Source organism: Magnolia sinica, chromosome 14 (genome assembly GCF_029962835.1).
Source record: "Magnolia sinica isolate HGM2019 chromosome 14, MsV1, whole genome shotgun sequence".
Lineage (NCBI taxonomy): Eukaryota > Viridiplantae > Streptophyta > Magnoliopsida > Magnoliales > Magnoliaceae > Magnolia > Magnolia sinica.
This window is the reverse complement of record NC_080586.1, coordinates 73,195,630-73,267,718: the sequence shown is the minus strand read 5'-3', so window position 1 is coordinate 73,267,718 and position 72,089 is coordinate 73,195,630. Positions and strand designations below refer to the sequence as shown.

Here is a 72,089-nt window from a genome sequence, read left to right as displayed (position 1 = left end):
GCCTGCCAACATGTAGTGGTATACGGCTCCCTAACTCCACCCCTCAGTTATTCCCATTTACAAGAGGTAGAACCCATCTTGTTGGCCATGACAACATGCCACATATGTACAACATGTGCCATGAAAATTGTTGGTTACCATAGCGACAAATCTCATGCAATTTCTTGGGAGATTTTTAAATTTTGAGGTTTTTTTTTTGGCATACTATTAAGGAAAACTTGGCTGAAAATTTTTTAAAAAAACTATTTAAGGATATAAACTGTAAATTAATAAATAAATTTAAAATTCAAATATATATTTAAAATAACAAATGGGAATTATAGTGCAAAAGTTGTCATGATTGTACCAATAATAAGAGCCAAGTGCTTTTTAAGTGGTGAGATTACGATAATCTCTGTTGCATAATCTTCTTTTGAAGAAAGTGTTAAGGAGAAGAATTAGTGGGCTCACATGATATTTTTATGATATTCAACCTGTCCAATAATCCAATGATATAATTTTCTATCATATATAAAAGAATAAATAAATAAATAAAATTGATCAATCTAAACATAAGTGAGTTACAACATAAAAACTCCATAGCTCAAGTAGTAGACTGAGTGAAAGATACCTCATTTCAACACCGAGGTCTTGGTATCATTTCTTATGAAAGTCCCATGACAAGTTTCATAAGATACATATCGCCGAGATTTTCACTGCAAAATTCATAAAGATAATAGATAGCATTTTACCTAAGAATTTCGGACGGAAACGAAAGTATGAGCAGATGATTCTCATGTGGAGAAAGTACCAAAATGCCCTCGTTAGTTTCTTGCTATTAAAGGTCGAAAATCAAGAATTATGGATGCATATGCTATGCATGTAACATTCAATCCTTCAAAATTCGTACTCAACAGTCTCCAAATAAAAAATAAAAATAAAAATTCAGGCCGAATAAATCACCAAATGGGCTATTGACGAATTTGGATGGTTTTCAGTAGTATAGAAAAGTTTTTATGTTCTGGCCCATCCTATCATTGGATTCGTCAGATTTTTTTTTTTCTACATAATAATCATTGTGTGAGGCATCACTTGGACGGTTTGGATGTCAAACATATGAGTTGTGGGGCCCACAGCTCTTGATGCACCACTTTTTAAAAGAAAAGTGGAACAAGGGTATTTATGTAATTTAGTCCTCTTAAGTTGATTTCAGTTCACATAGGCTTTATTTAGTAAAATCCCATTTTCTAGGATTTCTCCGAAAATTTCCTGTTTTCATTGCCGATTTTTTAAAATCTCTCAATACGATGATATCATCTGGTGTATTTTTCGCCATAAGGTTTTTAAAATCTTCCTGGATATTTGTCACAGCGTCACACCAAGAAGCCCACGTGTCACACAAATAAGGCTGGTCCATTCATCAGATGGGCCCAAAATCTTATTCGTGCAAACATGCCACGTGTGTAGGGCATACGTGCCATATAAAATGGTAGGTCCCACCATGAAGACCACCTCTCACACAAATCAATATGGTCCGTTCATCAGAAGGGCCGACCATCTTATTCGTGCTAACATGCCAGGCAAAAGAGATACATGCGATGAAAATGATAGGTCCCACCTATGGCAGACATTAGGCCCTTGGATTTCTAATATGGTCCGTCATCGTATTCGTGCCAACGTGAGGTCTGAAAATGGTACGTTTTGGCCCATTAATGTTATATTTTGGGCTTTCAGCAATGTGGATTGGACCATGACCGTGGGGCCTACTTCGACGTATGGATTTTATATCCATGCTGTTCATCCGTTTTCACATATTATTTTAGGGCATGGTTTGAAAAATTAGTTGTATCCAATTATCAGGTCGACCACACCACAGGAAATAGTAATCATTGAATTCCCACCATTAAAAATTTCCTACAACCACGGTAACGTATATTTTCCATCTAATCTGTTGATAAGGTCACAAACCCTTCGATGAAGGGAAAATTCAAATATCAGCTTGATCCAAAAGTGGCCCACAAAATGTTTTTAATTGTAAATGACCTATGTTTCCCGTGGTGTGGTCCACTTGAGATTTTTATCTGCTTCATTTTTGGGAGCATTCCCTAAAATAAGCTGGAAAAATTGGACGGCGTTGATATATGATGCGTACATCGAAGTGGGCCCCACGGCCAGGGTCCCACCAACATAGCTGGTTCTCGGTCACAGCTAATCGGCGATATTTGGAAAGAATGCGTGGATATGATGCATTATTTACAACAGAATGGAAAGCTCATGAAATGGCACGCTGTGGCCATCGTAGTCGTACCAACATGCCACGTGTATTCATACGTACCATAATTTGTTTGGTCCGTCCATGAAGAACACCTGACAGAATATATCACATGAGCCGCGCGGTTGGAATTAATAGAGAAAAGGATGGTTTAAGTCAGCTTTACAGGTGTGGCCCACCTAGTGAGTCTATTGGCCTAATTTCCTGAAGGGCTGTCATCGGAGGTCTCTTGGTTGGTGCAATTTGTAATGCAAGATCTAACATTTTTAACAGGTGGGACCCGTTAAGTTCAGTCCATTCAATCGATCTGAACCGTTTGTGTCTGCAAAAGGAAAGGCTGCAGTCCACATCAATAGATCTTGATCGTGGATTCGGCGCAATCCAAAAATCAGCCGTTATTTGATGTATCAGGTGGGCTCCACTACGTTTGCAATGTGGTCGAGCTGGCCAGATCAACGATCATATCTCGTTGGCTTTTTATTGGATTTAAAAAAGCAGGGGATTTTGTGAAAAAAAATCTAGCGGAGCTCATTGGATGAAAAAATCCCATAAGCACGGGTGCGGCTTCGGTGGATCCCCTGGATCCGCCAAGGTCGGTGGATCCCTGACAGTGAGGTCCACATTTATATATGTACATAAAATCCACGCCGTTCATCCATTTTTGAAAGATATTTTAGCTTATGATCTCAAAATTGAAGCAGATCCAAATTTCATACGGACCACACCTAGGAAACAGTGGTGATTGACCATTAAAAACTTCTTATGTGCCACAAAAGTTTTGAATCAAAATGATATTTGAGTGGACCCTTCATCCAGGTCTTTTTGACCTTATCAACAGGTTGGATGGAAAATAAAAATTTTGGTAGCTCCCAATAAATTTGTAATGCTGGATATTCAATCATCACTGTTTCGTGTCGTGTGGTCCACCTAAGATTTGATCTAATTCATTCTTGATATTATGACCTAAAATAGGCTTTGAAAAACGTATGGATGGCGTGGATGTAAGTTAAATTCATCAAGGTGGGACCCACAGTATGGATGCCCATAAGCACGTGCCACGCGAGCTTCAAGTTGCTGAGCGCCAAAATCCATACTCTACGTATAACTCAACTTCGTTTAGGGAGCGAATTAGGTGCGACCCGGGCCTTACCCAACACGGCGCGCCCCTCTTCGTGGGACCCTCCTTGATAAATGTGTAGTATATCCATTCCATCCTTCCATTTTTCCAGATCTTTATATAGCATGATACCAAAAACGAAGCAGAATCCTATCTCAGGTGGACAACACTACAACAAAAAGTGGTGATTGATTTTCCAACTTTAAAAACTTTACAGGGCTCATCGTAACGTTTATTTCCAATCCAACCTTTTATTAAGGTCTCATAGACCTGGATGAATGTTAAAAATAAATATCAGCTTGATACAAAACTTTTATGGCCCACAAGATATTTTTAATGGTCTATCACTACTATTTAGGGTACCTGCGGAAATGAAAATGTGGCCGCTACCCAACCAGCGGTTGAAATTTTACAAGGAAAATTCTCTCAATGGGTTGGATTTTATCCGGGGGTTTCTCTCTAAGGCTGTCAAGGGGCTAGACCGGAGCAGGACACAATCAATATTTTAAATAGTCCTCACCTGAGCAGACAACAGTTCGAAATCAGCCGCAGCTCTCTCTCTCTGATTCTGTCCTTTCCTACTCTCACGGGTCTGTCTGCATCTGCCTGGCCTACCTGGCACACTAAGAGCCAAATGGGTGGAACTTTCGTAAGATCCACACCGTTTATCAGGTATGCTGCCTCATCTTCACGTTAAAGACCCAAAACTCATGACCATTAAAAACTCAGATAGTCCACATTTTAAGAAAAGTTAGGATTTGATCCCCACCATCAGTTTTGTGCAGGGCTAAAACTATTTTTTTTAACACACGCAGTCGCATCCCACACACACCCGCCCACTCACACCACAGTTACTTGAACCCATGACCTCGTGTTGAAACTCTCATGGGTCTACACTTAGGCATGAGTAAAGACCCACTGTTTTTGGAAACTAAGCTAAGCCATCCAACCTAAATTTAGAACTTTTTAGGTAAGCTTTTAGGAGGTGGTCCATATGAGTTTTGCATAAGCCTGATTTTTGGGGAACACGGTTAAAGAAGGGTTGATGCATATGATAGATAGGGTCGATGTTATGCAGGTTGATTTGTTTTCCCCATGGTAGGTAATTACAGTATACAAGGTTTTCATATTTTCCTATTTTCTCTCTCCAGCTAAGCTCTCTCCCTTTCTCTCCACGTCCGCCCCTCGCGGCAGAGACCCGGCACGATGTACATGTATTAGGGCACAGTTCAACAGTTCAAGTACGCCAACTGGCTGCGACGATAAAATGGTAATTCAAAATGCTACAACACGACCCTGCATTGATGGAAGTTACCCATGAGGCTTCTTGCACAAATAGTTAAAAGGTTATAAAGGTGTATTTACAAATACCTTAAGCATATGGTTCTTTTGTTATATGGCTAAAAGAGATGGGTTTTAATACAAGAACTCAAAGTTTAATTACTATTTCCCTCACTTTTTTTGCCCTCTTTTAAGATATCAAATCATTTCGAAACGAAACAACGGAGCTATGAGATGACGATTTGATGTAGGGAATTGTTTGGCTCAAATCATCACGATTGGGAGCCGCCATTACCTTGGAAAAAAGAAAAAGAAATGAGAATTCAATGAATTTTAATGCCTTCAATAGGAAAAGGACCACTATGTAAGGGTAATAAATAAGAAATCAATAGACAAGGATATTACCGACTCACATCATACACCAACTCACATCATATACATGGGATTATAAACGCTAGTGTTCAAGAGGTGACATGTAAATGTAATGACCAACAATGTGTGCTTTATCATTATCGTGTTATTCCTTACGTGGAATTGTAAAGATTTACTATGAATTGGATATGGAGATTTAAAGAACTATAGAGCGTACCTTGTTTGGATGTTATTGCTGCTGTCGAATGTTGGAGTCTCTCTTCTTACACCCTTAGAGAAGCTCTGATAAGATTGCTGCTTCTATCGATGGTGTTGGATTGGATACTCACCCTTGTTAATATAAGTTAGAGGGGTGCGGAGTTTGAAACCCATCAAAACTCCTCTTCCTAAGGCTCCACACGAATTAGTAAACCTAGTTCATCTAAAACACTGTGTGCGTATCACAGTTGTAGCACTTCACCCCTTACATGAATTTATATTTGTATCACAACTTAGTGGGGTCCACTGGTGCACCCGATCACATTATCCAACCCTTAAGACAATCTAGACCGTTAACAAATAAGGCCCACCTTATAGAATTCTTGCATATCAATCATCACTGTCTACTCCACAACATTCTCTGCTATCACCATGAGCATAACCTACAATGAACCCATAGTTTCTGGTTGCACGTAATCGTCGTGATCTTCAGCCACCCATAGCAGCTGCACATTGTTGCCATCACTGCTAATTAGAGTGACACCATTAATAGCGCCATCTCCACCATTGCAATACGCCAGTGTTGATATTTATCGTCATAGTTGTCGAGTAGGGGCAGAAGAAAAGAGAGATTTTAAAACCTTGCTTGAAACCTAAACTTATAACCTAAAACTTAAACTTAAACATATAACCTATAACCTAAACCTAAACCTATAACCGAATCCTATAACATAAACCTATAACCTAAACCTAAACCTAAACCCGAACCCGAACCCGAATTCCTAAACCTATAACCAAAACCTTTAACGTAAACTCGAACCTAAACCTAAATCTATAACCTATAACTTATAACCTTTAATTTATAACATATAACCTATAACCTATAAACCTAAACCTAAACGTAAACATAAACCTAAACCTAAACCTATAATATAAACCTTTTTTTTTCAAAAAGTGGGCTCCTGCCACTAAATTTTCATTAAATTTGTAAGCTATACAACCAATTTTCATTTCGGCGCTCCCCTGGAAAAAGGACCAAGGGAGACCTATCATATGAGAAAGGAAAGGAAAAACAAACTAGGAAGTGCCAAAACAACGCGCTAAGAGGAATACCCAAAGCTGAACTTCCTTACTCTAATCGAACCTAGACCCACCTTGTCGAGGAAGAGGAGACCCCAAATGCTGGACGGGATATCAGAGAACTTGTCATACGAGGAAGAGGACTGACTCTCGCTGCCCTGGCGTGCCAAAGCGTCAACAGGGGCATTTCCTTCCCTAAAAATGTGAGCGAATTCAATGCGACGCCTGCTCTTCAAAAGCATAATCCGCCCTAGCCAATAATTCCACTTCCAGCTCATTTAGCTGATCCCTTTCAGCATCTTCACCACTTGTAGGGAGTCGGATTCGAGGATGATATGCTAGAACCCCTTAGACAAGACAAGGAGTAAGCCCTTGAACACAGCTCGCAACTCGGCATAGGAGTTAGAACCAATGCCATAGCCCGAAGAAAAAGCACAAATGAACTGGCCCTTAGCGTCCCTGCAAATTTTACCTCCCCTAGCTAGCCCCGGGTTACCTCTGGAGGACACGTCAATGTTCATTTTCACTCAGTTAAAACATGGCCTGATCCACCTGACTACCTCAACGAACTTCGAGAAGTTAGCTGCACCTACGAAGGTCGAGCCGTGGACCAGACTCAGCTGCGCACCATTGGACGTTGAACCTTTCTTGAGGGCGTTGTCTAGGGAGTTAAGAATGGTAGACTCCCACCAAACTACTCTCCCCATCAGCACTCTCAAAGAAATCGTCTTTCCCTTAAAACGCGTAACGTTTCTCGCTTTCCAGAGCTCCCATAACAGACAACCAGGGATGAGCTTACCGATCAGCTGGGGGCTTCTCGAACTTGCCATGGCGGCCCCCCATTGAGTTAATCTAGATTCCACCGTCAATGCAGACTGGACGCTGATCTGAAACCGAGACCCCAAGCTGTTCCAGGCTAGCTTGGCCAACTCGCTGTCCAGAAAAATATGATGGATGGACTCCACCGACGCACCACCATCACCGTGAAGTGAGCAGCAATCGCACTTAGACGCAAGTTGAATTCCCCGAGTCTGAATTAACTCATCCACCGGAATGGTTCCGTTTAACAATCTCTAGAGGAAAACAGAAATCTTAGGAGGCATCTTAGCATGCCACACCCAGCCAACCCAAACCTTCCTAATGCTGCTGACTCTGCTAGCAAACCTAGCCGAGCTTACCGAGAATCTTCCTGACGGGGTGAGAGGCCAAACCGGAACTTCAGGGCCATCAGAAATACAGAATCCCTGTTGAAAAATATAATCAATTGCATTCTGAGGCAAATAGCAAAAGACCACGGAGGGAGGAAGAGTGTCATTAGTTCCCAAAAGGCTGTTGACCTGTAAATTTAGTAGTTGAGCAGGAATTGGGGCCAAAACCAGGCTCTGAAGAGGGCCCAGACCCGTCCAATTAACACTCCAAAGATTGCAATTACCCGCACCGAGCTTCCACTGCACCACAGAGTCGACTAGGGGAAAGAGATTCTTTATTTTTTTTCCACATCGGGGACTGAGCACTATGGGGTCTCACATTGGAGTGCACCATCAAATCCGCACTATATTTTGCAGCCATGAATGCAACCCACTTGGATGAGCCAGCTTTTGAAACGGATGGTCTATGCCATCTTAATACGAAAAGCTTTCATGGATTCTAATAACTTCTGAATTCCTAGACTACCTTCCATCTTGATGCAGGAAATATCCTTCCAACTACGCCAATGCAGTTTCTTTCTACCTTCAGCCCATCCCCATAGAAAGTCAGTAAAACGCCTTTCGAGGGTAGCCAGAAGTTGGGCAGGGATGTGAATGGCAGCGAGAGTGTGGATCGGGATGCTACCGAAAACATGGTTAAGTAAGACAAGTCTGCCTTCTTGAGACCAACATCTGGCCTGCCATCCGTTTATACAGCCTTCTATTTTGTCGAAGAGGGACTGGAAGTGGCTGGTCATTACCCTACCAATTACCAATGGAACCCCAAGATAGATGAGGTGAGTAGCCACCTTTGAGATCCCCAACAGACACTCGGTTGCTCTGACTCTAGACAGCGTGAGCTTTGAAGAAGCGAAAAAGGAGCTCTTTCGAAAATTTATGGCTTGACCCGAGGACTCTTGATACTCGTCAAGGAAAGCCTTCAACTTCTGAAGGGAGGCCTTGTTGAGGGTTAAATATTGCATATTAGACCCTAGTTGTTACCTGAATTACGAACATGATAATGTTTTAACGGGCTATTTTAACCATGTTTGTAATGCAAGGAGAATTAACGAGTGTGGATTGAAAAGGATGCTAAAGGCATGAATTTAATGCTCAAGCATCACCAAGGCATTGGACTAGACTCCATGGGACCAAGATAGAGGATTTACACACCGAAGATCAAAGAAATTCTAGCCACTTACTTCAAATAGGCCTGAAAGATGTCCATAATACAAGATCACAGGGTTCCCACCATCTAATCGGCTCCAAACTTTATATATGGCCTGATGATCATGAACTAACCGTACACGTCAAATTTCAGCCATTGGATCCCTCTGGAAGTGGCCCAACGGACAGATCAGCCCATAAATCAGTGATTTGGGGCCCGCCTGGTATCTGAAAATGCTTCAATTTTGTTCTCAACGCCTTAAATGGAGTGACACAGACGGAGCAGATGTCTCACGAACATCACAGTGGACCCTACATGTACAGTGCGTGTACATAGTGTACACGCACTGGCCGTGCACCGGACGGTCAGCCCGGTCAAAGACGGGTTGACCCGTCTTCTTCTTCCGCAGCAACAGCGGACGGACGCTGTCCATCCATTTTTCAGCAGTGGGCCCCACTCGCTCCCCAAATGTATGATCTGGACCGTTTATTGGAATCTAACACGCCCTCTTATGGAAGTCTAGGTGACGGAATTTTAGGAGACAACGTGTATCAGAATTCAACCGTTCAAATGGACGATCGACGGTAGCATAGAAGATCTTACGTGCCACACCGATTCCAATCTGAAACCATCCGTTTCTTACTAGTTTTTCGAGAGGATTACAATGAACGGAGTGGATTTATCATTCGAAGCCGATAAGTGGGTCCCACCGACAGCCAGCGTAAGAAGCGTTGGCTCTGTTTCGCAGTCTGTAAAATCCGGACGCTGTGGACCCCTGTGTTCTTCTGATCACCATCGGATTGATGATCCAGACCATCCACATGCTTCAACAGATGGCCATAGCCCTAGCCAAGGTGTCAGAATCAACAAATATGTTGCTTTGACGCCGCAAAATCAAATCAAACGGAGGCTGTTTTGCTGGGAAAAACAGAGATCGCGCGTCTGAACTTCCGCATGGAGTGCGGAAACTCCAGCCATCGCCTCGAGCACTCCAGCCGATCTTTGCTACCTATAAAGAGGGAGAGAGAGAGGCGCAGTAGGGGGAATTTTGATAGGGATCTGAGGCTGCGAACGTGAGAGAGACAGGGGATAGAGAGTTTGTTTCTTTTTCGTTTTCCTATTATTTTTATTTTAATTTGTTTATTTTATTTTTAAGAGATCTAGCCATCCATGTCTGGCTGAACCTTAGCTAGGGCTAAGAGGTGAAGCTTGTAGTCTGATGGGAGAGACTTTGCTTGTGCCTCTTGTTTAGACTGACTGATGTTGATTTTAGTTCAATTAAAGGAATACTTTCAGTTTTTTTATGATTTGTTGTGACTGAAATTACAATAGATCTGCGATGGCTTTGAGTATTTCTCCCTCCTTTTGATGTTTATGACGTCAGGAAGCCCTGTTGTTCACCATCGTCTCATGGGCATGGTCGGATGATGGTATCCTTCCTAACCTTCATGCATTATTGATTGGTTGGTAATTAGTTTAATTATGTTGTTTGCATTGTCTCCTGGGCATGGTTTGGTGATGGAATCCATTCTAATTCATATACCTTTTATCTCGTGAAAACTAGATCAAGTAAGTTCAGTTTAATTTTCATGATTCTTGATGCAGGCATAAGACCTCCCTGACCTCTACAAGTGGATCTTCTGAATCCCTAGTTTCATTCCTCTGAATTTCTTAAGTTTTACATTAATCTCTCACTATCATTCATCAATTTATATTTGATTTAGATTTCATCTTAGGCTAGTTCTATTTCTACCTAGTTTCAGGTAACATACAAGTATCAGTCCCTTAGGATTCGACCTCGGTCTCACCGAGTTTATTACTACATCACAACCCTATACTTGGGGAGTGAACAGGCCTTGCCCCCGTTGATGAACAACAGGGCCTAAACCTAAACCTAAACCTATAACCTATAATTTAAACATATAACTTAAACCTAAACCTATAACCTATAACTTAAGCCTAAACCTAAACCTAAATTTAAACGTATAACCTAAACCTAAACCTAAACCTACAACTTATAATTTAAACATATAACCTATAACCTAAACCTATAACCTATAACTTAAGCCTAAATCTAAACCTAAATTTAAATGTATAACCTAAACCTAAACCTATAACCTAAACCTAAACCTAAACCTACAACCTATAATTTAAACATATAACCTATAACCTAAACCTATAACCTAAAACTTAAACTTAAACCTATAACCTAATCCTATAACATAAACCTATAACCTAAACCTAAACCTAAACCCGAACCCGAACTCGAATTCCTAAACCTATAACATAAACCCGAACCTAAACCTAAACCTAAACCTAAATCTATAACCTATAACGTATAACCTTTAATCTATAACCTATAACCTATAACCTATAAACCTAAACATAAACCTATAACCTATAACCTAAACCTATAACCTATAATTTAAACATATAACCTAAACCTAAACCTATAACCTATAACTTAAGCTTAAACCTATAAGCTAAACCTAAACCTAAACCTATAACCTATAACTTAAACCTAAACCTATAACTTAAACCTATAACCTATAATTTAAACCTATAACCTACAACATTAACATAAACCTATAACCTACAACATTAACACAAACCTATACTTATAACATAAACCTATTCTCAAATCCCAAAACTTATAACCTAAACCTTAACTTATAATCTATAACCTATAACCTAAACCTATAACCTATAACCTAAACTCAATTCCCTAAACCTTAACCTATAACCTAACTTAAACTTAAACCTATAACCTACACTTATAACCTAAACCTAAACCTATAACCTTAACCAAAACCTAAAACCTAAACCTAAACCTAAACCTTAAATGTATTCTCAAATTCCTAAACTTAAACCTACACCTAATCCTAATCTCAACTCCCTAACCCAAACCTAAATCTAAACTTGAAAACCCAAACCTAAACCCAATCCTAAACCCGAACCCGATGTCCTAAACCTAAACCTTAACCAATTCTCAATTCCCTAAACCTATAACCTATAGCCCGTAACCTATAACCTCTATAACCTAAACCTAAACGTAAACCTAAACCTATAACCTTAACCTAAACCTAAACCTATAACCTACAACATTGACCTAAACCCATACCTATAACCTAAACTTATAACCTATTACCTAAAACCTAAACCTAAACCTAAAACCTAAATGTATTCTCAACTCCCTAAACCTAAACCTACACATAATCCTAATCTTAACTCCATAACCTAAACCTAAACCTAAACTTAAAAACCCAAACTTAAACCCGATCCTGAACCCGAACCCGATTTCCTAAGCCTAAACCTTAACCTATTCTCAATTCCCTAAAGCTATAACCTATAATGTATAACCTTAACCTAAACCTAAACCTAAACCTATAACCTAAATTTATAACCTACAACATAACATAAACCTATAACCTACAACATTAACCTAAACTTATACCTATAACCTAAACCTATAACTTATAACCTAAACCTTAACCTATAACCTAACCTAAACCTAAACCTATAACCTGAACTTATAACCATAACTTAGACCTAAACCTATAACATTAACCTAAACCTAAAATCTAAACCTAAACCTAAAACCTAAATGTATTCTCAAATCCCTAAACCTAAACCTACACCTAATCCTAATCTCAACTCCCTAACCTAAACCTAAATCTGAACTTGAAAGCCCAAACCTAAACTCGATCCCGAACCCAAACCCGATTGAATGAGCCCACACACAATCTTAAAGAATCATCCTTATACAAGTAGATTATTCATGGCCTATTTCTTGTATGATTTCAATTGAATACCTTGTTAGGACATTACCTGTTGTCTCTTATTATGATGATTTTTATCCTCTATCGTAGGCATGGATGATGTTAGAGGGGGATTCGAATTGCCTGTGTTCTCCACGAAGGTGGAATCTAGTGGGGCTCACTCCGATATTCTTGAGAAATTCATTGTCTTTCAATTTTATAAGCTTATGTTAGGATATGTGCCCAAAAATGAGGTAAATCCATACTTAAGTGAATCACATGGCAAATAAGAATAGAGATAATAATAAAAATTGAACGCCTACATTCAAAACCTTCTTTGGGATATAAGAGTTTAGGCTTAACAAACTTTTGTATTTTTTCAGTTTATTTTAGTGGTAATGACTTTATAAATAATTTGGATGACATATGAACATCACGAATCTAGATCCTCTGCTTACCATTGATACAAATAGAAATTTCTCATTTTCTTGCATTGTGACTGTAAGTCCTAGTCATCATTAATGTTGCCAGCATTGCTACATCAAACGTAGTATATAATAATGTAGCCCAATCACATGACAACAAACAAGAAAATCTTGCTTTGTTGGCAAGCATACTCGAACTCAAGCATCATAATGCATCTATTTTCATCTCCACTATCTCTTATAGCATAGATTATTTGAGATTTGGATTTATCTAATTTTTAGAGTCATGTCCTAACACAATATGATAATATTAATAGACAAGGTGGATTTGTCACCAACATTATTCCAAGACCCATATAACTTCTCCTTATAGAAAGTTGGGTAGGGCGCATGCAGCTTGAATCCATCAAAGGAGATAAGGATCACCTCTCATATCCTCTCTCTCTCTCTCTCTTCATTTGTTTTTTTCGTAGGATTGTTTATTTTGTGGTGTCTGCTCAAATATACGTACAACATTTTATCATGTTAATATAATTATAAGTTGCCTAATCTCACCTTTCTAAAAACAACTAATAATAATTTCTACCTGATGAGAAATCACCAAGTACCATTAGGCTCAACCCAAAAGATAAATCAACATTTTTTTCTTTCTTTTTTTCTTTTAACACACACTCACACACTAGAGTTGCTTACGGCCACAATGGGCACTTGAACTCGTGACCTTGTATTGAAACTATTTTGAATCTACCATTAAGGCATGAGTAAGGACCTACGTGTGTGTGCACACTAACCTTGGCAATGTGTTAACTACACTAATTTTGTGAGCCCCACCAGGAAATAGGCTATGAATAATTTTTTGTATTTTATTTATGATGTTAAACTTATATGTATTTATGCATGGATGAATGTGATGTGGATAAGATTGTTTGTGTTTGAATGGATGTGGTTTATGTTTGGATGGATGTACGTAGTTTGTGTTTAGATGGATGTGAATGTGAATATGATGAAATATATTACAACAGGTGTATATCATGAAGAATATGATGTAATATTATCAGGAATTTTCGAAAAAAAAATAGTGACTTTTGCCTACAAAATATTTCGTAGGTAAAAGTTTCATCCATGTTGTGCAAAATTCAACCAAATTATTACCTACGAAAAATTGTGTAGACAAAAGTTTTTACCTACGAACAATTTTGTAAGTAAAAGTCGTACCAATGCTTTAACTTCGAACATTTTCATAGGTAGAAGTTTCGTAAATATTTTTTACCTACGAAAAAAACTGTCGGTAAAAGTTTCGTCTGTATTTTTTACCTATGAAAAAAGTCATAGGTAAAACTCTTACCATTGCCGATGTTCTTTTACCGAAGAATTTACCGATGAATTGTTTCGTAGGTAAAACCTTTTGCCTACGAAATCATATCATTTAATTACGAATTTTTTCGTAGGTAAAAGTGGAATTTCCTGTAGTAAGAGTGGCACCATTAATATCACCATCTCCGTCGTTGCAATTCGCCAGTGTTGATTTTTATCGTCGTAGTTGTCGAGCAGGGGCAAAAGAAAAGAGAGATTTTAAAACCCTGCTTGAAATCTGGCACAGTCAGTTGCCTTTAGCGGCATTGCATGATGGAAACTCGTAGGCCAACCGATCTTCTTCCAGCAGAGCAGCGAGCTTTGAATCTCTGAGAGCAAATCTCTACTAGTTGTGAAACCCTTCGCCTTAAGATCCCGACTGTAAGAGCTCAAATCTGCTTGGCCATTGTAGTAGCGACAACATTGATCGATCGACGGCCACCTCGCCAGCAAGGAAGAAGGAGTAAAAAAAGAAGGGATTATCTTGAAATCCCATTGGATATCCATTAGATAGAGTTCTACATCATTTGTGTCCATTTGTTACTTCTTCATTCAATAAGTGTGAGACCTGCCATTATGCTAAATGGGCCAATGTACATTTTTAGTGTAGTGAAAACCCTTGTAACAAGTCATTTAGTTTAATTCATTCAAATATTTGACGTCCTGCATTGATAAACTCTTTATTTGGCTTCGAATACTTTGTAAGTTTTATTGATATTTTTTCAAGATAATTATGAATTTATATACTAAAATATAAAGGAAAAGATGCCTTTAAAGAATTTTATAAGATAATTGTTACTCAATATGATGCCAAGGTTAAAATTCTATGATTTGATAGTGGGGGAGAATATGTCAATAAAATATTCAGCGAATACCTTGGAAATAATTGGATCATTCATTAGATGACCTGTCCAAAAGCTCCTTAACAAAATGAAGTGGCTGAAAGTACGAGTCATCATTTACTCAAAGTTATAAGGTCATTTATGTTTCAAATGAATGTCTTAGATTTCTTATGGTCACATGCGGTATTGTTAGCTAGCTATATTATTAATAGATTGTCAAGTGTAATTTTGATTGAAAAAAAACTCATTTGGAGTAATTTGATCAAAAGACTTCCCAACATCTCACACTTTCGTGTATTTGGATGTGTATGTTACGTTCATATACCGGAATCAAGTAAAAACAAATTTGACAAAAAGACTATGAAGTGTATTTTCGTTGGTTATTCACCACAAATGTTTCCAAGGCTAGCGCCTTTTCCCAAAAATAAAATAAAATGATACAAATGCTTTGATCCAATAAAAATAAAAATTCACGCTACCAGAGATGTGCAGTTCGTTGAAGATGTTCTATACTGCTCAAAATCCAAAGAGTTCAAACTACCAAAAGTATTAACTGGGGGAGGGAGAGAATAATCACAATTGGTCACCAAGTCCTTATGTAATTATGTAGCCTATCATACGACAAAACCAAGTAGAAGTCAAAGATCAAATAGAAAATCACTCGAGTGAGTCAACTTCTCCAATCCAATATGAGAACCAAATATCTTATATGTTCGATTCTATAAGCATGCACCATGTGACTTCAAGTTCCTCTCATCAATATCCTTCCTTTGCGACAGGTTCTCATATGCCAGGTATATCTCCATCTCATACTTCTATTTCCCTATGAAAAGAAAAAAAGAGTCACTCGTCCTCCAACTCATTTATTTAATTTTTCATATCAAGTTACTTATCTAATATAATCATGTCTCTCTTGAAAAATATTCTAAGCAACATGTAATATTCTTAAGCTCTGTCTCTACCCATATTAAACCTAATAACTTTACAGATTCATGAACACAAGATGAATAGAAGAAGGCTATAAATGAAGAATTAGCTTCATTTGCAAAAAAATTAACACTTGGAAAATAGTGTGCTTGCCCCAAAGAAAAAACCCACTTGGAAGAAGGATATGTTGGTTATTAATGTAATCGCTCACCTAAGAGAACATACAACCATGTCAATTTGGTGTGCACTTGAGGGATTTTGAACATGTGACTTGAAGTAGTCCTGTAATTTAGGTGTCTAATTGAGCTTGAACACAGGAACTTGTAGTAATAATGAACACACACATATTTATGTGGGACAGGGTAAAGGAATAAGATACATGCCTGATATTATAGACTATCATTCCTAACTTGTTGTTGCTTTCCATCACACACAATTACTACAAAACATGACCATGTGTATCTCAAACAAGTTAAAGTGGTCATCAATGTTTTGGTTACTTGAGAACTATAATCCACAAGTCATCTTTGGTTATAAAAGATGTTATTTTCACTCTTATGTTCTCCAAGGACAAATAGAGGAAATCCTCTCCAAAACCCACAAACAAATGCACATGTAGTTAATCCTTTCAAAAATAATTAATGAGGCAAAAAAAAATGCATTCCATATAATTATAAAGAAGGTTTAATAAGATCACTAACATTAGTGAGCCCATAGGCCCAAATGAGAGAAAGAGAGAGAACTGCGCGCAGGGGGGGGGGGGGAGAGAGAGAGAGAGAGAGAGAGATAGTTCAATCTAAGCCATTCATTGCGCATGTAAGATTTGAACCGTTCACTGCCAATCAACTGCATTTTTTGATAAATTTAACCTCTCTTAATCAATTATGTGAAGAGCGGATAAAGATAAATGAGAGAGAGATGTAGAGGAAAATGTACGAGATACACACAAGTGCTAGCTACCTAAAGATATAAAAGAAACAATGGATGGCTTATCCATTATATTATTATTATTATGATCCACTTGAGTTTCAATCCACCTAACTTTTGGGCTAAAGTCCTAATAGGACCGAAGCAACTGATACATGGAGTGGGTAGAGAAGGGAATAATGGACAACCCATCCTTCCTGTTATTCTTATTATGAATCATGTAAGCTTTGATTCACCTAGCTAACTTTTGGTTTGAAGTCCCAAGAGGACCGACATAACATTCATGGAGTGGATGCCACATAGTCTTAAGGGTGGGTCCCAACTATTGGAGTTGTACCCTAAAAAACCAATATGAGGCTAATCAATTGGCAATGTTGATGTGATATTGATCATTTTAACCATGGATCATCATTACCAAGTGTCTTAGATGGACAACTTGTTGTGCCTTAATATGTGGAGGCACTTAAAATGCACATGAACATGGGTTAAGTAGATGAAGATTTATCATCGGGAACTCAAGATCACACATTATGGTCATTGATTAAGAGAGAGTTATGGTCCATGAAACTCAACAACCTGTTATATCATGATCATCTTAAAAGTTATAAGACAAACCTATGGTTTATTATTATCAAATGATGATGGATATGATCATCTTGCATAAGGACTTTACCATAAAAAAGGATGCAATGTCCCTATTATTGAGCATGAGTTCGAGTTAGTGTGCCTTTACCCTACCCCACATGGGTGCTCGTGTTAAGGATATATGATTCTGGTTTGGACCTATTAGGCACCAGCATTGGTGGATCAAGTTTAAGTTTTTAGTCTAGGGCCTTACTTGCTTTGATTGTAATTGACTTGATGGTGTATTGCTAAATTTGATTAATCCTTCAACATGATGATATGTAAGCGTCAATGTCTTAATTATGTGTGCTTTGATTTACTTTTATGAAATTATCTCATGGTTAATAAAAGTAGGTTTGGTTGAGTGCATTTGTTTGTTGTTTTTTTCATAGGCTATAATAAGGGATCTAGTGATTTTGTTGGAACATATTTATAACAAAGATATGCGAAATTAGAGGTTCATCAAGTGCTCTATTGACTAAACCCTTAAAAAGGGGTTTAAAAGTATTTACAAATGATTTTTTGGTTAAACTTTTATTTTTACCATTAAAAGTGTTTAATTTCACTTCATGATAATATGATGGCCTAGATTTAAGGGTTATCACTTGACCAGCATGAGTAATGGTCTTTGGTGGTCTTTGGTGGATGACCATGGTAGTAGAAAGAATGAATCAAATATACATACATAGATAAGGAAGGAACACAAGATTTAATAGATAAGGAAGGAATACAAGATTTAATTTGTATAGGAACTATGAAAAACCATAATGTGATGAGGCACTATTAGTGGCACAAAATAAAACCCTTTTTGTAAATATATTATGTCTTAGAAGAGAGAGGTATACCTAGAAAAAGAGCTTAGATGCCTTTCGTTGGGTGTCACTTCTAGAGAGAGAAAGGAGTGGAAAAGCAAGAGAGAACTCTATTTATAATCTCCATCTCTTGTCACGTGTGCAATATGTGGGGGGGTCACTACCGTGTGGAGGTGCATTTCCTTGACCCTATGTCGGAGCTGACATAGTGAGCTCTCAACCCTTCATCAACTGGGATAGATAGGGAGAGAATTCTTAATTTAAAACAGCAACATTGATATGGTGAGAGAGTTCTATTTCTACATCATGTGTTTAATTTGTTCTAGTAAAAAACTAAATTGTTCGTTTGAATTTGTTAGTTTTAAAAATGTGAAATCATTAAAGATGAGGATCCTTTGAGTTTAATTAATATATTGAAATTAAAAAAAAATTCACTTCTATTGCATTTTACAAACATTCAAACACCAATAGCCTTTGTTGCATGGAAGATAAGAGACAAGTACGGATTATATACATTAAAAGTAGTCAAAGGAAATGGGTGCAATCTATACTATTTAATGTGCAATAAAATGTAAACCATATCTTGCCAAGCAACAACATTCTACAGCGAATTTGCCATCTCTTAACTAATGCTGTCAAGGCTAATAATTGGAGTAAAAATATCTGGAATCAAAATATCCAAAGCTGTCAGCATTAGGTTGAGATAATACTTTGGGTGAAGAAGAAGAAGAATAAAAAACCCTAACAAATTGTGGAGACCACTCATGTTTTCAAAGAAAAATTTTGACCACCTATTTGTAGCTTTAAATTGAGTGGTTAGGATGGTTTAATCCATGATTTTAGATACATGCTTCATCTATGATGGATGGCACCACTATTAGAAAGTCCCCTAACCTTTGCAATTTCTTCTACCTTAATCCCACCTTTTTTGTTTTTTTCAAACACATGCACACACAGCGCCACACACTCACGCAGACCTACCGGTACTCAACCCAGGTGTTGAAACTCCTAATGGTCTGCCACTGGAGCGAGAGCAAGGACCCAACCTTAATCCCATCTAAGCTGGCCAAACAGACCGTTAACGGTGCAAAATAGAAAAAATATGTACCTAACGAGCAGAGGGGATTAGATTCGAGACTGGGTATTTTTTCACATGAAACCAGCATGGCATTGTAACATCTCTTCGGAGAATTTGTTGTCGAGGTCTTCCTTTTGTCAAAGAAAGGCAAGAGGAACGGCTCGTAGAACACATTCCAACATAGCCGGCACGTGCATAATCTGTGACACTTATCAGGTAGGGCCCAGCATTAACATGCTCTAGCTAAAAAATGAGGGCAATTCGCTGTTGATGTGGGCCACACTTGTATCAGTAAAATGGACGGCTGAAAATACGCTAGCTGTCAACGGAGCAAATACATACACTTTCGAGAACAAAGGCCACACCACAGGGAGTCTCTGACTCGTGGCAGAGGCACAACAGGGACCGTACAGTTATGGACCGGCTTTTTCATCGGTAATCGGTAAACCATCCCCGCCAAGCAAAAGATCTGGCGGTGAGGAAAGAAAGCGGCCCCGGGGTGACCGGCCAGTACAACCGGCAGATGACGTCATGACTCCCACTGCTCCACCGTACGGTCTTCTGCGCACCGCGGTAGGCGCGCCGATACCCTCCAATACAGGCTCACCACGTGTCGAATCCGCAGGGGCGACAGTCCAACGTGTCACGCCACGTCGACACTCGTCCGTAAATATAGAAATCCTGCAGGTGCATTTTAGTCATTATGTTAGGGTCTCACGTGTTATGGTTGTTTTGACCACGTAGGGAAGGCGTTTGTACAACGGACCTGTCTTGCGATTCCAATCAGGAAAGTGGCGTTATCGTAATTGATATGAAAAGGAGAGGTATTTGTTGAAGTAGCTTAGCTTTTGAGTTTTTCCATGTGTCGCCTTTATAACGCGGAGAAAAGGAGCGGAATATGTGTAGGGTGGGAGGGGTCCTTTCTTTTTCTGAGGATTCATTCATTCACGAGGCGAGAACGCTCCTTCATTACTCCACGTTAAAGATAACGGCGAGCTAACGTTAAAGGTAACGGCGATAATTATTGGTAATATGCTACTCTGCAACGTGTTTCGGGTCGGGTCGGGTTTTCGTCGGAATTTTAGTATCCGGGAGGAAGGTGGTTTGAGTTTTTATTTTTTTCATGGATTTGGGTGTCTGGAGAAAAGATCTGGACAAGGTCTAGATGGGTTTTTGAAATTTTTAGGATGGGTTTGTTGTGGTTGTCTTTTGTTGGGATCGGGTCATACAGCTTTAACGTTGTTGTTGTTATTAGTTTATGAAGTTAGGGTTTCAGAGTATTCTTTCTCTTCACTGTTTGGACTTTTAACGTCTTTTGTTTTTTGGGTTGGAAATGATATTTTGTTGTTGTTTTTGTTTTTGGGTGTCTATAGATTTTCTGGTTTTGCAGTTCAGAACTGTAGTGAAATTGCACTAGTGCAGGAGAGAGAGAGAGAGAGAGAGAGAGAGTAATTTTATGTACTGGGAGTAAAATTAATATTACACTCCGGGGAGAGAGAGAGAGAGAGATTTTACTGCTGGAGTTTTGATCATATCATGGGAAGTTATTTCCTTCAAATGGTAAGATCTTTCTTTTCTTTCACGCTTTTGATTTAATTTTGTTTGTTCTCTCGTTGGTTCATGTGGCCTCTCTCCCTCCCTCCCTCTCTCTCTCTCTCTCTCTCTCTCTCTTGAAACAGGATTTCTGTCGGTATAATTTCTCATACACCCAGCTGTATGCTTGGCGGTTTTGTTCTTATTTTCTTGATTTTTCCATCAATCCATGGTTTGGATAGAAGATGAATGAATTTCAGTATTTTTTTCCATCTTTGTTGTTGTTTTTTTTTTTTTTGGGTGGGATTTTAGATGATTATCGTCGGATTTTAGACGATTATCGTCTTAATTAAAGCTGTCTATATATATATTTATTCATTTATTTTGGTAATTTTTTCTTAAACTGGGCGTCTAAAATTGCAGGAATTGCTTTGATTGATTGGCTTTGCCTCTCGCTTTATTTCTAGGCTGCTGTTGATCTGGATAGAGTTGATGGGTTTTGGAGCTCTTGAGTGGTAAAGCTGACAGCCTTCAGTCCAAGGAAGAAATGAATCTTCACAGTCACTGCTCTCACGGCAGCAAATTCCATTAAGGCTTTTCAGAGGGCTTCAGAAGAACCCGATCCATGTCTGAGAGATTTGAAGGAGGATGTTTGAGCCCAACCACAGGATTAGAGAATCCAATGCTTGGGATGAACAGCAGCTTTAGACCCGAATCTCACGTTGCACAGCAAAGCCGCCGTGATAAGCTCAGAGTCCAGCACAACTCCAATTCCTCCCACCCAATACAAGATTTCCAAACCAATCTCCTCCATTTACCAGGCGGCGATACAGTTGGAAACCCGGATCCGATCCAGATCCGTACCGTGAGAAACTGTGATCTACTGTATGATCCGGCCACAGCAATGTTCTCCTCAGAAATGCTCAACTTCTCATCAGGCGCCCATGTTTTGTTAGCTCAGAAAGGCGAGGCTGCCGATGATCGGCGCAGCGGCCCACCGCACCCCGATGATGGTCATTCGGCATTTGCAGCTCATTCTTCTTCAGCCCCAGGCTGGAAAGGGCTAGGATCATCTCAGCCACATGGCTGTGATTGGATCATGAATTATGTGAGTGGGCCAGGCAGCAATGCTTGCAATCAGAGCCCTTTGTTTGTTGGGAGCATCCTGTCCAGTACTAGTACTATCAAGGAAGGCAATATCTCACCTCCCTATTTGAAACCTCCTGCCTACACTCATTTCCACGATTTCCAGCCTTGTATGAATAGCCCATCTACTGCTGCTGATCTTTCAAGTCAGGATAATGGTCAGAAGCATTATGGGGAACTGCACTGCAATCCCACATCGTTTTACCAAAATACCCTTCAGGAAGTTGTGCCTTCTTCCTCCTCCTCCATGGGTACCCAAGCATTTGAAATGGCTGCCCATGGATCGTGGGTAGATGCTGGGAATGAGCTGCTGCTTCTTCCAAGCTTTGGAAATCAAGCTGCACCTTTACGGCTCAGTAATGCTGCTGCAGCTGCTTGGATGAATAGGCCCGCCACCGCCACTGCAGCCGAGGGCAGTCATCAATGGAATATGGAAGATGGTTTTGTGGCAAATAAGCGGGAAGGGGGATTTGGAACTGTTGGGAATGATAATACAGCACAAGGACAGGGACTCTCTCTATCTCTCTCTTCACGACCGGCTTCCGAACTACAAGTAGCCCAGTTGGAAGATGTTCCTTCAAGAACCACCGGCAATTTCCATGGAACTCAAGATTTGAAAACCAATAGCCTTGGTGGGCATTACTGTTCATATTCAAAACCTTTGATTGGGGGGAGTAGAAGCTGTGGAAGTTCAATTCAAACTGTTGTCGGATCATCTGTTATGGATGCCCGTCGTGGGGTTGGCCCTCTTGGGCCATTTACTGGGTATGAAACGATACTGAAGAGTTCCAAGTTCTTGAAACCGGCTCAGCAGCTGTTGGATGAATTCTGCAACATGACAGCCCTGAAATCTACTCCAAAGACGAGTGAAGCGTCGGAGAGGGGTTCTAGGGATGCAAGCATGTCGTGTGATACAACGGCGAATGCTGAAAATGAAGCAGGCGGGAGGGGCGGGAATTCGGGTGTTTCCACATGTTCGCTTTACAGCTCGACGGAAGGCTGTGGGGATGGCGGCAGTGGTGGTGGTGGTGATGGTGGGAGTGAAGCTTGTCGAGCTTACCGACCTGAGTTTCAGAGAAAGAAGGCCAAGCTCTTGTACATGCAGGAGGAGGTTAGTTACATTCTACTTGCGTGGTTACAGTAGTAAATGAGGGAAAAGATCCAGTTCTAAATTCTTAAATCTTAGTTGGTTTTTCAGCACTCTCAGTTTCGTGCATGGGGGACATCAGTACGTGATCTGAAACGTTCATCTTTTGTGACCTACCATGGATGGGCAACTGACCGTTGATCATCTTTTGATGGACTTTATTCTTATTTGTTTTATTATCTTTTTCTTTCTAACTGCATGTTCTTAATTTTCAAATGTCTGCAACCACCACTGATGGGCCCATCCATGTTAGTTCCCAACCGATGAACCAGGACAGTGGAATTGAATGCTTATATCCAAGTTCAGCATCAAACAATCTATTAACATGCATAAGAGATCTAGGGCGCTCATCTTTGTGTCCTCAGCATGGACGGTTCAAATGCTGAAATGTCAAATGGTCGGGTGATCATAGCTGCTGTTGCCCGCTGGATCACCATTGGCTGTTGGACTTTTGTCTAACAGTTCATTTGTTGTCGGCATAAAGTGTCCTCTGATCTGTGGCCAGGAGCATCCAACCAGTTTGAGTTGGTGGTTGGGCAGCTCCTTGTTTTGGCCCATTCGCACACGTGTGCCACTTGCACGAAGTATCAACGGATCCTCTCCCATAACAGTCACGTAGTTGATTATTTGTACCCTTGTATCTTTATTTATTTATTATTAGTAGTTGTGAAGTACGGATTGCATCGTGACACCTGTATATCCTGCGTTAGGTTGCATGGAATTTCATGAAATTTCACTATTGCACAGTATAATTTAGTGCAACTTTCATGAAGTTTGGTTCAGCCAAACACACCCATTTGCATTTAGAATTCGATTTTATGTATTTTGCATGTCTGGGTTATTTGCATATTATTCTTCCATCTTCTGAACCCTGATAACTGAATATTTAAACTTCAAAGAATTCCATGAGAAATTAGAAATGTAGTATATTACCAAACTTGTAAAAATAAAAACCATGCTTGTGAAGTGATTTTATTTAGAAACGCATTGGTTCGACATCAATGTAATGGATGTGGTTAAAAACTTGACCGTTGGAAGGTTAGGCATTGTCCCCACCCTCCTTGCAGTAAAAGATGACTTTTCCTTCTTTATTTGATTTTATATATTTTTCTTCATAGGAGATATATGAGAGGGTATTTTGGTTATTTCAAATAAATATTTATAAAAGAAGTGGACCAAAGAAGACGTTTATGACGTGATTGGCCAGTTTGACAAGACATCTTGTCTCTGTGGTTATTAGATGACGTGATTGGCCAGTTTGACATGCATTGTCCCAACCTTATTATAAAATACCATTCTTTCCTTTTCAATCCTTTACCCTTCTATGGAAAACTGAGGGCAATCTCTTCTCCGTGATGGGGTAGTTGGTGTAACTTAATATTGGAGCTTGGTGTAGCTGATGCTGTATTTTGCATATCTATTTCATGCTCATGAGATTCTTAGCTGTCACCCATCTCCTTTGCTTGTTTTGTTTTAGTGCTTTTTGGGACAATCACACTTGTGGTCAACAACATTTGACAGGCCAATTTTTAGTAATTGTGCCACGTTCCTGTTTGCAGTCCATTTGAAATATCTATATGTTTATTTTTAGTAATTTTGTTTTTGAAATATTGGATCACCTGTGAATAACTGATTATTTGTTTATTGATTCATTGTTTTGGACTTGATTACTTACGAATAATTATTATGTAGGAAGAAAATATGCACTGACCTCATAAAAAGTGTGGATTAATGTTTTTGAAGACAACAACTGTGTGTTTTTTTAATTTTTTTATTTTGGAACCGTCTATGTTTGGTTTAGTATGCTGTGGCCATGTTGGCTGCCACACATCTGGGTCTGGGAATATAGGGTATTAAAAATCTTGCATTTACTGGCTATTTTGCTGGCCTATGCACTGTGGATCTTACAATTGGATACAAGAATACAAAAGAAAAAAAATCAACATAAGAATATGAGGTAAATAACAAATTTCTATGCTCTATGTTGAATAACATAGTCTTAGAGCCTAAAAATGACTTCATCTCATTTTAGTTAAGCGTAATTTTGGTATTAGAGATCATTTGTTTTAGAAATTATGATAATGAGATGCATGATCTTTAATATACAATTACAATTTACTACAATGAGATGAACTCATTTTGAGGTGTCTATGAAACAAGCCCTTAGACCGTGATAGACATACTTCAAAAGTAACTTGTGTATATTTGGCAAAATACTTAGAAGTTAAGAACTCTTCTTACCCTTGTAGCATTCGTGGCTTGTTTGGGTGCCATGGTTCTTAGTATACATGAAAATGGAATCAGCTGAAGCCTCGGGACACTAGGAGTTAATAATTAGAGCTTAAACAACCCAAAAAAGGAAAAAGGTTGGAGGAGCTTTAAGTTAATTAATATTTTAGAGTTTAAACAACCCCAAAAGAAAAAAAAAAGGTTGGAGCAGCTTGCCAAGCATTATATTTCTTGCTTCCCTGGCCTTCATTTCTCTCTACCTTTTCCAGAAACTCCCCACCTGTTCTCCTTTTGCTAGAAATCTTCATGATGAATGTTTTCAGTTGAAATCCACCAATCAGCCACTCATGAGCTTATTCTTGCTTTCAAAAGTTGTCAAATCCATAATTCCTTGAGAACATTTGTCCTTAGAAAGGAAAGCATTTAGGGACCATGATGCATATAGATTGTCCTTTGAACACATTATCTGCCCACCCCTACTTTCAAAGAAAGAAAAAAAAATGAAGTTGAAAAAGTGGGAGGAAATCATGTTTGAGTGAATTGGTGCAACCCAGTGGGAATCATGGCTAGACTCCCATGTCAGTATTGCACTATTTTAGAAATGGTGGTGATCATTTAGACATTTGCATGGAATCGATCCCAAGCAATCCAAACCGCCCAAACTGTTTCCCCAGCAGTGGAAGGAGAATAACTGAAAATTTTCATTAAGAAGTTAACATTCCTAATTATTCCCTAAGAATTTGGACCATGCATTATTTTACTTTTAACTATCCATTTGATGGCCATTAATTGGGTGGTTAGAATGGTTTGATCATTGTGATTTCAAAGATATACTCCATCCACTATGGACGCACATTTTGGATTGTCTAGATAGTTGTATCCAATGCCACATGTAAGGACGAGTCACCGCCATTTTTTAATGGTTTTAAACTGATTCTGGAGGCTAGCCCATCAATCATATGGTGCATGGAATGGGCAAACAAAAGGTTTCTTGTCCCAATTTCCATTAAAGTTGTACATGTTGCGAGAGAGCAATTTGGAACATCTATTGAGTGGTTGCACCAGGGGTTGGCACCACACAAGTACTTCCTTAGTTGGATGAACATGGTCACTCTTTAAAGGACTATATTAGATATAGTTTCTTTGCAAGTATTTTGTAAAGTTCATCAATTAGATGCTAATTTCTGGCTTGATTACTCCAAGGTGTGGCCCATCGGCTGGATGGCTGAACCAACTCTTCCTTTTCTTTGGCCTAAGCATCATATAATAAGCAATCATATAAGCTTCTATATATATATTTTTTTTGGAAAAGACAACAATTTGCTTGGCCCAAGCATCATATAGATCCCTACATATTATATTGCCAAAATACCACTTGAGCAACAACACTTAAATGGACTCTAGAGAAATGCCAATTAAGAACTATCCAAAAACTATTAAAACCAATTAAAGTTATATTGTTAGAGTGACGTGTGTAAAATTTTCTAGAAATTCCTAATGTCCGCACTATCAACCATTGACATTGGGATGTCATGAAGTGTTTCAAATACACCCATTGATCTCACACCGCATAAATCGGATACAGAGTGTGCACCCTCAGACCTGAGTTACGGTACATGTCCATGACACATACATTGAGTGTACTTAAAGCAATGAATCACTTTATTGACTAGAGGCCAAGAGTTTTCTATATTCTAGGTTTTCATACCCTCCATTAATCACACACATCAACCAATAAATAAACATTTAGTTCACATGAACATTCACAAAAACTAATTATGGTACTATAACCCACCAAAGCATAAAAAAGTAATAGTATCGGCTCCATTCCAATAAGTTACTGATTTAACATATTCAGTATATCTTCCTGTCAGTGTATTGTCGACCGGTCGAAACTATTTCAGATCTCCCAAATCTGAAATTATAAATCATCTCTTTGTTAAAATTTCTCTACGCACCTATAAAATGAATGTGTGGATCCATTACTGCTCCAAGAACAGATCCTCTGACCTCACATGCAATCGATTATCGCAATAGCAAGAGTCGATCTCTCGACCTCTCTCTCCACCAAATATTTAACTATTTATTTTAGTTCCATGTGCAGTAAAACTCAAGGTTGTTACAATTGATGTAGGGAGCATCTTGGTCGATATCTTCACTATTGTCTATTTTACGGTGGTGTGTGGTCGGACCATCTCTGGGATCGAATTCATATGGAATTGTGAACAAATCCATCTACAATCCCAACAGGCAGCCATGGATCTAGATTAGATGCTAAGGATTTGATTTAGGCCAACTTTTTTAACCCTATTTCTTTGCTTTACCTGCTTGCTTATGTTTGAAGGTGTTTTGATACTTTAATGGTCAATATTTTAGAATGAAATTAAAATTTAGGTAAGAAAATTAATGACCTATATTGACTTAGGTTTGGTATTTATGGTAATTCCATACCATATTTACATTGTAATTTGCAATCGTTTTTTAGTTAATGAATTGATTTTGACTTTCTAGCCTTGAGGTACTCTTATTTATCTTAGCCCATGTGCTAAAGGAAACTGATTAGATCTTGCTCAAGTCACTCATAGCTCATCTTGTTCATGGTTTTTTAGATTTCTTTGCTTGAGGTGTTCATAGGATATTTGAATATTGATTATAATGCCAACGAAAGATTTCGTAGGCATATCCATCTCTTTTTGGTTGCTCATGTGTTGTTGCACTCGAATGAAAGACGTCATGTGATGACAGTGCATGGATTACACTCAATGTGATTTAATCATGCCGCCATTTGTTGATGACGGTTGCCAAGTTCATTCATACACTTGTCCTTATTGACATCTCGTTGTCTCCATAGTAACATCTCTCTCGTAACATCTTTGCATAGACCATTACACCTCCAAGTGCAATTCCAGCTATCTCCCATCACTAGAGCTGGGCATCGAGTCGAGTCGGACCGGATTGGGTCCAACTCGACTCGGTTTGAAATTTCCATGGCCTGACCCGAACTCGATCCGATCTGGGACCGAGTCTGGGTCATCTGGCTCGATCTAATCCGGTGCCCTGCTGGCGTGATCCGATCCGAGTCTGACTCAGTCAGGGAAACCGAGTCGGATCGGTCCGAATGTTTTTTTTTTTTTTTGAAAATTAAAAAAATTCAAATGAAACGTACAGTACCTACCTGATCAATGGTGATGATAAGTGGGCCGGGCTGTTGAGTGGCCGGATCGGGATCGGGTGTGGTGATCGTTCGGGTAGAGAGAGAAAGAAAAGATTTAGGGTTCGGGTGAGGGAGGAGCCGCAGTGCCGGGTATGAGAATGAACACACCCCTTCTCTTCTCTCCCAATAAGCATGAGAATGATTACAATGCACCCATGAAGGGGTAGCAGCAGAGATTCTCACAAACTATCAAAACCCTATAAACCCTATAATGTTTTGTAGTTTTAGAAGAGATTCTTTCTAAAGGAGAGAGACCCAGAAGAGATTTCTGAGTGGGGATTAGGAAACAAACAAAGAAAACCCAAAAATATTTGGTGTTTTGGAAAAGTAAAGACACCCAAACACGGTTTTTGGGAAGAGATTGGGAAAACCAGAGAAGACCCAAAAATATTTGGGGAATTAAATGAGATTTTGCAGGAGGTTGGGGTCCTTGTATGTTTGGAAAACCAGAGAAGACCCAAAATCTTTGGTGCATTGTAATCATTCTTATGCTTAGTTGGGATTTAGGGTTTGGGTGAGGGAGGGGTTGCCGGGAAGGTAAAAAGTAAAAAAAAAAAAATTCTAAAAAACTACTTATATATACCCCACCGGATCAGATCCATTCGAATCGGATTCTGGATCGGATCGGTCTGGATTGACCACTTATCCGAACTCGATCCGATCTACGGTCGAATCTGACTGAGGCCAACTCGATCCGACCCGATCCTAGCCTTCGGTTTGGGTCGGATCCGCTGGATTGGTCTTGTTTCTGCCCAGCTCTACCCATTACCATCCAATTTCCACAATTCGAAATCGTTGCTACATAAAAGGGGTCATTTATCGCCCTAACCAATAATTGTTCAAATCGCCCTAACCTTTATTGTTTTGACAACCAACCTCTTCATCTACCAATACTTCAATTCCTCCACCCATCATAAAAGGGTCATTTATTGTTTGGCACCCTGGAAACTAATAAGTGATAAAGGCAAAAAGTAAGTGTGTTTGGGGGGTCTTATCCATTTACTACTGTTTCACTCGTTTTGAATTCCTTGGCCAGAGGTGTGTTTTCAAGCCACGTCACTACCCAGTACCTTAGCTGACATAAGCACCAAAATGATAGTAGCATTGACTTCAAGAATGGGTGGGCCTCACTATGATGTTTTGAATTCTTGGCCAGATGTGTGTTTTCGAGCCACGTCACCACCTAGTACCTTAGATGACATAAGCACCAAAATGATAGTAGCATTGACTTGAAGAATTGGTGGGCCTCACAGTGATGTTTATGTGAAATCCACCTTGATCATTAAGTGCGTGATTTATCCGTAGAACCAAAAACTCTGCATAGTCTGTGATTCAGATGGGCCATAAGAAGGGAAAAGTTGGGAGAGGGACACCCATCGTTGATTTTTGAGGGCCTATCGTGATTATTATATGAAATCCACTCCAACAGTTAGATACAAAGCCAAAATGTAGGCCTTAGGACAAAATATTAGGCTCATCCTTGATTTAGATGGGCCACACGAAAGAAAATAATTTGGAAGGTGAGCATTATTAGTCTCTACATATGCCCACTTGAACCACGAACCCGGCTGATTTTTGGCCTACGTCTAAAATTGAGTGACAAACCTAGTGATCAGGGTGGATTTTACATAAACATCATGGCGGGCGATATTTGACAATGTTTTTAAGGTCTAGTTAAGTTCACGTCACAATTTTTACAACCAATAGTTGACTTTAAGAATTGGTGTCCCATTTTAATGTTTACTAAAAAACAACCTCGATCACCAGGTGATTCAACCCATTTTAGCTGTAGAGACAAAATTAGCCTGGTCCATGATTCAAGTGACCCATATGAAGGGAAATAGTTGGAGGGACGCCTCGTATACTGTTTTTGATTGTATGGTCCACTTGAATCATGAATCGAGGTGATATTTGGCCCCCACGTCTAAAATTAAGTGACGACCTAGTGATCAGCGTAGATTTTATATAAACATCATTTTCACGACCTGGAAATTGGATACAGAGTGCGCACCAAGTGCACCCTCAGACCTGAGTTACGGTCCATGACTCGTACACCAAATGTACATAATTCCACTTATCATACAGTTGATAGCAGGCGTCATTTAATGTATTCTAAGTTCTCACCCTCATTTAACATCCAAACATCCGCATAAGCTATACGAACTCACTCCTTTTTATTATCACAATCATCACATTTTCAAATCACATTACTAATTATGAAATTCAACAATGTCCACCCATTTGGGACTTTATTCAACTCAAGTACTGTTCAATAAAAGCATAATTATAAACAATCTATATTTAATCAAATCATCAGTAACTAAGATTATTGGAAACTAAATCTTCTATAACTCGATTGCATAAACAGATCATCCATCTAATGTGGCAAGTTCATCTTTAGCTAGATACGACCATTGGTCCTCGGTTTTATCCACTAACCAAGCCTCATTCTCCTGCACTTAATGTGGTTTAGCTGTCTCGTTCATCTCTATATGTTTGTCAATCCACAACGTAAGCTAGATAGGCTAGTGAGCAAACCCAACATGGTTCATATGTAACACAATATAAGATAATACTACAAAATGGAATGGTATGTATACAAACATGAGTATGGGTGTTAGATGTCATGAGATGCATGTCAAGTGAGATGATCATCCACTTGCTTGGGTCAGATATTCGTCAACCCGAATTTATACCCTTTAGACATCCACCGTAGGCAGGTATGGGCAATCTGCACACATTTACTCCGTGAGTAGGATTCCACTAACGTGGGCATCTGACAACGAAACTCCAAGGAGAACCATCCCCCAGTAACCTAGGCACGAGACATGCGTGCAATCATCTAGAGCATGACGTTAGGAATCAGCATAAGAATGTTATAGATGCACGTACTGTATGCTCAATGTCTATGATTTGTCATGGGAGACCAACATAGACATCTCATCGAGAGGAAATAATGGATTCATGTCATCAATGCTTTGCATGTCACATACGTAATTTATATTAACAATTATTCAGAATGTAAATCATACCACAAAAATTACAGTCAAATAACACCCTAATCAATCACATCAGTCATGGCAATCATAGCAATTACGATAGTCATAACGATCATATTCTCTATCTTAACAATACGGTATGAGACACATTGGGATTCACTCACCAATTTGTATTAGAGTCGAATCCGTCGAGTAGTCGAACGCGTTGGAATCTAGAATTCGAATTCCTATTAAGATGATTTAACAATTCATGAATTCAATTAAGTTATCCATCAAGCGGGGTCTACCTTTGATCAAACCAAGATGACCCACCATTACTCAAGCATGTTTGATTTTCCATATTACATGTAAATCCTTGGAAAATAAGCAATTTTTACTTTTTCGCCTGCATTGAAAATGGGTGAGGTCACACAAACATGGATAAGGGGAAAACATAAATATTAGGTTGATCCAAAATTTCTAGGTGCCCTAAGAAGTTTTTAACTGTAGGCATTCGATTCCCACTGTTTGCTGTGGTGTGGTCCACTTGAGCTTTGGATATGCCCCATTTTTGGGCTTGTGCCCTAAATTTAGTCGGCATAATGAATGGGCGGTGTGGGTAAGCCACATACATCACGGTGGGCCCCACATTTGTTAAATTTTTTCTCAATTTTAATGTTAAAAAAGTAGGTCGTCCTTGTCAACATTGGGAAAGATGAAGTAATTACGATAGTAAATAATTATTACCCATTTATAAGGTAATTACAGTTGAGCCAAAAAAATCAAACAGATGCTAAATTTGAAAACCAAAAAGGAAACCGTTAATTGATGCAGTCGATCGATCGAGCCGAATTGATGTCCCTCGATCGATTTGATCGGCTATAGATAGATGAAATTCGAGATTTAACATCTCAAGTTTCCGGATAAATTTGGCCACCTTTGATCGATCGAACATGCCTGTCGATCGACCGAAATGGTTAGATTAATTCAATTTACTTGCTGGACAGATTTGGTCATTCTCAATTGGTACCCTCAATCGATCGAAACCGCTCAAGGAGACCCTTGATCGATCAAACTTGAACTTAGATCAATTGAACCACGATATGATTTTTTGACTTGGGTTGCTGGATAAAAATCGACATGTTCGATCGATTGAACATCAACTTAAGTCGGCTAGGTTTTGTTCCACAATTCGATTTTTATAAAATCTTAGGGTTTCTTCTCTAATACCTTAGGTTTGGTGTATTCCATTGATTTCAGTATTGGTTCCAACCCATCTTATGGTTTTTCTCATTGTGATATTTGGAATAACCAAAGTATTGCTCGGATTCGAAATATCTAGAAATTTGTAATCATTGGTTAAAAACTGTTTTACAACATTGTCTAACATCATCCAGCCTACTCGAAGATTGCTGTGGGAAATCCCTCAGTCGGACCCCCCTAGTATTTAAGGTCCTAACACAATTCGACTTTAAGATCCTTCGATTCGAATCTTCCTAGGCTGATACGGCAGGATTTCTCAAGGCTGATCTCCCATAGTGCAAAATCTTATGCAAAAAGCCATTCCGTTTCCTTTGAAACTTCTCTAGAGATCAAAACATTGAACTTGGTAGAAACTTATCGGCAAATGCTTCTCTTTCGCAGGGCTTCTCTCTCTCCATATTGCTCTTAGTTTTAGGGTTTTTTGCAGGAATTTCCTGCGGACCTTCCCTTTAAACAGTGAAAGAGCCCTGAATCTATAAGATGCAACCAGGGTTTTGTAGAATTTGGCAAAAATAAAAACTCCTACAATGTTACGAATCAGCCCCCTAACCTATCCTTCTGCCAAGATTACCCCTACCAACTCAGCTTAGTACTTTGTTTTTATTAATAATCACAAAATCAAATTATTAATTTGGTTGGTCCAATTCTCATATGGCTTTAAAAACTAGGGTCGTTACAATGGGCTAGCTATGACAAATTTTCAAGGCTTATATGGGTTCATGTCACGACTTTTACATGAAAATGGCTAAATTTGACTTCAAGAATTGGTGTCCATTTGGCGATTCATCCCATTTAGCTGTAGAGCCCACAAATTAGCTTGGTTCGTGATTCAAGTGACCCATATGAAGGGAAACAGTTGGAAGAGGGACACTGTATATAATTTCTGTTTGTATGGTCCACCTAAATCTCAGACCAGGGTGATATTTGGGCCCTACGGCTAACATTGAGTGACCCACCTAGCGATCAAGGTGGGTTTCACATAAACATCATAGTGACCCATCTATGACAAATTTATAAGGCTTGTATGGGTTCACGTCACAACGTCTACATGAAAATGGCCAAAGTTGACTTCAAGAATTGGTGGATCCCACCATAATGTTAATATGAAGTCCGCCTCGATCGCTAGATGTGTCACCCCATTTTAGTTATAGGGGACCAAAAATTTGCCCAGTCTGCAATTTAGGTGGGCCATACGAAGGGAAATAGTTGGGAGAGGGACACCCCACATAGTGCGTCCAATCACATGGTCCACATAAATCACAGACTGAGCTAATTTTTGGGCCTTGTGACTAAAATGGAGTGATACACTTGGGATAGGGGTGGATTTCACATAAACATCACAGTGGGCCACATGTGAGAATTGGTAAAATGCATGTCATGCAAGTAGGAAGGTGCTGGACATATTTTGGATTCACATGGAATTCATGTGTTTAGTGCCGAATACAGTTGAGGATTCCAATATACATGGATTCCATGATAACTGCAATTTAGATTCCAATTCATATGTGTTCACTCCCCAAGTATAGGGTTGTGATGTAGTAATAAACTCGGTAAGACCGAGGTCGAATCCACAGGGACTGATACCTGTACGTTATCTGAAACCAAGTAGAACTAGAACTAGACTAAGATGTGATCAAATCAAATAGAATTTCAGAAATAATTGTAGAATAATTATCTAAAACTTTAAACAATTCAGGGAAGGGAAACTAGGGATTCAGAGGATCCACTTGTTGAGATCAGGGAGATCTTATGCCTGCATCAAGAATTATGGAATTTAAACTGAACTTCCTTTGATATAGTTGTCAAGAAGTGAAAAGTATATGAATTAGAATGGATTCTATCACCAAACCATGCCTAGGAGACAAAGTAGACGACAGAATTAAACTAATTACCAACCAACCAATAATGTATGAAGTTCAGGAAGGGTACTGTCATCCTACCATGCCCATGGAACAATGATGAACAACAGGGCTTCCTGAATTCATAAACATAAAAAGGGAAAAGAAATACTCAAAACCATCGCAGATCCATTGTAAATTCAATCACAACAAACCCTTAAAGATAACTGAAAATATTCCTTTTAATTTAAACTAAAATCAACATAAGTCCATATAAACAATAGGTACAAGCTAAGTTTCCCCCATCAGACTACAAGCTTCACCTCTTAGCCCTAGCTAAGAGGTTCAGCCAGACATGAATGGCTTGAACTCAAAGCAAATAAAAAGAAAAAGAAAACGAAAAATAAAAGAAAAATAAGAAAAACTCCTTATCTTTTCCCTCTCATCATCTCTCTCTGTCTTCTTTTCTTCCGTCCTCCACACGCTGCCAGCAGCTTGAATCCCTCCAGCCACATCCAGCAACTCTCTCTCCAAAACCGAGCACACCCTCTGTTCACGACTGCACTCTCCCCACGACTCAGCAGCACTGCTCCCTTTTCCTCCACACGCTGCCAGCAACCCAAGCCACCTCCAGCCCTCACGTTCCCGTTCTCCTTCCTCTCTTTCCGTCTCTCCCTTTATAGAACTCGTCAGACCCGAATTTCCCCACTCTAGGCGGAAGTCTTCCGCCCAAGAGAACGTGTTGGAGTCGGAATAAGAAAACTTTCGCAGCAACAGGCGGAGGACCCGCGATCAACCCGCGTTCGTCCAAAATCAGAATCGGACTTCTTGGTGGTGGTCATGGCTCCCTGTTGATGAGAATGAACGGTTTGGATTGCTGATCCGATCGCCATCTTGATCAGGGAACGGCCCGGAAGTCCCGGCTGCGCGCAACAGGGCTTGCGCACTTCTTGCGTTGGGATGTTGGTGGAGGTCATGAACAATGCTGGAGAGGAAATCCACTCCGTCAGTTGGATTCGCCTCGGAATTCCGGTTGGAGATGGACGGTTTTGGTTATCCGTTGATGTGGCCCATTGAATTGCAACTCAGCCGTCCATCCTGCATTTAAACAGAGACCCACGCATATATGCGTGTATGGGTTTGGAGAAACCCCTCTTGTACGGTCGGTTGGATCCTCTGGAATGACTGGACGGTCTGGTTTGTCGAAATGAGGCGCGAGTGGGGCCCACATCGAGCGCCCGTCGAAACAGCGTCGGTCGCTGTTTCCTTTTTAACCACGGACTTCGGGTCAGCTCGATTTTTGACCGGACTCTCCGTCCGGTGCATTGCTCGTGCACATGTACCCTATGTACATGCAATGTACATATGGGTCCATTGTAACGTTCGAGAGAAATCTGTGCCGTCCATCCATTTTTCCACCTCATTTAAGGCGTTGAGTCCAAAATTGACGCATTTCCAGATACCAAGCGGGCCCCAAATCACTGATTTGTGGGCTGATCTGTCCGTTGGGCCACTTCTAGAAGGGTCCAGTGGCTGAAACTTGACATGTACGGTTAAATTATGGCCCTCAGGCCATGCATGCAGTTTTGAGCCAATCAGATGGTGGGAACTATGTGATCTTGCATTCTGGCTGACTTTCAGGCCGTTTGAGCTTCAGTTTCTCGATTTTTCCGAGTCCCTGGTGTGTAATTCTGTCGATCTTGGTTCTCTGGAGTCCGTCCCATGCTTTGGTGTCATCAAAGCGTTAAGTTCATGCTTTAAGCATCCCGATCCAGTCTCAGCTCGCAATTCCACCTTGCAACACAAACATGATTAAAATGGTTTATTTAATGGTACCGTGTTCATAAATCCAGGCAATAAATGGGTCTGATATGTAATATTTGACCCTCAACAATATGGAAGCCATGCTACCAAACATTGGATTCCAATTCATATGGAATCTATGCTATCAAACGAGGCAGGAATGTAATCAACCTATCCAAATTGATCAACCCACATCCTTCACCATATGCACTAGTCGCTGCACCACGATGGTTGGTGTTCATCTATTAAAACCCAATGTTTGTGGCACCCTATGACCAACAACACTGCAATCCCCATCGAAGCCCACTACCCATTGCCTTCACTGCCTTCATCTTCATTCTCTACAATTGTTAGAAATGTGCTACCTTTTCCGGATTTGGAATTTACAAACATTGATTGACGGTGGGTCCAATTTGTTGTAGGAAATACTTTAAGATCGATACAAGCAAAGGCAAAACCACAAAAGAAAAGAGAAAGCAGAGAGTCCAAGCACCAAACAAAAAAGAGGCCATTGCATCTGGCCCCTTTGCTACCTTACCGGATCCAATACTCTGTCAAAGCCCATCTAGGCCCTTTGCATGACTCCAGTGTTCAGCAATACCTCTCTGTCTCATATTGAAAATGAAAGAAGAGAAACCCTTTTCTTTAACTTTTGAGTAATCACATCTTTGTTTCTTCACCATCTGTCTTCCTTGCCACCAAATTTTGACCATATTTGATCATACAAGTAAGCCATCCATCCTGATTAATCCCTACCTTCTAATTTGTCCAACCCATATATACCCAAAATCCAACATGGTGCATATTCTTTAAAATTGTTCTTCCAAATGTTCAACCTCATGTTGTCATCGATCTAATCAAATCCATGAAAGCTAAAGAGGTTCAATGATGAATCTTGTGAGATCATATATTGTCATTGTAACGGAACAACGATCAAGAACAAGTTTTCCCCCAACCTAGCAGAAAATCTTGGTCAAGAGCTCCACCACCATTGATTTTATTGTTGGATTGTGGTCAGATCACCTCAGGCTCAAATTCATGTGAAATCATGAACAACTTGACATCTATGGTCGTAGTGGACAAAATTGGACCTAAATAGATGGCAATGATTCAATTTAGGCATCACATGGCTTCATTTTTGGATCATGTTTCTTTGTTTTACTTGCTAAAGTTTAGGGTTTCTTTTTTCTACTTTTAAATTGTTTTAATTCGTGTAGATTGTATTAAAAGTTAGGGAATAGCTTAGATTGATTAGAGTTAGATATTTGATTATAAATTCCAGCTTTTGCATTGTAATGTGGGTCTTTTTTGAGTTAATGATTTGATTTCGGCTTTCTAGCCTTGAGGTATTCCTCTTGTGTGTCCGTGTCCCATCCCACTTGTCGAAAATGAATGGGATTAGATCCCGGTCTAGTCACTTGCAGAACATCGCCTTCATGGTCTTTCTGTTCGTTTGTATGTGCCACCACTACTCGAATGTACCGTACCAGCCATCATCATTTATAAAGGGTGTAATTAGCGGCTCTCTTCGTAGTCACGGACCTCTAGGAACAATGACCAATTTGTGGCAGGCTTTTAAATGGTCGATTGCCAAATTTTTTATGCAGGGTTATACATGTTATAATGTAAATTAAGAGCTTGTAGGAGTCATGGGAAGCCATGAAGCTTTTTGGCAATTAGATTTGTATGCTTGCCAAAAGTGATTTAAGCATTTGTCATGCAAACAATTCAACTAATAAACACATGGTACAAAAACCGAAAAATCTTGGCTTGATGTACATTGGGTTGATTCAAAGACTCATAGCAAATCTTAAAGTACTCAACTCAATATTATATCATAAGTTGAAGAATATTAATTGTGAATAAATATTTAAATTTACCACATAAATAGATTTATCCGTAGAGAATCATAGCTTCTTCATATAGGACACTGGTGAGAGTATTTCGCGTCCAATGCACTAACACAAGTATGTTTCTATGGGCCTTATTTATTTATTTAAATTACTAAAAGCCCTGGTTTGAGTCACTGAGTCGTATCAAGTCAGCTGAGTTGTTAATCTGACTTGACGAGTCTTGTCAATTGCAGAATGAGTCAAGCTTGTGATTGAGTTTCCCAGAGAGTTGATTTGAAATCTTGTAGAGTTGAGATGATTTAGCCAAGTTTTGAGTTGAGTCAGTGAGTTTTAGAACAACAAATGCACCGAAAGGACTGCTTTGGCAACACTTAAAAATCAACTTATTTTGGTTAATACTAATTGTATATCAGAGATTATAGTTTATAAAATTTGTTGATTATCATTTATTTTTAATCCATATGGGTGCCTTTGGCTTGCCCCAAATTATCATGAAATTTCATGATAATCTGCACCAAATTAGATGGAATAATCATCAAAATGATGGATGAGAGGGTATAATAATTTGCTTAGCTGCAGTAATGCAGCAACCTCTGATTTTGCCTTTCCATGATTGCTTTAGCACTATGGCCTGTTGGAGGTTAGTTTTTAGAAGGTGGGTTCGTAAGTCGCTCAGGTGGAAGTAATAAAATGGCCCTTCTTTAAGAACTTGCACGCGATGTTGTTTCGCCTTTCTCATCACGTGCATTGCCACATTTTTACCATGATCCTAAAAATCAGTCAAATCAATGACTTATGTGGGCCACACAATACAAAACAGTGTAAAATCATCTTTAAAACCTCAAAAACACAATGTGTGACCCCACATCAGTCTTGGAATGTCCTGATTTTGGGAATCGAAATCCAGGTGTGGTGTGTTACGTGAGATATACATACCATGGTGGGCCCCACACAATTTGGATGATTTTAATGGGAGGACTTCCATCTCAACTGTTTCTGATGGTGTAGCCCACCTGAGTGTTGAATCAGCCAGATTTTTTGGCCATAGTCCAAACACAAGTGGTACACTGGATGGATGGGGTGGATCTCATACACGTGAAGCCTCTTCTCCATGTTAGTGAAAGTAACCCCTCATCTGTCCAGAAAGATCAGGTCCATGTTAGTGAAAGTTGGTCCCCCCATCTGCGTACAAAGCATTTCTGCTTTGGAAAGGCAAGTTAAAGAGGCAAGCCAAAGTCTTTTAAATTTTAAACTTCTTTATTCCAGGCTGAATAGAGTTTGAGGGAAAGGGATCCCGAAATACCTCAGTCTTTTTTGCTTTCTTTCGTCTTTCTTGTCTTTTTAGCTACGTGTCCAGTCTTGAACAAGCTGAATGAAAAATATTGACTATTAATACAACCTTACTAACTTTAAAAATGTTAAATAATCCTTCTAGGATGACTAAAGGACCCCATTCAGTATGTTTACACCATGGTTATGGGACGTGTGGAGGGAGAAACAAAGAAAGAGTCCCAGGGAAAGGGTGTGGCTACATGCATTTTGATGGTGGGCGACCCATGCCCACTTTGGGACCCAGCGAGATTTAGATCTGCCTTGTTTTGGGCCTGCATCTCAACATGAGCTGGCATAACATGCATATGATGTGGATGTTGCATATGCATCACAATGGGGCCCCATAGAAGCTTTATTGGATGGACTTCCTAATGTTTTCCAAGGAGTTGAATGCATAGTTCTAAAGCTTTGTGACTCGACTTGAAAGCGTCAACTTGTCCAGAAATCGATCTGTTTTACTGTGAAACTTGCTGACTCAGTTTGAATGGTTGAGTCGGCTGGACTACTCGTTCGACTCAAATTGACTTTGGCATGCCTCGAACTGTGTCGCCTTGTCAAAGCGTTAAACAGGCAAATGCTTGTGATATGAATTGCAAATTTTTATATGCATACAAATTTTAAGTATTTATTATTAATGTAATTCAATTCCTAGTTTAGTTATTATGTATCAAGTTGAGTTTGGTCGAGTCTTTGGGTTAACTCGGCCCAGTTGGATATTGAGTCGAGTTTTTTAGAGTTTTTAAACTTATGGTTGAAAGGATAACAATGCCATTCGGTTGAATGCCTACATGAAGGAAAAAACAAAAGCTTTTTATCCTTCTCCATGACTAATTACAGAGGTGAAAACAGCTGCTTGTTATTTAATAGTAGAGATGACAAAACTACTACTATTCTAGATGGCAAAATAATTTATTGATCTGGTGGGCCTCCATACTTCCAAGGTTGAAAACCCTAGCCACCAATTATGGTCCTTTTTTCAAGTACATCTATGCAATTACTTTGTGGGGAAAGACTGAAATAAGTGGAGTAGAGTTATACCTTACATGGTAGTATTCATATAGTGGGTGACTGCTATATTTTAATATATGAAGGGGGTCGAGAAACCTCTCTAGATTAGGATATTCATATGCATGAGCGGTAGAGGCTTCAATTTTTTATAGGTGTTTGTAGATGGACCTCACCAAATTTCGAGAATAGTTATAGATCACTCTTCGACGGTAGCAAATGAAAATCTGGACCCACAACACATCACTTGTCACTCGAGAATAGTTCCTTATCACTCTTGGACTGTAGAAAATGATAATTTGGACCCACAACCCATCACTTGGTACACAAGTGGCCTTACAAGGAATTTCAGAAGCATGCTTTATGTTTAGGCCTGTCAATGGTTGCCTGGACCCATAGGTACTTGATGGACCCTACCGATTTTAATGGGTCTGGGTCCCATCTTCTACACCCATTAATAAATCAGGTTGGGTTTGAAAATCTCACGTTTTGGACATCGCTAACAATATAGAGTATAGTGGGATTTGGGTCTATGGACCGGTCAATGTTGGGTTGTGATGTAGAGCGGGTTGTGGACACTTTCATAGCCAAGATGGACTAGAGAAAGTGATTAGGATCGTCAGAACATCAAAGCAAGTGTATCTCGCAAATTGGAACGAGTTATTCAACGTACCATATATGATTTTGGGGTAGGAGAAACTACTTTAGCCCTGTTATGTCGGGTTGCCCACGCTGGATTTGCGAGAATCCATCAGATCAACGGTCGAAAGTCCATTTTAATTTTGTATTTATTATTTATTGTAAGTTTTAGTTCCATCCTAACTCTTGATCCTTTGAGCTTTACGAGTTGTGCCCAACATGAAAAAGGCATAGAAAAATTAGGAGAGTAACATGGTCAGGCCAAATTGGACACTTACTATTTTTGGCCAAAAACCATGAAGTCTAGTAGAAATCGTGACCATTTATAAATAGTAAGTTTACTATTTATAATAAGTCACATTTTTTTTTTAAGGGAGTTTGAGTTGTAATTTGATTCTCAAACTTCTTCCTATATTTGATAGCACTATTTAAAGGATTGTAAATTCGTTTTTATCATCAATCAATTTATTATAATTTATTTCTATTTCTATTTTTAGTCATGGATTCAACGAATCTCTGTGAGGAGTCTAGAAAAGTTTTGTGGATTCGGAGTAATTATCCCCTGAGGAAGATGGTGATCAACCTCATCACGTCCATCCCTTCGTCAGGTTGCGTCTTCGTTGGGTCTCATTAGCTTTTGTGTGTATACTTATGTACAACAGACCAAACGATTGCTTGTGATAGGAATTGCAAGTTTTTATATTCAAACAAATTTTAAGGGTCAATTATTAGCATACATATAGAGAGTTTAATTATTGTATTGAGCTTAGTCAAGTCTCCGAGTCAATGCCAACCGGCTAGATATTGAGTTGTTTTCAAGTTTTTAATCAAGCATGCGTCGAGCAGCCTTACAGGTTATTCTAAGAAACATGCTTTATGTGTAGGGCTATCAATGGTTACCTGGACCCATAGGTACTCGATGGACCCTACCCGATTTTAATGGGTCCAGATTCCATCTTCTATACCCGTTGAGAAATCAGGCTGGGTTCGAAAATCGCACATTTTGGACCCGGTAAACAATAGGATCTGGTGGAATTTGGGTCCATGGACCGGTCAAAGTCGGGTTGTGTCTAGCTGGGTTTGGTTAGCATTATATAAATATATATAATATATTTTGAAGATTTTAACAACAAAAAAGGTTTCCTATGTTGCACACATGTAAGAGAGCCCATTTACCCACCATTTACATTTCAATGTGGCACATGTGTGCAATCTAATCCATCTATTGGGTGGCCCAACCATGCAAATGCTCTTATTTCTCGTAAATCTAATTAGAAAGCTACATCCAAAGACTGGATGAGTTTCCAATGGGTACTTGAACCCTTCCAGGCTCATGTATTCATGAGCTCGACTTCGGCTCAACTTGGGCCCGAAAAGATCCAAAACTCAAGTCAGCCCCAGTACAGGTATTATAGGACCCAATCCAAACCCAACCTGCTGACAGCCTCATCACTGTTAAATTTCCTCCCATGGTAAGCAATTCTGTGGGCAGATTTTTGGGCCTAGTCTTACCACAACATGTGGAGCCCACAAGTAATGGGCCTGGTAGAATCCATTCATTCTTAGCTGTGTTTTTTTATTCTTCCTAGGTCCTGTTGACAATACCCCAATTTTATTTTATGTGCACATGTTTTGGGATCCACATGATGTGGTCTTGCCGATTGCTCGTGTGGCCCACAAGTGTTCAGAAAAACAGGTCCATTGGATGTTGTGGGTAGACCCATATGGGCTCATCTTGTGAGATTCGGAGATTCTTTGGCAAAATCGAGCGAGCTCCATTGCCGAGCATGGTAGTAATTCATCTATTTTATGAGACACTACTTTTCAATCTCTCAACAAAATGTTTGTTCTAAATACCAGTGGTGTAGAATAGTCCACAATTACAAGTCACTAGTACGATGGGCCTCACCCTAGATGACCAGTGCACAAAAAAACTCCTAAGATCGAATGATCTTACATGTAGAATATACTAGCCTTATCCCTTGTATTTTTCCTTCAACTATTTATTTTTTTGGCACCTATGGTAGGATTTATGCTTTTTTATACAAGATATTTTTCTTGCATGACCCTCCTATATGAGAAAAATCACTATCATGGATTCAGTGTAGAAGTATACTTCAAAAAGAAAAGTAGATGATCCGAGGACCCTCTTATGTAAGAAAACCATGGATTGAGGGTAGATGTTTACTTGAGCAGATGGATCTTCCTATGCTCATCAGGGGATCCCTGCTCCTTGACAAAGCAAGCGTTGGTCAACTCAGACATTCCAGACCCAAGGTGGGGGTCGGATGATCTACCGCTTCTCAGTGGCCTCCTTCGTCCCCAGCATTGGAGACAACCTTATGCAGTTTTCCTTCCACCGGTTCCCTGGGAATTTTGGGCGGCTCGTGCTCTCTTTCCCATTCGGCCCGGCGTTTCTTCTTCAGCTCTATATTAGGGCGGTTCTCCTCTGTTTTGTCTGGGGACTGCGAGTCTGATCTCAGGCTTCTTTGGCCGGTGTAGCTCCTTCATCTCTTTGTTTTTGCCTTCTTTCTTCCCTCTTCACATGGTTGGTGGGCCCTGTCTACCTGTTTGGTCTGCCCAGATTACCAAGATGTACATTCTTTTTCTTCAATACAAATCAGGTGGAATCCCGCCTTTCAAGTATACTTCAAAAAGAAAAGAAGACAATCCAAACTTTACTCAAACTATCGTTAACCAATTCAAATAAAATTATTATAATCCTATCCAAGTATGATAAAAGAAACCAACCTTGCAATCATGTAAATTACAAAATGCCAGCTTTTAGCTTGATTATTGGGTTGTGTGAGAATATAATTTAGCGACTAAAGAGAGGCAAAAGGACAAATGTCTTTATGTTTTTTAGTGCTTGATTTTTGGGTTGTGTGAGAATATAGTTTAGTGACTGAAGAGATGCAAAAGGAGAATGTTCTTTATGTTTTGTAGCTTTTCAAGTCTTCTTTTGGACTATTAGGAATAGTTCTCTTACACATTGTTTGCCCAGTATTATAGGTATTGGTTGTCATCACATACAAAACTACTATACAAACTATAATGACATCTATGCTTTTGCTGATATGTCACGACCATCAACAGATGCAGATTTCTTGTGAGAGCTTTTCTCAAGAACTTCTTGCATTGGGAAAGACAATTGGAGCCCATTGTGATGTTTGTGTGAATTCCACATCGTACATCTATTTTGTGAGCTCATTTTAGGTCATTTGATGAAAAATGAGCCGGATCCAAGACTCATGTGGACCAACATGAGAGGGAACAATGGGGATTGAACGACCACCATGGATCATTTGTATGGCCAAAAAAGTTTTGTGGCTAAGTTTGTTTTTTGTGTTTCTAGTTCATCCTAGTGGGAATTACTTTATAAACAGTTTGGATGACATATAAACATCAAGCAGAGCCCAGGAAGGTTTCAACAACAGGAATTGCTTTCCCTAGTTTTCCTTCTCACATGGCCTAGTCTTGGATCATGCTCATTTTTGGTCATATGTCCTAAAAGAAGCTCTCAAAACGGATGGATGGAGTGGATTTCTCAACATGTGATTTATTGGTGAGTAACATGTGAAGTAAATTTGTAGTATCATATATAGCGTTGATCTTTTTGATTCATGATTAAAATACAAAACTAGAAAAATAAAAGGTTCTTTTCCAAATTTATTTAGGGAATGTGTTTCTTGGCATGTTAAAATAGCTCGAGTTGTATCTCATTGAAAAAATTGGTGAACAAATCACGATCTCAGCGTGGATTATAATTTGTTCTAGTATTTTGCAGTAGGACTTCCATGAACACAGTTGCATGTCGTAGTCTATCTTCATCAATGGACATTTGTTCTATTCGAGTTTAGTTTTTACACATCAATGTTAAATCGCAAGAGATGTTTACTTCTCTGTGAATAATAGGGAATATATAGAAGAGATGGGAAATATATAGAGATATGGTGAGATCTTATCAGACATACATTTTTAAGAGATTACATTATGGAAACTGTAACTTGTTTATTTACATAAGAATAGGAAAAATATATAGCAGAGATGAGAGCTTTATAGAGTTCCTAACAGATACACATCTTCAATAAATAAGGAAATATCTCATTCTAGAAAATAACTCTTATCTATTCTAACTTCTCCCTTCAAACTCAAGGTGCTTTGAAAGGAGTAACTTAAGTTTGATAGGCTTGAACCTATGATGAACATTTATTCAAAAACGAAAGAAAATTCAATGAGAACGCTGCAATGAAATGACAAGTAGCATGAGACAATGAAATGAGGAGTATCACGTAGCAAGCTAGCTTGTACGATGACTTTTGAAATGTGAATCATTGTACACTTCTAACAACTGGCAAATGATCTAGTCGCACTTCTAGTGGTTGTGGCTGAGATTTCAATCATTGCACTTTTGGTAGCATGAAACAATGAAATGAGGAGTATCACGTAGCAAGCTAGCTTGTACGATGACTTCTGAAATGTGAATCATTGGACACTTCTAACAACTGGCAAATGATCTAGTTGCACTTCTAGTGGTTGTGGCTGAGATTTTAATCATTGCACTTTTGGTAGATATCCACCTTTGGTTGTTGGGAGTTCCATTGTTGCTCTTTCGGTGATTCTAGATATTCCGACAACAAAGAAAAATGGGTTCGGTCCATGCACCCGACACTATAATAGATCTGATCCAAACACTCCGCACAAAAAGAAATCTATGGAATACTTTAGTGTGGGGAACATTTCTTCTAATTTTTTTGTCTATTCCATTTTTACTAGTTCACTTTGCGGGTTAGATGTCATCGAGTTGAATTAATGTTGCCATGGGAGAATTAGAATCTCGTTAGTCCTTGTTCGACAATAAAGTTCACTGCCATAGAGCCATAGCTTATGGATCTTTGACTTACCCATAATAAGGTGATATTAACCTTCATTAATCCTCTCTCTCTCTCTCTCTCTCTCTCTCTCTCTCTCTCTTCGTGGCACAAGCAAGAAGGAAGAAATTGGGCCAAATGTTAGGTGGTGGAATGCAACCTCCATCTACCCTCTGTCTAATGCCCTAGAATTGTTAGGCCTCACACGACGGCATTGTGAAAGTGGGCCACTATTGTGGTCTCACGTGAGGAGTCCTTGAAGTGACTCTCAACTCAACATAGTTTTCCTTAAAGAGATTTTACCATTTATTTTAGTTATTTCGATAGAGTTTTACCTGTATTTTAGTTAATTTGATGGAGTTGAAGTCTTTATATTTTTTTCTTGCTTATGGCATTTTAAAGTCCATATAAGACTTTACACCATTTCAATAGAAAGCTCCAAGCTATCCCCCTAATGTTTTTTGCTCTCAACTAATGAGACCCATTTATTTTTAAAAACAACCAATTAAAAAAATAAGAGGAATAGTGATGTAGAGTGGGTTGCGGACAGTTTCATGGCCAAGATGGATTAGGAAAGGCCCGGTCGACGACAACAGTGATCTGGACCGTCAAACCTTAAATCGGGCATATCTTGCAATCCGAAATGAGTTATCGGATGTAAAATATATGATTTTGGGGTAAAATGAGCTACTTTATCCACCCAACCCCGCTATGCTGGGCTGCGCAAGCCGGATTTGCGAAATACCATTAGATCGACGGTCGTTTCCTTATTTTAGTTTCATTTTTACTATAATTAGTAAGTTTTAATTTGATTATAACTCTTCATCCGTTGGGCTTTAAGAGTTGCGCCCAACGTGAAAAGTGCTTAGAATAATTAGGAGAGCAGCTTGGTGAAGCCAAATAGGACACTATTTTTGACAGAAAACCTTGCGCACTAGTAGACATCACAATCGTCTAAATTTATTATTTATAGTAAGTTGCGAATTCTAGGAGTTTTAGTTGTAGTATGATTTTGAAATTTCTATCATTGCTTGGTATCCCTATTTAATTTATAGAATTTATTTCTATTTTTTCTTGATTTTTTCCTCGTGGATTCGAGAAGTCTCCGTGAGGAGTCCAGAGAAGCTCTGTGGATTCGGAGTAGTTATCCTTGAGGAAGACGGTGATCGACCTCATCACGTTCATCGCTGTGTCAAATAGAGAAAATGAAAAGGCCGAGCTATGTCCTATGGAAGAAAAAAGGGGGGGGGGGGGGGGGGGGATAGGACTATGCCAAATAAAAATTAATAAGTGGAATATAGACAACAGATAGTAAAAAAGAATGCAAATAACAACCTCAAAAATCAATTATTGAGAGGTTGATACAAACTTGGTTCTAAGGACAACCTAAAACCAATGGTTTATGGTAGGACAACATTCACTACACAATGCTGAAATATAAAGATTACAACATTCACATCCACAAATGCATCCCACAATCTTAAACCATAAAAGGTAAAGAAATAAATCACACATCCACCAAACACAGAATTATAGTGGTAGGCTTATGTGTACACCAACTGTTAATAAACAGCCACTACTTCACTCCTAATATCTACTCCCTCGGGATCTTAGCGTTCACTAATCAAAATAGGTTTTTCAAGGTTCACCTAAAACCTTCACAATTGTCTTTAGATGAGCTTACACAATTCAAAAAACCCCTCGCTCTGAGATTTTCTAGATCACCTCAGAGAAAATCAAAATAGAGATTTTTTAGAATAATCTCACAAATCAGAAATGAATTGAATTACAAAAAAAGCAAAAACTTATCTGTATGACGATTCTGAAGCAGCCCGGTTGAACTAACTAGATGACGACCTAGATGTTCAACGTTCAGTCTCACAAGTGTATAGGGTTCCAAGTGTAGATGATTTTTAATTAAATCAGCAAGGGCTTTGTATTGATTTGGATCTCAAAGAAGGGTAAATCAAATATCCCTTTTCAAAATGAGAATGGAATAGAGAATCAAAATAAAAAACAAGAACTACTTTAAAGAATCTTAAATATGCATAGAATAGCTTAGAATGTACTCAAAATTATCTCAGAGTGATTGCTTAAGAATGATAAGAATTGAATAAAAAACTCTGAAATTTGAGTACTATTTATAGGTGAAAATTCGGTTCGCACGACTGGCCTTTGTTTAGCTACGATTGGCCTTATCTAAACAGATTTTCAAAAATTCTAGCGCGATAAGATTTTTCAGCTGCATGATTGGCCTTGTGGGTCCCACGACTAGTCGAGTGGCCTGCTCGACTGGTCGTGGACACCACAGGACTGGTCGTGTGAGTCTAGATTACTCGCTGGAAAACGAGTCGAGCACTGCACAACTGGTCGAGTAGTTTCCAGGACTGGTTGCAGACCAATAGAAAAATTTCAAAAATTTATAACAAATCCTGGACTGGTCGAGGAAATACTAGGACTGGTCGAGTCAGTGCTAGGGCTAGTCGAAAGAATATAATTTTACACTTATAAAATGACTAAAATGACTGACCGAAAGTATGAAATGATCTAATCATGATATAAGGTCAATGTAGGTCAATCATACCTTACTTGTGAGATAGAACATATGAATACTTAATTTATCGATCATTTCAGTAGCTTTAATTCTTGTTATCTTCAAAGCTTGAACTCGATATACCAAACATAATATTCAACTAGGTCTTGAATTCTTGGACTTTTCTAGTTCTAGGATCTTGAACCGCGATGTTTTTGAAAACTCTGTCTTCACTCAATATATGAAAATATATGAAAGTCTTCACTTTCTTCCAGTTTGAAGATCTCGCTAAGTTTGTCGTAGATATCTGCAAGATAGATTCAGCACGAATCGAACGAACGTCGAAGATTCAATGTGAATGGATGCACATGCTTGATACAAATCAAGATACAAACTTGAATTGGTTTGTCACACCAAAGTTTGACAATACTTAGGGTTTATCAACATAGCACTTTCAGAAAAAACTCGTTAAGAAGAGATATGGATAAGTGCAAGTTGGTTTAGGACAATCCATATCACTTATTCTTATGGTATGTTGGCCCCACAGGAATGAAATTGATCTTTTGGAGGCCAACACGTGTAAATAATGAAGGAAGAGGATGTTTTCGCAAAAATCTTGGTTTATCACATCAATTGGGCGGGACTTCTTGTTGGGATGATCCTTTGCCTGCATGTGATCCCTGGCCTTTGTCCAAAGTTCTTCTTCATGATCTTTTGCGGGAACGCTCTCCATGTGCAGAAATCCTTTCCATGCCTCTTTTTTGCTTCCCGGTGTCCGTACACTTGGTGACCACTACTGCATCAATCACATCGATAAGAACTTGTTCTTGGGTTGGCTATGCGTTCAAGGACAAGTTCTTACTGAAAAAGGTTGCAGGTGTGAGGATCCCACCACCAAGAAAGCGAATATCTCTTGGCTTGTTGTATTTGACAAATGCCTTCTGATGATGGTCAACTCAGAAAGTGGTGGTAGTAGATATAGAATTTTTAAACACAATGATGTGAGTGTTGTTTCTAGAGCAAGAGGAAATTCCCATTACTAGTGACTCAAGATGTTCACTCCCCAAGTATAGGGTTGTGATGTAGTAATAAACTCGGTAAGACCGAGGTCGAATCCCAAGGGACTGATACCTGTACGTTATCTGAAACCAAGTAGAACTAGAACTAGACTAAGATGTGATCTAAACCAAATAGAATTTAAGGAATAATTTGTGGAATAATTATCTAATAACTTAAGGAATTCAAAGGAAGGAAACTAGGGATTCAGAGGATCCACTTGTAGGGATCAGGGAGATCTTATGCCTGCATCAAGAATTATTGAATTTAAACTGAACTTACTTGATCTGGTTTTCAAGAGATGAAAGGTATATGAATTAGAATGGATTCCATCATCTAACCATGCCCATGAGACAAAGCAAACAACAAGATTAAACTAATTACCAACCAATCAATAGTGCATGAAAGTTAGGAAGGGTACCATCATCTAACCATGCCCAGGAGACGATGGTGAATAACAGGGCTTCCTGACGTCATAAACTTCAAAATCCCTTGGAAAAAGAAATATTCAAAGCCATTGCAGACCCATTGTAATTTCAGTCACAACAGACCATTAAAGACTAAGAAAAAAAAATTCCTTCAATAATCAACATAAATCAAATTCAGTTCATGAATTTAAATGAAAAGCATGAAATAGTATCTCCCATCTCGCTACAGGCTTCACCTCGTAGCCCTAGCTAAAGAGGTTTAGCCAACCATGATTAGGCTAATGACCTTAAGATTTATAAAAGAAAGAAAAAAAAGACAGCAAAGAAGATCAGGAAAAGAAAAAGAGAAATAAACTCAAGCTCTCCCTGTCTTCTTCTCCAGCCGAACCGTTGCTCACGTGCAGCTCTCCCAGATCTTCTCTCCCTTCCCCCTCCTTTTTTCCACCGGTCCCAAACCTCTTCTCTTTACGTCCCTTCCTCTCTTTCCCTTTCATAGCCAAAGAGAGTCGGTCGGCTAGCTGAGGTCGTTGGAGTGTAGCTTACGCAGCAACCGTGCGTGCGCAGCGAAAAACGCAAACACCTTGCGTTTGGATGGAGTTTTTTTTGGCAAAAGGAGCACCGAAAAACCTGATTAGACGTCATGGCTAGATCGTGGCCACCCTCTATCTCTTCTGGACGGTCTGGATCACATATCTGACCATGAGCAAGATCGCACAACGGCCCACAGCGGCCGGTTTTCTCTGACGCAGGCCTGCGGAAACAAAGGCCTCTGCGAAGATCGGTGGAGGTCATTATCAGATTTTATAACGAAATCTACACCGTCCATTGATTTCCCCTCGAAAAACCAGTTGGGAATGGTCAGTTTTGGCCTGATTTCGGTGTGGCCCACAGAATTTTCTCCCTACTGTCCGTCCTGCGTTTGGACTGTTAAAATCCGATCCACGCTTTTTTCAGAAAAAACTCCACCTAGGTGAGGGTCACGCCCTCCCTCTGGACTCAATGGTCGGTTCAGATGGACGATCTGGATGAAAGGTGGACCCCACTACGTGAGAACAGCGGACGCTGGTGCGTCCGCTGGTTGTCCGTGCTCGAGAAGGAGAAGGAGACGGGTCTCCTTTGTTGACCGGGAGACCCTGGTCCAGTGCACAGCGGGCGCACGTATGCTGTGCACACACACCACTTAAGGTGGGTCCCACCTTGAGGTATATGAAATATCCGCTCCGACCATCTGTTATGCCATCTAATTTAAACGGTTGAGACCAGAATTGAAGCATGTCCAGATATCAGGTGGGTCCCAGATCGATGTTTTGTGGGCTGATTTGACCGTTGGGATGTTTCCACAAGGATCCAATGGCTGAATTTCGATGTGTACGGTTAATTTATGGTCCTCAGTCCATGTATGAATTTTCGAGCCGAACGGATGGTGGAAACCTTGTGATCTTGCATTCTGGCTGTCTTTCGGGCCACTTGAGCTTCAGTTTCTCGAATTTCTTGCATCCCTGGCGTGCACATCCGTTGCTCTTGGTCTCCTGGGGTCCGTCGCTTGCCTTGGTGACTTCAGACCGTTAAATCCATGCTCTTAGTACCTTTTCCCAGTCCAGGCTCGTAAATACGCCCTGCAACACAAACACGATTTAAATCGGGCTGTTTAAATAGTATCATGTTTGAAAAACCAGGTAATAACAGGGTCTGATATGCAATATTTGACCCTCAACACAAGACCGATGAAATCATTGAGGTTGAGTTCACGAATTGGTAGTTCACAAGACCAATGGAGTCACTGAGATCGAGTTCATGTACTAATAGTTCATTGAGGTTGTGGAAGATATCTTCGGGAGTCGAGAAGTCAAGGGTTTACAACTCTAATAGTGTGGCAAGCTATCACTTGATGAGTCACTTTGGTATGAAGCCAGATCTAAGGAGTTTTAGGAAGAGTTATGTTTGGGCTCCAAGTGGACAATTGCCAGAGTAAAAAAATATGAAAAGAAAGAATAGGGAGTGGAAGTAAGATGCTATGTGAACTTGTGGAGATGTGAGAAAGAAAGAGGGAATTCGAGAAAAGAAGGTCTGGTTCTCTGATTCATAGAACGACAAACTTTCTTGCAATTGGCAGTCTTCTGGCCTAGTGGAAATCCTCCCATTGAGTCTTTCGAGCATCCTTCTCATGCATAGGAACCCTACTTCCCAAACTCACCAATTTACTTCGACACTCACACTTCCCTTCCTTTAGCACAAGTAGGCATTGCTGAACATGAGAAATGAGAGTGATGGGCTGTACTTTTATAGACTAGACTGGTAGGAATTACATTCTTGTTGGTGATGACGTGGCCAAATTGTGTTTTTCGAGGTCCTTTAGGCGATCAGAGTTATGTCGAGAGATAATTTATGCTTTTTTTATTGTCAGGAATTTAATACCCACTGGTGCTTTTTCTCAAATTGAGCCATTTTTGCCACCCCAGCTACCATGGGGCTAACCTGGTGAATCCAAGTGGTGTCATGTCATCACTGTGAATCAGATTCCATTGGCTGGCTCTGGGAGATCCTGGGGATCTCCTTATGATTAGTTTACATTTGTGATACTTTCCTAGGTCGAGTGTCAATTTTGAAAATTTGCTACCATTTTCGGTGTAGTTCTCCGTGATCTTGGGTGGGGTATCTACAGAGCTGTACCCATCTTCCACAAGGAGCTATGGAAATTGCTTCTGAATTGTGTCATGGTTTAAAGTGATGCTTTTCGGGACCCCATGCAATCATATGATCTCGTTGAGGCTGACTATATCCATGGAATCCATCCATTTCGATAAGGAACCAAGTGGGTAGTCTTGGAAAAATGGTTCATCACTGCCATTATTGAGTCATGCCTACACTTGGTCCTCTAGAGGCCCAAGACGAAGTCCACGTTCACATCTAGCCATGAGTCATTTGGCTTAGGCACTGGCATATACAATCCTACATTTTGAGTGCCACCACTTGAGATTTGGCACATGTGACAACAGTCCACCCAACAATGCATCAACTATGGCCAGTAATATTGGGCCTCAACCAATGCAAGTGGGGATTCTCTTGACCAAAATGTCCTTCTTCATGAAGTTCTTTCAAGATATTTTACCAATCAAAATACAAAGTTGGACCCATTTGCAGAGAACCATTTTGATCATTATTAAGGGTGTTGCAAACGAGGGCCCAAATGTGGGTCGTTTGCATTTAGGTCCCTAAGATGCTCGAAACCCATGACCACTGCTTGCATGGTCATTAAGACCGTTTCTCTTCTACTTAAGGTGTTAGCCACCTAGTTTAGGACACTAGCCGTGTACTTGAGAGTGAAACTAAGTATACTTCTAAACAAATGCAATCAGCTTGGTGTGCTTCTGGTTTAGTTTTTGTTGTCATTATGTATTTTGAGGATTCGTGATCTGAATATAGAACAAAACTCCTGCTAAGATAATTGTGCCAATGACGAAGGGTTTGGAGTACTACATAGAACTTGACATTAGAGAATATTGCAACTTAGACCGGCAGAGGTTCTCGCTAAAATAGGCAATTGGTTGCCCTCTTAGTTCGGGACAGCTCCAATGCCTAAGTGTGAGGCATCATGGTTGACAAAGGCAGGTAAGGCAGGATGGCACTTTCGATAGTTTTTTACGTCACAAGTTGAAAATTGCTCCTAGCTTATTGGGTCTATAAGAAGATCATACAATTCGTGATCAGTACCTAAACCAAACAAAAATTGTATATGAATGCTAATAGAAGGTGGCGAGTCCATGGAACCTCCAAATCGTATGAAAATGGCCCACACTTCACTCAGGTCATTGAATTTGCACACATCAGGTGGAGGCTCGCTCTTATAGCTTGATGGATACTACATTGACTCACCTCTTGGGGATGCCATTGAAATTGAAATTGCACTTAATGGTGTCAAGCCAATTTCCAAATTACTCAGTCAAGTCTGCCACGGTATTCAGAAATCTTGATCTTGATGTCGAGCTTTCATATTCAGTCATCAAAATGAATAGCCTCTATTGATTTTGATGTGTAAAGGACTTGGGCAATGGAAGGGGTTCTCCAAATCACCTAACAACTTTAGATCATGGTTGGCATTAGACATCAGCTCTTACGACATTGGGGCACATGAATTTCCCTTCACATGGATCAATAGTTGGATCTACACTAGTGGTTGCTCATTCGCATCCTCAACCTTGGGGTGCATAGATGATCCAACCTAGGGCTCTTATACCAACCTAATGGTAGCCTGAATGGGAAGTCGATGAGTAGGGAAACAAGATCCATAATGAAAGAAGAAAAACGGGAAAGGGAAGAGGGAGAATGCCATACCTAAATCTTGCTCTCCTCCAATGAGAATCCTTTTTTTTTTTCCCCTTAAAACAGTCCATATATAAATAGGTGGAAAGGAGAACCTCATCTAGAAAAGATGTGGATGAGTTTGTGTTAGTTTGAGGCAATCAAAATCACGGATTCTTGGTATATATAGGGCCCACTCGAAGAAACATGGATGAAATCAATGATTAGAGGGCAAAATGCATAAATAACGAAGGGGAGAGGATGTTTTCGTGAAATCATATCACATTGATTGAGCGGTCTCCATGTGGGCGAAGGATGATCCTCCACCCACATGAGAACTGCTTGTAACTTAGAGTTATTCTTGCAAATCCTTTGGCAATTTGATTCCTTTGAGGAAACCCTTCCCATGCCCCTCTCTTTGCTCCCAATGTTTAGGTAGACGTGGCTCACTACTTCCGCATCAAAAGTCCCTCACATGAGGATTTCTACGTTTGAGCAACTTCCATCATAGGCTAGCTTCTTTTAGAGATATAATTGTCTCTTATTTTTTTAGTTATTTCAATAGATTTGAAAGTTTTTATTACTATTTTTGATACTTTTTTGTGCCCTATTTTTTGGTATATCAAACGATGTTGAAATAATGTGCTACTAGTATCATTTGAAAGCCTCTAATTATTTTCACTTTCCAATGAACCTAATTCAAGCAATTTCGACATTCTATGAGCAAGTTATAAATGGTTTTTTGAAGATGCATGTGGTTTTAATGGGATTAATGGTTATTTTTGGTATTGTCAATGTTTTATTAAGATAGATGGTTCGGATTAGAAGTTATGATGTAGAATTAATAGTCTAGATTAGTTAAGGTCAGGGTCATTGAATTTTCTAGTTTTTTTGGGCTTTCCGTTGCACATGCAGGGTGACCATCCTATGCTGATCAACATGATATTTTGTGAAGTTACTCATAGGGTGACCATGCTAGGCTGATCAAAGTGATTTGTTGCTGAGTTCCTCGGATATGTATGTAGACCACTTAACTAATAGGCCATAATGGGCAAACCATGCTTTGAAATCTTTGAGTTGCTTATGAGTTGTGGCTATTGGATTTAGAGTCTGAGGACCTCTCCTTTTATCTTGAGGTGAGTCAATTAAGAGTGAGTCACTAGGCCATATTCACCTTGATTTGCATGAAACCGAGTAGACTTTGTGCAATGTATCTTAAAACAGGACGTGTTGGACCAATTCAATGGTAGTGTGGGTTACAATCATGTAGAAATTACAGAAAGAAGGGTATGGAGAGGAGGGTCTTGGCATCCATTGAGAAGAAAGAAAAAGACTAAAGAATATTGAAAGAGAGGACTCTAGAGGATGAAAAAATACTTTAAGGGAGAGGTTTTATAATTATGCATATACCTACCTAGCCCCTTGTTTGGAAGATGACTCTGTATTTCTTAATCATACGAACATGACAACTCTAAGAAAGAAATTTTCTTACTTAATAGTTTCCATATTTGACTCAACTAAAGCATGCTTAATAACTAAATTAATTTAGGACTTGGCAATGATTTTAAATACTTCCCTTCATTGTTAACTCTCACTTGCATCTATCATTCCCAAGCTTCTTTTGAAGAGATCGAACTTTATTTGCATTGAGTGCTTTTCCCAAGTCTTAATTTAATTAGGTCAGTTATTAAGCATGCCTTGGGTGATTTAAGGAAAGTAGTTAGCTAGTTAATTTTTTTCTTAGAGTTGTGGTGTTAATAAGATTAGGAAATTGGAGGAGGGGTTAGGCTAGTTGGTATACGACATGTAATAACTCTCTCCTTCCTCGGTCTCTTACTTTTTGAATAAAGTAGTTTTTGTCTCTCTCTCCTTCTCTTCTCCCTACTCCATCTTGTTTTGTCTTTTTCTTTCGTCATCTTTATGGTTGCGAAGACTCTCATCTCCATAGCCTTGTATGATTTTCTACATAGCATCAGAGCCACGTTGGTGATTAAATTTGTTGTTGTTTTTTTTTTTTTTTCCCTGAGTTTTTCTACTTCCGCATCTCGTTTTTTCTACACGGGAAATTTTTTGGGGTGTTGATGCGCTCGATCATGTTGACATCGAGTGTTATTATTTCCTGAAGTTCTTATGATGAAGAACTAAGGAAATTGGATAGTATGGCTACAAAGTTATTTGATGGGCAAGGGCCTTTGGATATTGTCAACGTCAATGGTAGTAAATTGGAAGTGGGTCAAGTTGTACTTGCAAATTGGAGGAAGAATAATGATAAGGCTCTACTTGCGATCTAAAATCTCATGTGGATTTGATGTGCTATCCTACATTAGAGAATTGGAATTGTTGAAAGAAGCGTGCGATCATGTGGCCACTGCATAAGAATGCGAGCGACTTTAGGATGGCATTTTTAGAAGCATAATTTAGGGTGATAAAGTAAGACAGTGACTTGGTGGCAGAGTATTGTTGAAAAGTGAAATATTTCTGTGATCAAATTGGAGGGAATAGATGTCAAGATGGAAAATAAGACTTGAGTAGGGATCATATAAAAAAATTTGCAGACTGTATTTAACACTATGAGTGTTAATTCAATAAAATATCTTATGGAGGAGGCCAGAAGTATGTTACTACAAGAAGATGTTGTTTTATAAAGACGGAGATTGGAAGCCCAAAGTGATGATGGTCCATGTTCTTGCTGATTGTCTGTCAAAATTCAGGTTTGGTAGAGTCTACCGCCAGTAGAGATGGACACCAAGCCAAGTCGAGCTGAGCTGAGTCAAGCTCGACTCGGTTCGGCCGGTAGCTTACCTTGGCTTGAATTTGGTTCATCTTGTTCCTCGAGCCATATTGGCCAGCTCGGCCTTGTTCGGTCAACAAATCGGGTCAAGCTTGAGCTGATTTCGAGCTTTTGAGTCGAGTTTGAGTTTTAGCTTTCGACCTTTCCTTGCCTTGTCTTCCTTGTTGACTACTAAAGGGGGCTTGGGTCAGCTAGGGCGAGAAAAGGGGCTCGATCTCGACTGGCTACAGTAAAAACTAAAAGGGGACTTTTTTATTTTATTTTTTTTAATTTTTATTATATATATATATATTATAAATAAAATAATTAACTTAGGTATATAAATCGAAACGAGTCGAGCTCGTCTCAAAATTTTTTTGAGCTCAATTAAGCAGCTCAGCTCAGCCCAAACATAGCTTTTGAGCCGAGCCGGGTCAAGCTTATTTGAGTCGAGTCAAATGGTTTGATTCATACAACTAGGGTTATGTCCATGGTGAAAAAATAATGTCAATTTGGTGATCGGAAGCTTCTGATCAATAGTCTGAAAATGGACAATCAAGATTGACTGGAGAAAGAAAGTTGTTCCAGTCATCATCTTGAAACATCTTGTTGATATATATCACATCATTTCTTATGATTCTAGACACTTTGAATCGATGATTCTAACCATGTAATTTATGGATTTTAAACAACGGACAAACGGTTGTAAGAAATTGGCCCCATTTAAACTCTTATGACATCCAATTGGTGTGATTCTTGCACCGTGGCTTTCTCCTAGCCATATGAATGAATGAATGGTTCAGATCAATGATAGGTTGCTCCTTGTGCTGTCTAAAAGGTGGGGAGGTCAGAAAAGCCTTTCAAATAATATTAGGCACTGTTTGACTGCCACTTAAAAATTGTTGCATCTCATTTTAGTTAACAACAATAGCTTTCTAGAGATCATGTTACATAAATTATGAGCCGTCGTGATTATTTTTAACTCTTACCAACATATGTAATACAAAATTACTGTTAATTAAAATGAGATGAACTTAGTATTACAAGGAAACGAAAGACGGCTTTGGTCACTTCCAAAAAGAAGAAGAAAAAAAAATAAAAGAAATTAAAATCTATGACCATCGCTTTCCAACATGGCAAATCTGATATGGATATTGTATTTTATTTTAAATCATTGGCGGTATTTGATATGTGGGGTACATGAAATTCATGATTTTTTGTCTGGTATTTAATAATTTTATACAAGTCTAATTTCTGACCATTCAATAATACTTAGCATTGGTTCATGTATTTATAAATGGAAAAAATGAAGAAAATGAAATTTAGTTCTCAGTCTTCCAGTTGAGTCTTTTTATTTTTTATTTTATTTTTAAATATGCTTTTGGGCTTGTCCCTTGCTCTTATATTGCCTTCAACTTGAACTTACTCCTACCCAGTGCAATTCTTGGTCTTTGATGCACATGATGAAACCATCCATGTACTTTCCCTCATCTTTTGTTATTTATTGGTGCTACTCCTTAAGATCCCTTGAATGCATTAATTTTTAATTCTATCCTTCTTTGTCATGCCACTCATCCTTCTCATGTTAGTGAATGGTTGGAAAGATGGAAGTGTAGAACTTTTCAATACCAATTTAAATCATATTAGGATCTACTTCCCATCTAGATGAAATCAAAATTTTGAAGGGTGCAAATTAAGGCTTGCAATCATACCTTTGATTGGGTTGTCTAGTTGCCTATCCTCCTAATGTTGATGCTTTAGAGCATGTCTTATCTCTAGTGAAGGGAGGCAGAAAGCCTTCTCACACCCACACTATAGGGCTATGGATGTGAAAAATAACTTGGCCAGTCCGTCAGTTGGATTACAGGGGGGATAGAGGGAAGGAAAGTTGAGGAGATGACCTGTCTCTTCTTCTTCTTCTTCTTCTTCTACTATTTTGTTGGTCTCTCCCCTCTTTTTGTAGGGACGACACCCAGGGCTTTTTTGTTGGTCTCCCCCTTTTGAAGATAGAATCTATTTTTATTTATTTATATTTTTTTCTCTTTTACCAATGATTCTTTTTTTCTTGCATGCCACTCATTATTGGAAAGGGTTCACATGCCACCGGCCATGTCTGATGATATACGATGCTCAATAGCTTTCTTAGACACGAGCTAGACTGGATACTTTTCCATATTAAGGAGGAATTGATTGATTATCTCATGCAAATTGTATTATTTTCTGAAGTCCCATTCGGTGATTGTTTGTTCTGACCTTTATTGAAGGTTTGTAGACGATACAAACAATACCACCAACAAATGCAAATGGTGGTCTCATCATTCGAGACAGTGGCGGGCCTCAGTGCTGCAACACCCTATGCCTCCTTGGCTTTGAAGGCTGTTTCAAAGCACTTCCGGTGCCTGAAGAACTCCATTTCGGATCAGCTAAGGAACATCAGCAAGGCATTAGGAGAGGATTTCATGTCAGCCAGCACGAGTAAGGGAGATTCCATGCCCAGGTTGAGATTCATCGAACAAGGTTTACGGAAGGTCAAGGCAGGAGAAAATCTTGGTTTCTTGGATCATCAACCACATGTATGGAGGCCACAGAGAGGCCTCCCTGAACGTTCAGTTGCTGTTCTAAGAGCCTGGTTGTTTGAGCATTTCCTTCACCCGTGAGTTCCCTTCATCTCTCTTTCCTTTTCAACCACTCATGGGCATACATGCAAGTCAATCCAGATAAACCAAATCATGGGCTAAATTGTATTTGGATCATGACTGCAAAAATTGCAACTGTTTGGGTGATTTTGACCTTAACCTTTGAATTTGAACTGTTGGCATTTTCATATTTAGTAATCCATCTGATGGCAGATGTTTCTGTATATGATCCGCTTGAAATGGGCCCATAATTTGGACAGTCAGGATTGGTTGTACTTGCAACTCAAATTGCAGTTACACCCTTGTATTGTTGTGTAATTGTCGGTTAGGAGTAATAAGGGATAGATCTTAATAAAGAATGGTTCATCCAAATGAAAATTTTGTTTGTTTTTTATTTATGTGTATGTGCTGGGAATGGCCTTCTCAGGTATCCGACTGACACAGACAAACATATGCTAGCGACGCAAACGGGTCTGTCCCGCAATCAGGTACTTTCAAATTCATTATATACTTTGTTTCGGTAGTAAAGGACTGCTTCAGTGACTCTCTTTGTAGTGTCTTATACTCCATACGCCATTCATAGATGAACTTGATCGTGGGTCAGCCGATCGATGTTCCATTAGAAATGGAAGAGAGGATGGAGATCTCATTCATCCAATGATTATTATCATATTTTTTTTCTTTGATAATATTTTTCCAAGAAAGGTGGGAGCTCACTACGTGTAACTCATTTGATATGAAAATTGGTTGAACATGTATTCGGGTGGGCACCACAATTTTTTTTTAGCCTCACCTATCGTGATTAAGAAATGGACCAATAAAAATTGAATGATGAGTGGTCCATATTAAATGAATGGAAATCAGATCACCAAGGTCACTTAGACGCCCTTTGGGTTATACACTATCTACAATAGGACTTAATAGTGAATCATTCTGATAACTGCAAACAGGTTCTACTTTAGCGCATGAGACCCCACAACCTAGAAAATATATAGCTGTAACTTTTATTGGCAGATGTCACATGAAGGCCATATTGATAAGGACTCTGATGTAGAGCTGGTCCATGACACTTTCATGGCAAAGATGGACCAGAGAAGGCTTGATCGGAGGTGGAAATGATCCGGACCATTAGAGCCTTAAATCAGTTGTATCTCGCAAACCGGGATGATTTTTTTGACATATTATTTATGATTTCGGGGTAGGAGGACCTACTTAAGCCAACTCGCCGGATTTGCGAGATTCCATCAGATTGATTGTCAAAAGTCTTGTTTAGTTTCATTTTTACTATAAATAGTAAGTTTTAGTTCAAGTATAACTTTTGATCCTTTGAGTTGTGGATCGAAGTCGTGCCCAACATGAAAAGGGCTTTGAAAAGTTGGGAGAATAATGTGGTGGGGCCAAATTGGATACTTATTATTTTTGGCTGAAAACCACGAAGTTTAGTATGAATAGAGGTCGTCTATAAACAGTAAGTTTACTATTTATATTGAGTCACATTTTTAGGGTGTTTGAGTTGGAGTCTTAAAAGTCTAAAATTCTGTCTTAGGTTTGAGTTCTTTATGTAAAGAGTTGTAATTTCTTCTTCTTTATATATATATATATATATATATATATATATATATCAAGTTATTTAGAATTTTTTAGGAATTATTTCTCCTTTTCTCTCGTGGATTCGAGGAAGCTCTCTAAGGATTCCAAAGAGTTCCGTGTAGTTATCCCCCGAGGAAGATGGCGATTGGCCTCATCACGACCCTCCCTGCACCAGACTCTTAAGTCTCTACACATTGGAGAGTCCATCTACACAACTTTAAAGTGGAGATCTAGAGGAGAGATGTGAGAGGAGAGCTTGGGGGGCTTGGGGTGTTTCTCATCCATACGTGTGGAGACATTCATAGGTGACTCCACATGTCCTCCGCACGTGTAGAGACTTCTTTCCTTATTACATCTTTCTTGCTAATGTGAGATATCTGTTGCACAACCAAGCCCTGCAAAAAGTGAACAACATTATAAAGTTCACCTGGCAAGAAATTCAGGCCAATCCACTTGTTAGTTGGGCCACACCTTTACTTCAAGTCAAATCGTTGGTCACCCTTGTGACTTATCCCATCAGATTTTAGCACCAGGTGATGTTCCTTGTATGGGACATCTGTTGCATGCATCGGGTCCCTTGATGCATTGGGCCTTGCCATTCAGTACTTTTTCCTAGTGCAAGCCTCTACACTACTTTTTTCTGGCAGTGTTCTCTACATTACTTGTTTGGTGGGAAAACTAACCTTTGAATGTTAGGCTAGCCTAAGGTGATGGTTAATCACCATTTTTGATACGGTGGCATCATACATGGGAACCTAGATTATCCAAATATTGGACCCCACAGGATAGAAATTTCTTATTGTGCATTGTGCATTGGATAGCAATCCCAATTGGACTAGATACACGAGCTGGAAGAACTAGAATGTGATGGAACCAAAACTCTAGGGTACTCATGGTAGGGGACTAGCCATTGGGAACCATCTTTCTTATAATCCAATTGTGGATTGAGAGTGTTGGCAAATATGAGTGAAAGATGCATGATTCAAGCTATCTGATTGATGGCCCTCTAGGCAATGATAGAAAATGAGAATATGGTAAACGATGACTTGTTCAATGGGGGGAAATTGCAGAAAATGATGGCATTTGTTGATGGGGTTAGTAGATGTATGAAACTGGTTGATACATCACCTTGCAACGATATTGTGTAGGGACATACCTACAATTTCATTTATTCCTGGTCTACTGTATCACCTCCTGATCATTAGGATTATCTAATTCACATGGCTTATGAGCTATGCTCTGGTGGTGACGATGGCATAGGACAGGTAATGTTAAGTTTCTCTCTATTTTCCTTCTTTATTTTATCAAGGCTTTTGATTTTTCATTTGATAACAGGATATGATTTTTTGTTCTTAGGCTTGTTCTTTAGGAATGTCGAAGGTGTTTTGTCTAGAAGTTGCATTTGTTTCTTGGTTTGTTTTATTTTTGATATGCATGCAATTGGTTTTGAATGGAGTCACCAATGCATAGTTTTAGAACTATGGTCTAATCATCAGCAGGTGTCAAATATATATATACATATACACACACAGAAACGCTCACCTGCGAACCAGTTCGTATGTACTACATACGAACTTTTTTGAGAACTCATCGTATCTGATGAGTCTCGAAAATCTGAACGCTTCACATGAAGCAGAACCTCATGAAACCCCCTGGTACGAAATTTTACTTTGATCCAAAACTTTGGTGGGCCATGAAAAATACAAATAGTTTCTTCCCTTGATTTGAATTTCTCTTTTCTATGGCCCACTAGAATCTTAGATCAGGGTGAAAATTCAACTCCTAAGGTTTCATGGGATTCTGCATCTTATGGACCGTTCGGATTCAACACCCATGACACGTGTGCAAAGGTGCACATGTGCGTAGGTGAGCATGCCTCTCTCTCTCTCTCTCTCTCTCTCTCTCTATATATATATATATATATATATATATATATAACATTGTGAATTCAAGGTTTTCAGTGGATTCGAGGTTTATCAAAGTGGAAGAAGATGTTGATCTTTTTCTTCCTCCTTTCCATCATGCACCTTCCCATGCTAGTTGGGATCAGATGGAGATCTTCCTAGCCCTATAAAGAAAAGAGATAAGTGATTGAAGGTTTTTAATATGCCCAATTTTAGGAAGTTTATAGGATATCCTCCATCTACAATAAATCCTAATATAAATGGTTTGTATCTTTGGGGCATGACACTAGATCTAATGATAATATTTAGACTACACTACGTTTACAGGGAGTCATTAACAAGTGCTTTAAACCATCTTAATGGTTGGCCACTTAATGATCTAATTGGGTTAATGGACTGAGGCGAGCCATTTATCACTGGTCCTGTCCTGGCCCAGCCTTGAATTTTTGACCTAGGCCAGTTCTTGGGCTGATTTGATTGGGTTAATAGGCTGGGGCGAGCGAATCATCACTAGCCCTGGCTAGCCCATCCCTAACTGCAGGCCTAGATTTCCTACTTGGGGCCCGGCCCTCAGGCCAAGTTTAGGGGCCTAAGACTTAGCCCTAGACTGATGGAGCAAATGACCCACGATTGAGGCCATGAGTCATAAACATATTCGTGGAGCAAATGACCCATGCTTGTCAAAGAAGAAATGAAAATCTTCAGGACAAAGAAGAAGAGTGGACCTATGAAGATGGAGTGCCTCTTAAGGGCAAAGAAGAAGAGTGGACTAACGCAGATGGAGTGCCTCTTGACAAATCCATGGTCAGATTGCTTGATGGATCAACAGATAAGTAAACTGATAGATTAATGATTGGATTAGAAAAAATTTCCAATTGAATCAAAACATTAATTGATGGATCAATTAAGAGAAACAATCAGTGGATCAACGGATACAAACTACTTGACCGTCAATGAGATGGACACTTTTTACTGTCAACTAAAGATGGAGTTGAGTGCCTCTTAAATATCGAAAGGAAGGGTGGACGTATGCAGATGGAGTCCCTCTTGCCAAATCTACCCTTGGATTGCTTGATGGTTCCATGGATGGTTCAATTGATGGATTAACAATTGGACTAGAGAATGTTCGAATTGAATCAAAGCCTCAGTTAACAAGATCAATAGAAATGATCAGGGGATTGAAGAATATGTACTAGATTGTCAATTGATACATGGAATGAAGTCTAGTGGTCACGGTGGCAACAATGTGGTCAATGGATGCTGATCAAGAATGACGAATGAATCCATGATCAATGTCTTAGTAATCCAGGGTTGCAAAATCCATTATTGCAAAAGAGTTGGAGATTGATGCATTAGATGTGGAAAAATGCATACATATCATTTTCTGAAGTTCTGCCTTATGAATGAAATTCGATGCAATGTATAGGCTTTTATCATCAGTTCTCCCCTAGCTAAAGAAGACGTATTACAAAGGCAGGTTATCACAATGGGTTATTATCATTCTAAACTCAAGGACATTTAAATTTTTTAGTGGAGGGGTCTGATATAGGACAAAGCCAAGGTCAATTTCAGGGATGTCCAGGATAAAAAAATTTGCCCATCGATCCAATACGACCGTAACTTTGCGATCAATTATCTATTTCATGTGAATAAAATGTCTTTGAAAAGATATTGATGAGATGTGCATACTAGCCAAATGGCAATTGGCCCTTGAGCAGTTTTGTAAAATTCACTCACTTTAGTAGTTAAATATAGGTTTTAAACAAAAAGTAATTATATTTAATTACAATTTTTTTTATAGTTGTTTTAGAATTTCAAATGTCAAGAGTCGTTTAACAACTTAGAAGTTGTTTGGAGTCTTATAGGAGAGTTTGGGAAAGATTAGACATAATTACTAGTTCTAGTTTACTATTTCAGGACCTGTTTGATTTGTAGTAACTATAGAGAATTAGTTGTAAATAAGTAATAATTATTTACTTCAATATTTTTTGCCAGTATGATGTCGACTGGTATGGCGTCTCAATTAAACTCAATTTACTTGTGGCAAACATCTGTGAGCCCCACCATGATGTGTGTTTTATTGACGCCCTCCATTCATTTTTGCTAGATGATTTTAGGACATAAGCCCAAAAGTGGGGCAAATCCAATGCTCAAGTGGACCAAGCCACAGGAAGCAGTGGGAAATAATGACGCCCACTGTTGAACTTACATATCTAAATACCTTATAATCTTGAATAGTACATTGCTCTCTCTCTCTCTCTCTCTCTCTCTCTCTCTCTCTTTAAAAAAAAATTATTTTTAAAATTAAATTTAGCTGAATATTAGTTGTTTGAGGATAAACCGATTTTCATAGGTTGCATTATGCATACATTCCACTTGCATTATAATAAATCTTTGGAACATAGACATCAGGCGTTCATTCATACAGGTATCGAACTGGTTCATCAACGCACGTGTGCGTGTGTGGAAGCCAATGGTCGAAGAGATACACATGCTCGAGACCAAAGGATCGCAAGAGGTGGACATCAATTACATTAGGAGAGATGGAAAGCTTGCTTCTGAAAATGTGGAAAGGCCTATCGATAATCAACTGCACAGCAAACTCACAATCGATGCATTGTCCAACAAGCAATCTGATCAGTCGGTAGTCGGGGCCGAATTCAACATTGCTGACCCACGGAATTCAGAGCAGTGGCACCGGGAGAAGCGGTCACGAATGGGCGAGTGTCAGGTGCCCACAGGTGTAGATGGGGGGTTAATGGGCTTCATGCCTTACCAAGGTGGGATTGAGATTGGTGGACTAGGAGCAGTGTCACTGACTTTAGGGCTTCGGCACAGTACTGAAAGCATACACCAACAACAGCATCAGCAGCAGCAGCAGCAGCTGAGGCATTTTGGAGGTCATAGTGTTCATGATTTCGTGGGTTGATGTGAAAAGAAGAGAAGGTGAAGTGCATGACAATTCATGAAAGAGACTGGCAAGGTGATCTGCGCCACACAGATGAGTGCAATCTGGTCCATTCCTTGGGCGTGGGCCAGTCTCATTCAGAAGTTCTGCCACTCCCCTCATCAGGTTGGCCACGTATATGAGAAATGTAGACAGGAAAGAAAAAAAAAAAAAACACAATAGACTGCATGCAGCGTGCACCTGATGAATAGCCTACTACAAACTTTCTTTTCAATCTCTCTTTGAGTTAATTGCCTCAGCATTCCTCTGCATGGAGAGGGAAAGGCACGGCAAATGATAAAGGCAATGTTTCAAATATCATTTGAATGAATTGTCTTGCTGTATGAATGCATTGTTTATCATCTGTGTTATCGACCTTGCTGTGCTGTTGATTCCCATTAAAATAATTTGGGGTGGAATGGATCGACAGTAGTAGACTTGTACGCATGAAAGAGAGAAAAAAAAAACCCTATCATGACTCAAGAGGGTGATAATGTGGGTGTTATACAATGGAAGCGGATTGCCCGGTGACCTTGTGACCAGGTATATCCTCAGTGACCCAATATGGCAGGTTTTGATTGGACGGTGTGATGCTGTCAGAGATGGACGGTCAAGCACATGTTGGGACTGAAAAACTTTTCGGACATGTTTTCTCGTTCAAGCATATGCTGGACTCGATGACTTTCAAACATGTTTTGCATGTTCATGTCTGACAGCAGCACTTGTCTCAATCAAGTATCTACCCACATAAAATTTATACAAACTGAATATTGGTCATGCATCTATGCCATGATATTTATGGTAGTGATGATGCTGATGATGGGTCATGCATGTTACATGACGCTTCTGCCGAGGAAGTGGATTGCCAATGTTATTGTTTTACCCTTGCTATTTTGCTAGATCATTTTAAGGCATGAGCTCAAAAATAAAGCAGATCTAATGTTAAAGTGGCTTGTGTTTGAGCACAGAAACGAGCCAAATGACAACTTTGGCAGCCCGACTGACGAGGACGGCACTTAGAAATGGGGTTTTCCCGATAAGCTGCCTTACTTTTCGTATACAGCCGAAAAACTATTACTTATAAATTATTTCTCAAAAACTAGCTAATGTTTTCCCTGTTAGCGCCAAAGCTGGTAGTCGAAACACCGCCTGATGTTTTCACTAATAGCTCCGAAGCTGCTGATTGTTAGTTTCGCATTCCATCTAATGAAAGTGTTTTCGTGTTGACGAAATAACCATTCTCATTTTTTAAAGCAGGAATTTTGACTCTTAACTTAAAAGAAACCAACAAAGCAGTGGGGTCCACTTTCGTGATGCTTGTCGTAAGCCAATCTGTCCACTATTTTTGGCATCTCATTTTAGTGCGTGGGTCCAAAATCCAGCTGGATCCAACCCATAAATGGGTCCCATGACAAGAAAAAGTGAGTCGGTGGCTCACCATCGTTGGAACTGTCAATGGGGTTTTAAAAAAAAAAAAAAGAAAAAGAAAAAGTTTGTAGGCCATCCAAACCATCGAAATAACATTTCCAATTGTTCAAGAGGTCATTTACAGAATGAATGTAACCTCTTAATTTTTACGCCTGATCTAAAATTTTTGTGGCCCCTCTAGGATTTGAATGGCTGCATGTATTATGCACTGTTACATGCCGTGTGGCTCACTTGAGCTTGGATGTGGTTCACTTTTGGGGAAGCCCTAAAATCATATGAAGGAAATGGTGGCCCACTCAAAATTTCTTGCAAAGAGCAATGTGGGCCCAACGATCACCAGGACCATCTCCTCGCAAAATCTGACATAGTTTGAGATGTGATGCGTAGTTGTTATTAGGCAACTCTCAGGGGTCGTTTGGCAACATAGATTTGGGGGGATTTCAAATCCCTAGGTTGTCTGGCACCATAAAGTATCCGGGGGTTTCGAATCCCAGCGTTTGAAAGCAAGTGAAAGCTTGGATTACATATAAAATCCTTCCGAAAGTTGCATGTATGACATATATGTTACTAGACTATTAATCTGTTGGGCACATGAAGCACTAATGATATCTCAAAACAATTAGATTATCAATTGCATCACTATGATTACTTTAACACGACGATCAGCACCGTTGTTTAAACATTGTCCATGAAAATCAATAGCTAAAAATCATTCATTAGTCACTTGGACATGATCCTATTCTTGTGGCCCATACAAGACATGGAATTTCATCATTTTCGGGCAAAGTATATATTTCAGTAGGTTTATTACAACTATTCTGTCAAACATTACATATGTTCACTAATTAGAGATATTAAAATTGATTTAATAATTAAATTCAAACTCCAGTAAATATACTATGCATAACAATTTTTGGATTAATGTTGATTCTGAATCTAGGGTACCAAACACAATAAGATGATTTCAAATCCGGCGGTTTCTAATAATCCGGGGGATCCAAATCCATGCTCCCAAACGGGCCTTTAATCTTAATTTTAATGGGACTAACTTTCATGGTGCTTATCACAAATCTGTTCCCATCCACTAGTTTGGCCATCTAATTATAATTTGTGGGCTAAAATTGTTGCTGATCTAATGGATAGCTGTGTACTACTAGAAGAACACGTTTGATGATTGCTTTTAATGGTCCATTGTTTGTTGGTTTGGGGTCCACTTGAGCCCTTGATCTATCACATCTTTGGGTCGACTACCTAAAATCACATGGCCAAACTTGTGAATAGGTTGGATTTCTCTTAAATATCATGGTGGGCCCCATGATCACAGCAACCCTATGCAATGAGATTCACCGGGAGTCAGTCAGATGCGACACGAGGCATCCTTATCATGATCTATTGAACCTCTGTGGGGCTCACTTCCATGATGCCTGTCGCAAATCCAAACTGTCCACCATTTTTGCCATCTCATGTTTGGGCGTGGGCGGAAAATCAAGTGGATCCAATGCACAAGGTGGTCCACGACAGGAAAAAGTGGGTTAAGTGGCATACCACCATTGAAACTATCAATGGTCCATTTTTTAGGCCATCCAAACTGTGAAATGGCATTCACAATCGCTTAAAAGGTCATTTGGCTGAACATAATCATCGGACTTTTATGCCTGATCTAAAGTATCGTTGGTCCCATGACGGTTTGAAGGACTTGGGTTTAATATACACTTTTACTTGTAGCGTGGCTTGTGTTTAATATACACTTCTATTTGCAGTGTGACTCACCTGAGCCTTAGATCTAGATCATTTTTGGTCCCAAGCCCTAAAATCATAGGAGGGAAATAATGGACGGCTCAGATTTTTATTTTCTTGCAAAGAACGCGATGGGCTCTACTATCACCACGACTGTATCGAGGGAAGAGTCGACCCGCGTCTCCATTGTAAATGAAATTTATTTTTTATATTTATTTATTTATTATTATTATTATTATTATTTTTGGATAGCTTGGTATGGGCCCGGTCGGGTTGGTGCTCAACCCTAGCCCAACCCAAGGTTCCTATACCTTAACCCCAACCCAACCCAACCCAACCCAACCCAATCCAACCTTAGGTTGAGAATTCTTAACCCAAGCCCAACCTAAGCCTGGTTGGGTTGGTTAGGTGGATAAATGCTAATATTTTAGTTATTACATTAGTCTATTATATTTCAATACACATCTTATTTTTTGTACTTATAATTTTATTAATTATATATGTTTATCATAAAGAACTTTATTCTTTTTAAACAAGCAACCTAAAATAGAGGAGAATTACTTCTTTAAAAGTCATGTTGTGTAGCCTGCAATTTATTTGGGAGAGAGAAATCTGGCGTATCTTGTTAGCTTGAGTCATCGAAAATAATGTGGACCAATGAGACCCGACATCACTGGAATTTCATGTGCCTTCAACAAAGACGATCTACACTCAATTATAATTTATAATTTATGCATGGATCGGATTTGAGTTGGGTTGGGCAACCCAAGACCTCAACTGAGCCAGGCCGAAATTTCATCAGGTTGGTGTTTGTATAGCCCAATCCCAAGATCGAATTCCATACATCCTGCCCGATCCCAACCCAATGTCGGGTCGGTCGGGTTGAACCTGCCCATTTTTTCAACCCTATCGCAGATGCGGATTAGCTAGAAATTCCCCCACAAATGACGTCTCAAAGTTTTGTAGGCCCCACCATGATGTATGTGTTGTATCCACACTGTCCATCCGTTTGGAGAGATCATTTTTAAGCATGAGCCAAAGAATGAGGCAGATCCAAAGGTCAAGTGTACGCCACAAAAGAGAATAGTGGGAACTGAATGCCTACCATTAAAACATCTTGAGGGCCAAAGAAGTTTTCCATCAAGCTGATATTTGTGGTTCCCCTTCTTCCATGTCTATGTTAACTTATGAACAGGTTCGATCTCAAATAAACATCTTGGTGGGCCCCAGGAAGGTTTCAATGGTAGGTGTCACTGTCACTGTTTTCTGTGGCGGGATCCACTTGAGCGTTGGATTTCCCTCATTCTTTGGCTCATCATGTAATAAAATGATCTCTCCAAATGGATGGACGGTGTGGATAAAACACATATATCATATTGGGGCCCACAGAACTTGGTGGCGTCACTTTCGTTGCTGACGGCGCTGTCAGTAGCTAATCCGCTTCCGTTTAACCCCCCATTAACGTCCCCACCAACGCCCCGCCCAGTCTCTGATAATAACAAACCCTCTCTCCTCTCCTTCTCTCCTCCCACTCTCCCTTGTATATGCTTCTCTCCCATCTTCTCGTATCTTCCTCTCTCCTCTCGAGAAAACATGAGTGTACGATGGTCTGAGTGGGCCGTCATCCGTGTGTGGGGTTATCGTTGGTGCAGTGATCGTCGTCAGTGAGTGGGCCCATCTGCTGTAAGTGTCTTTCCCAATTCAGCCGTGCATTTTCAGTTAGCTGTGGACCCATCTAATAACTGGTCCCTCTGGACAGCCAGAGTTTTAGCATTCACCATGTGATTAGTTGGTCCATCTAGTGGACGGCTAGAGTGACCTGATGGGCCACACTAGTTTGATCTCCTGGCCTAATAATCAAACGAGCATGCCTAAGAACTGCCACTGTTGCTTGCATGTAGATGTATATTGGTAGCCCATCAAACGAGAACGACCCATGTTATGTAGTTGCTATGTTAGCATGTGTGCTTGCATGCAGAGGTTATGAGGTGGCCCACCAGATGAAACTAATCTATGTCATCTAGTTGTTAAGTTGGCACATGTGCTTGCCTGCAAACGTTCTGAGGTGGCTTATCAGATGAGACCGGTCCTTTAGCAGTTGTAAAAATGTCCAACCAACAGTCAGGGTCACACACATGTGGTCTCGGATTTGGATTGGGATTCGGTAGTGACCCTGCCAGTACCCTCGTTTATGGTAGATGTTCCATACCATTGAATAATACTCATATAGAGCGCCAAACATGGAACACTCACACCGCACATCACGTGAAGCATGTAAAGAAAATGGTCAAAACCCATGCAAAGACATTCTAGTGGGCGGAACGAGGTAAGACAGTGGTCAAAGTTTTGACTTCCAAAGTTGTCATTTTCCCACGGGATTTTGACCTTTATTAGCATCAAGGTATGGTAAAATTATCTAAACGGAGGGAAGGTTTCAAACATTACGAGGGTAGTCATCTCACAGGTTTTTTATTTTTTTATTTTTTTTGGATTAAATTGTTCCTATCCTT

The 72,089-nt window shown here is 39.5% G+C and overlaps 1 protein-coding gene across 4 annotated transcripts; it reads left to right on the top strand.

Annotated features, from left to right (window-relative positions):
• The first annotated feature begins 20,271 nt into the window (after positions 1 to 20,271).
• LOC131226173 (BEL1-like homeodomain protein 4) lies at positions 20,272 to 66,758 on the top strand. 4 transcript variants are annotated; one of them, XM_058221906.1, is made up of 5 exons: positions 20,272 to 20,408; positions 21,401 to 23,190; positions 59,602 to 59,990; positions 60,401 to 60,461; positions 65,896 to 66,758. In XM_058221906.1, exons 2-5 carry the CDS (start codon positions 21,559 to 21,561, stop codon positions 66,394 to 66,396), a joined length of 2,583 nt encoding a protein of 860 aa, XP_058077889.1. In that variant the 5' UTR covers positions 20,272 to 20,408; positions 21,401 to 21,558; the 3' UTR covers positions 66,397 to 66,758. The 4 variants fall into 4 exon arrangements, with proteins under 4 accessions (XP_058077889.1, XP_058077890.1, XP_058077891.1 ...); XM_058221907.1 differs by having other exon boundaries at positions 20,314 to 20,408; positions 21,357 to 23,190; XM_058221908.1 differs by lacking the exon at positions 20,272 to 20,408 and adding an exon at positions 20,487 to 20,960.
• Positions 66,759 to 72,089: the final 5,331 nt, after the last annotated feature.

What these genes read in the sequence shown, in the direction of transcription:
- LOC131226173 (XM_058221906.1), top strand. Translation starts at nt 21,559, where the DNA reads ATGTCTGAGAGATTTGAAGGAGGATGTTTGAGCCCAACCACAGGATTA. An exon ending in TTTGAGCATTTCCTTCACCC is followed by an intron (nt 59,991 to 60,400) that starts GTGAGTTCCCTT and finishes TGGCCTTCTCAG; the next exon opens with GTATCCGACTGACACAGACA. An exon ending in CGGGTCTGTCCCGCAATCAG is followed by an intron (nt 60,462 to 65,895) that starts GTACTTTCAAAT and finishes TCATTCATACAG; the next exon opens with GTATCGAACTGGTTCATCAA.